Source organism: Oncorhynchus nerka, linkage group LG28, assembly GCF_034236695.1.
Source record: "Oncorhynchus nerka isolate Pitt River linkage group LG28, Oner_Uvic_2.0, whole genome shotgun sequence".
NCBI lineage: Eukaryota > Metazoa > Chordata > Actinopteri > Salmoniformes > Salmonidae > Oncorhynchus > Oncorhynchus nerka.
In genome coordinates, this window is record NC_088423.1 from 12376516 (window position 1) to 12448604 (window position 72089).

The window sequence follows — 72089 nt, forward strand, 5'->3', positions numbered from 1 at the left end:
GTCCTGAAAATCAGATTTATTGAATTCTCCATTTGGTCTATATTAAAGGGCACTTCATTTCATATAACAGGCTTTTAAAATGCCGTATTTATGCATAATTTCTACTATATCAAAGGAACGCAAAAGGCACTCATTTCATGGAATGACCCAGTAAACGTTAAGTTCTGCCCATTGGACGTTGGTTGCAATGCTCTCATCAAGTTTGTTTGTTTATTTGTCATATGTCCATGAAAGACAGAGTCACTACATGACAGATAATGTACATTGTGTGTAGTCATCTTTGTATTCATTTAAAAGCATGTTAGTGCCCTCTGGTGTGTCAAGAACAATAAAAATGCATTTGACAAAATGTATTTTAGAGGCGGCAGACTATTAGAATACTTGGAGGCGTGGCTTGTTGGAGGCGTTGCTTTCTCTTAGTGCTTTTGGTCTTCCAATGAGATGGATTGTCATGCCAGTTCATGTGTTATGCTGTGTTCTATGATTAAAAGCTTTGCTTGTACACTGCCAGTTCTGCAGTTTTAATGAGACTGTCACGACTGCTCCCGTTCTTCCCCCCTGGCGCTCGAGGGCACCAGGCTGCCCTGCATTACGCACTCCTACCACCATCATTTACGCACACCTGCCTTCCCTCGTCACGCGCTTCAGCAATATTGGACTCACCTGGACTCACTCATCACCTGTTTATTACCTCCCCTATATGTGTCAGTTCCCTGCTCTGTTCACCTGGACTCACTCATCACCTGTTAATTACCTCCCCTATGTGTGTCAGTTCCCTGCTCTGTTCACCTGGACTCACTCATCACCTGTTTATTACCTCCCCTATATGTGTCAGTTCCCTGCTCTGTTCACCTGGACTCACTCATCACCTGTTTATTACCTCCCCTATATGTGTCAGTCCCCTGCTCTGTTCACCTGGACTCACTCATCACCTGTTTATTACCTCCCCTATATGTGTCAGTTCCCTGCTCTGTTCCCCACTGCTGTATTGACTGTCATATGTCTGTGTTACCCGTGTGCTGACGCTGTTCCTGTCTTGTTCCCGAATAAATGTCTGACTCCCCGTACCTGCTTCTCCTGTCCAGCGTTGGTCCTTACAGAGACTGATGTGATACTGAAGAGCCTGTTAAAGTTAAATTGTTAAGTCAACATTTTGTTACAATATGATATGGCCAGATCTTCATACTTGCTATACATTTTTATAAAATAATATATATTATTACAACATACCCAGAATGCATGTAGGAATATATTTTATACAACATTTCCAAATACTTTAAAACATTTTTTAAAAATATATATCGATAAATACAAGTGAAAATATATTCTAAAATACATTCTTTATTGTATTTCTGAATGTATTTTGAAATACATTAAAAACATTTTACGATGCGTTTAATATATTGTAATGTGCATTTTATACACATTTATATACACATTTTAAATACATTCCGTGATAAATGTTGGAATGTATTTTAAATGTATACAAAAAATAAATTATATTTATATTTTAAATTTGGCCCATATAATATTTACATTATATGGGCCAAATTTAAAATATAAATATAAAAAATATAAATATAAAAAAACATTTTTTTAAATATATATTTTTTATTGTATGGGCCCCCTCCTAAAAAGGCCTACCGGTAGTATGGGCTCCAGTGTTCAAACATCAAGCTTTGAACGAGATACAGAGAACACAAGATATAATGTACAATCGACACACACATACTGTACATACACCAAACCATGTTGCACGGTCTCAGTGGGGTAGTTAATGGTAAAGTGACCTGGGACCTGGGTTCTCTGCCATGGCTTTAGCTTAATGGCTCAGTAATCTGTTACTGAGACATTAGTGGTTTATCATTAGCCAGAGCCTGTGCCTTTGTTTGACTTACACTCTCAGACAGAAACCTGTACACACCTCCACTCTTTGAGTAACATTTAGGATCTTATGCACCTCCTGATCTTGGATCTCTTTAGCCTAGGTGAGATTTCTAAGACTTCCACATGGAAAGCTTTATGGATCGGTAGGCTACAGACTGAGAGGCTTCTTTCCCTCTTCCTTCTAATTATTAACTTCTGGAGGATTACTTGTCTTGACACCCTGGTGTCCATGCAGATTGTGGATAGTCTCGTCTCCTTGGTCCTCCGCTGAGGATGTGTTGACTTTCTCTCCCTGTGGTCTAACTCCTGTGATGGATGATGTATTGATCTTGTGGAGCATTCCACCCTGTCTGAAAAGAAGCAGCTTTGTTTGACCTGAAATTGGATTTGTCCCGAAAGACAAAGGGGGAGAGAGAGACAAAGACTCTTATTTAAACCTAGAGGAGGGGAGAGAGGTATCAGATTGGGCTTAGGCTGTTGTGAGGTCAGTTTGTGTTTCAGCATCCTTCACTCTCTGACACATAAACAGAGGAACTTGTCCAGAGGGAAGATCTAAAGCGATGAGTGAGGTTGTTTGTAAAGCTTGGTCCAGAGTGAAAATTCCCTCTGTTTAGCAACACACAATGGACTTAGTGCTAGACTAGTTTGATAGACAGACAGGAAGGTTAGGTGTGTAGGAATGGGTACCCTAAGAGGTATCAGTGATCCATGGGAGGTCTACGAAAGGGAAACCTCCAGCAGCAGCTCTTGGTGAGTTTTGTATTTTAAGAACACTATATAAGATATAACTCAAGATTTTACATAAAGTCTATTTTCATATTTTATGTTTAGCATAAGTAGAAGTTGACACATAAGTAGAAGTTGACACATAAGTAGAAGTTGACACATAAGTAGAAGTTGACACGTCAGCTTTTGTATTCCGGCTTAAATTTGGCTGAATCCTGTTATTTCAATTCCACAGATGTTATCAAAATATCATTATCATCAACAGAACCATTTTTTTAGCATTTCTATATGAAAATATCTCTCTGAGTAGAGCTAATTAAAGTCTTATTAACAAACCCTTTTGGAGTAAAAAATGTGTCATTGACTGCATATCAATGATTACCTGGCTGTGCGGTGAGTTGATCGTGAGAACTACCCTTATCTAAAAGGAGCACTCATGCATGCCTTGATGAACCAGGAAGAGAGAGGAGAATGTGGAGACATGACCGATTGTCCTGTGGTTTCCCCTGGCAACAGGGCCACACAAGGCTTGTCCTCATGAAGGTTGGCGACATACGATAGGGGGGTTTTGGTCCTAGCAGTCTCCCTCACCCCCTCAAATCTCTCTTCAAGAACCTCTTAAATCCATACCATACAAAGAAAGCAAGCCTACCACAGCAAATCAAGCGCTTGGTTAGTTCACTATAAAACCCAAGGCATTTTTAAATCAAATACTTTTAGTAAGTTGAACTCAGTATCAATGAAAGGTCACTATTACTTAATGTTTATGTGGTAATGACTCAAATCTAAATGAGAAGTCGCATCAACTCTATTATTTTAAGTTATAATAACAAATTGATAACATCAAAATGTTGTCTGGCTAAATTCCCAAGCTGTCCCCAATACCATCATGGTCACCTAATCATCCCCAGCTTACAATTGGCTCATTCATCCCGCTCCTCTCCCCTGTAATTATTCCTCAGGTTGTTGCTGTAAATGAGAAAGTGTTCTCAGTCAACTTACCTGGTAAAATAATGGTAAAATAAATAAATAAAAAGTATTTTTGTCTGAAATTGGTCACAAAGCGTGCAGTCTCACTGCTGCCACAGGGGTGTGCTGTATGTTCATATTCTGTAAGACTTTCATATTATGCAGTAGTACCCTCAATAATGACCAGTATATGAATCTACACCACCGTTCAAAAGTTTAGGGTCAATTGGAAATGTCCTTGTTTTTGAAAGAAAATCACTTTTTTTTTGTCCATTAAAATAACATCAAATTGATCAGAAATACAGAGTAGACATTGTTAATGTTGTAAATGACTATTGTAGCTGGAAACGGCTGATTTTCTTATGGAATATCTGCATACTACTCCACTCCACAGTGATGCAGGCCAGAATGTCTGTACTCAGGAGGAACTCAGACTTAAACACCTGCTGTTACTGAGGGATGCGTTTACCCGTCGCACAACCTCGGACAGGGGGTCCCGGCGGAGTTGGAGAGGTGCACGGAAAAAGGGAGGAGGAGAAAGAGGGATGAGTCTGGAGGAGTTCCAGAATGCTCTGAGTGCTGTGATTGGTCCAGACAGCCAGAGCGGGTGGCTGGAGAGGGTCTTCAATGAGGTGACTATGGCCCTTTGTTACATACGGTTGAACTGTTTTTTGTTAGTTTACCCTTAGGAAATAAGAACATGTTCTCATTCCCAATAGATTGATGTGTCACGTGATGGCTATGTGGAGTGGGAGGACCTGTGTAGCTACCTGCTGCAGCAGTGCAGAGAGAGAGACCACACCTCCAGGCCAAGAGGCGCTCTACTAGACACTGAACCACTCATCAAACACTGCTCACACAACAAGGTGAGAGACGCCTGTCTAGTCATTGCTTATAGAGTGTGTTAATAACTATGTAATAACTATGTAATAACTATGTAATAAGTAGTTAATTGCTCATACTGTATGTTAATTCATAAGTATGCAGCAGTCTCCATTGACCTCTGTCTCTCTTTCTCTCATCAGCCACTCTCTCACTTCGCCTGTAAACTTTTCTCTTCTCCCCCTTACAGCAGGAGCCCACTATCTGTGTAGTGGCTGTTCCCCATCCTCCCCCCCTCCGCTACATCAGTGTCAGTAAGAGGGGGCTGCTCACTGTGTGGAACAACCGACTACAAGTCCTCAAGACTTTGGAGGTGTGTGAGCTGATAAGCCACACACACACACACTCTCACACACACACACTCACTCACTCACTCACTCACTCACTCACAAAGACAGACACACACACACACACTTTCTCTCTTTCTTTGATGTATCTCCTCAGCTGGCTGGAGACCCTGCAGAGCAAGGGGTTAACAGAAGGATGTTCAGGGGCTGGACCACTGATGCTGTCTACCTGCCCAAAGTCCACAAGGTCGCCATAGCAACCAGCAGCAGGGACCTCCACTTTGTTGACGTGTCCACGGCCAGCTGCTTTGAAGACATCCACTTGTTTGGTATCTAACCAACTGTTAGAAAGACTCAAAGTAGAACTTTTTCTTTTGATTTGATCAATCAGTTCAACTTCTGACTTTACGTCCCTGTTGTTCTCTCATCTCTGAACAGGGTTTTGACTTTATGTCCCTGTTGTTCTCTCATCTCTCATCTCATCTAAAAACCTGCCGGGTTTTGACTTTATGTCCCTGCTGTTCTCTCATCTCTGAACAGGGTTCTGACTTTATGTCCCTGTTGTTCTCTCATCTCATCTAAAAACCTGCCGGGTTTTGACTTTATGTCCCTGTTGTTCTCTCATCTCTGAACAGGGTTCTGACTTTATGTCCCTGTTGTTCTCTCATCTCTGAACAGGGTTTTGACTTTATGTCCCTGTTGTTCTCTCATCTCTGAACAGGGTTCTGACTTTATGTCCCTGTTGTTCTCTCATCTCTGAACAGGGTTCTGACTTTATGTCCCTGTTGTTCTCTCATCTCTAAACAGGATTCCCCAATGTTCCAACCTCTCTCTGCTACTGGCATGACATAAAGGTACGGCTTCAGTACTCTGTCATAAACTAACGTACATTTGACCCATTCTAAACATTCAATTACTTGTCTTTTCATGAACCATGATAGATGTTTTTATAGTTCTGGTAGTTATATTCACATTGTCTTCCCCTGAGATCTGTTGTAATCCCTCCCAGTCTCCAGGGGGGCGCTCTTTGCTGCTGTGGGGAGATGAAAAGGGAGGGATCCATCTGTTGTGGTTCCTCCAACTCCAAAATGGACTGTTTGAGAGCCCCTTCACTGAGGACAATGTCCCTCAGAGGATTTACATGCAGGTAGGCCTCATTCACTCTTCATTCACTCTGTGTTGGACTGAAACAAAAAACTGGCAGACAGTTATAATGCCAATAGCCTAGAGGTTAGAGAGACAGACCAGCAGCCTGAAGTTTGGATGTTCAAGCCCCAGACTGGGTGGCTGAACTGGCAACCCACGTTCCATGTCCTGCCGTTGTGTCCTTGAGCAAGTCTCTTAATCAAATATCAAATCAAATTGTATTTGTCATATGCGTTGAATACAACAGGTGTAAAACTCACATTGAAATGCTTCCTTACAAGCCCTTAACCAACAATGCCGTTTTAAGAAAAATAAAGTTTAAAATAACAAATAATTGAAGAGTAGCAGTAAAATAACAGTAGTGAGGCTATATACAGAGGTTACCAGTACAGAGTCAATGTGCGGAGGCACAGGTTAGACGAGGTAATTTAGGTAATATGTACATGTAGGTAGAGTTAGAGTGACTATGCATAGATAATAAACAGAGAGTAGCAGGAGCGTAAAAGAGGGGGGGCAATGCAAATAGTCTGGGTAGCCATTTGATAAACTGTTCTGGTGCGGGTGTTCAAGAAGCCTTTTGGACCTAGACTTGGCGCTCCGATACTGCTTCCCGTGCGACAGCAGACAGAACCGTCTATGAATAGGGTGGCTGGAGTCTTTGACAATTTGTAGGCCATTGGTTTGACACCGCCTGGTATAGAGGTCCTGGATGGCAGGAAGCTTAGCCCCAGTGATGTACTGGGCCATACGCACTACCCTCTGTAGTGCCTTGTGGTCGTTGGCCGAGCAGTTTCCATAACAGGCAGGGATGCAACCATTCAGGATACTTTCAATGGTGCAGCTGTAGAACTTTTTGAGGATCTGAGGACCCATGCCAAATCTTTTCAGACTCCTGAGGGGCAATAGGCTTTGTTGTGCCCTCTTCACAACTGTCTTGGTGTGTTTGGACCATGATAGTTTGTTGGTGAAGGTTGTTGTCCTGGCACCACACGGCCAGATCTCTGACCTCCTCTCTGGCTGTCTCATCGTTGTCGGTGATCAGGCCTACCACTGTTGTGTCGTTGGCCAACTTAATGATGGTGTTGGAGTCGGCCCGTCAGGAAGTCCAGGATCCAGTTGCAGAGGGAAGTGTTTAGTCCCAGGGTCCTTAGTTTAGTGATGAGCTTTGAGGGCACTATGGTGTTGAACACTGAGCTGTAGTCAGTGAATAGCATTCTAACATATTGTAGGTGTTCCTTTTGTCCAGGTGGGAAAGGGCAGTGTGGAGTGCAATAGAGATTGCATCATCTGTGGATCTGTTTGGGCGGTATGCAAATTGGAGTGGGTCTAGGGTTTCTGGGATAATCGTGTTGATGTGAGCCATGACCAGCCTTTCAAAGCACGTCATGGCTACAAACGTGAGAACTACGAGTCTGTAGTCATTTAAGCAGGTTACCTTAGTGTTCTTGGGCACACGGACTATGGTGGTATGCTTGAAACATGTTTGGTATTACAGACTCAGTCAGGGACATGTTGAAAATGTCAGTGAAGACACTTGCTAGTTGGTCAGCGCATGCTCGGAGTACACGTCCTGGTAATCCGTCTGGCCCTGCTGCCTTGTGAATGTTGAGCAGTTTAAAGGTCTTACTCACATCAGCTACGGAGAGCGTGATCACGCAGTCATCCAGAACAGCTGATGCTCTCATGCATGCTTCAGTGATGCTTTCCTCGAAGCGAGCATAGAAGTAATTTAGCTCGGTCAGTAGGCTCATGTCACTGGGCAGCTCACGACTGTGCTTCCCTTTGCTGTCTGTAATAGTTTGAAAGCCCTGCCACATCCGACGAGCTTCGGAGCCGGTGTAGTACGATTCAATCTTAGTCCTGTATTGATGCTTTGCCTGTTTGATGGTTCGTCGAAGTGCATTTCTTATAAGCTTCCGGGTTAGAGTCCCGCTCCTTGAAAGCGGCAGCTCTACCCTTTAGCCCAGTGAGGATGTTGCATGTAATCCATGGCTTCTGGTTGGGGTATGTACGTACAGTCACTGTGGGGACGACGTCATCAATGCACTTATTGATGAGACCAGTTACTGATGTGGTGTACTCCTCAATGCCATCAGAAGAAACCCGGAACATATTCCAGTCTGTGATAGCAAAACAGTCCTGTAGCTTAGCATCTGCGTCATCTGACCACTTCTTTATTGACCGAGTCACTGGTGCTTCCTGCTTTAATTTTTGCTTGTAAGCAGGAATCAGGAGGATATAATTATCCCCCCATTGCCCTCATCCAGGGGCGCTGCACTGACCTGTGCCTCTTAATGTGTGTCTGGGGGATGTTGGGAAAGGCAAAAGACAAAATTATGTTCCAACCAATGGACAGTAAAGTACAGTATCTATTCTGTAACCTTGCAACGTGTGTTACGGCACTTCTAGGGTAGTTATTTGTCTTGGCACTGTGGTTAGCATGTGTTCCTTGGGACCAAAAGTTCATGTGTGTTCTTCAGATTTCTGCTGGACCAGGGTTGGTTAACTTGTATTTTATTTCACATTTATTTAACTAGGCAAGTCAGTTAAGAACAAATTCTTATTTACAATGACGGCCTATCCTGGCCAAACCCGGATGATGCTGGGTCAAATGTACGCTGCCCTATTGGACTCCCAATCATGGCCAGATGTGATGCAGCCTGGATTCGAACCAGATACTGTAGCAATGCCTCTTGTACTGAGATGCAGTGCCTTAGACCGCTGAGCCACTCAGGATCCCCAATTATGGTGAGAACATGTCTCCTAACAGGATATTGGTGACCACAGCCGCCTAGTCTCCTACCAACATATCCCCACAGTCCACCAGGAACCAATCAACAGGATCATTTTTGAGCCCCACACTGACCTCATCATGACATCATCAGGAAGCGACGCCTCCTCAGTAGTCATCATGCATGTGTCACTCAGGAGAAAACCCTATGTTTGGAGAATCAATAAGGTAATAATATAACACAGTATCTACCCTATTATGAGCCTTTCATGTGTTGTTACTATGGAGAACACAATGAAGCCACCATTTATATGCGATTCTACAAAAAGGGTAGCTGTTATTTAAGCAGTAAGGCCCTCAGAGGGTGTGGTATACAGTATGGCCAATATACCACGACTAAGGACTGTTCTTCAGTACGATGCAAAGCGGAGTACCTGGATACAGCCCTTAGCCGTGGTAAATTGGACATATACCACAAACCCCATGAATTATTTTGAGTCATAACTGTGTTTTATCTTGCTTACTGTTGCCAAGTCCCACCCTATAACCAATAGAAACACACACACACACACAAAGGATATAATTGCTGGAGAACAAAAACATGAAATGTGACTGGCCCTGCTGAGGAAGTGATTAAAGTGGGTGGGGTGTTTTGTATTGGTGTTATGGCTTCTGAGCAGTGCTCCTATAAAACTGTCTAGCTTTGGTCAGTTGACCAATTAAGCTGTCCTCAACAGTTCCCCATTATAAACTAATAGGAAAGGCAGTATTTTTAGAATATTTAGTCACGCTACCTTTTATTTTAGTGACCCACAAATCCTAACTTCCCTTTCTCTATGTCTGTCTGCTGTCCTGTCCTGTCCTGTCCTGTCCTGTCCTGTCCTGTCCTGTCCTGCCCTGTCTGTCTGTCTGTCTGTCTGTCTGTCTGTCTGTCTGTCTGTCTGTCTGTCTGTCTGTCTGTCTGTCTGTCTGTCTGTCTGTCTGTCTGTCTGTCTGTCTGTCTGTCTGTCTTCCTCTGTTCTCTCTCTCCCTCTCCTCCCCAACCTCTTTCCCTCTCTCTCTCTCTCTCTTCTCTCCTTTCTCCCTCCTCCGCAGGGTGTGACGTGCTTTGATTTCAGCAGGTCTCTCAACCTATTGGTGACGGGTGGTCTGGACCCTGCGGTCAAACTGTGGAACTGCTTCATGACCGCTCGGCCAGTCGCGGTCCTACACGGTCACGGCACCACAGTACTGGACGTGGTCATCTACCAACCACTGGGACAGGTCCTCAGCTACTCCAAAGATGCTGTAAGTCAATAACCACCAGATAGCTTGGAGACACAACACTGGCCGTAGCTTCACGGGTAAGCTGGTATTCTGTCCTGGCTGTGGTCCAGCCCACCAGTACTACACCACAAGGTATTCCGTCCTGGCTGTGGTCCAGCCCACCAGTACTACACCACAAGGTATTCTGTCCTGGCTGTGGTCCAGCCCACCAGTGTATTCTGTCCTGCCCCCACCAGTACTACACCACAAGGTATTCTGTCCTGGCTGTGGTCCAGCCCACCAGTACTACACCACAAGGTAGTCTGTCCTGGCTGTGGTCCAGCCCACCAGTACTACACCACCAGGTATTCTGTCCTGGCTGTGGTCTAGCCCACCAGTACTACACCACAAGGTATTCTGTCCTGGCTGTGGTCCAGCACACCAGTACTACACCACAAGGTATTCTGTCCTGGCTGTGGTTCAGCCCACCAGTACTACATCACAAGGTATTCTGTCCTGGCTGTGGTCCAGCCCACCAGTACTACACCACAAGGTATTCTGTCCTGGCTGTGGTCCAGCCCACCAGTACTACACCACAAGGTATTCTGTCCTGGCTGTGGTCCAGCCAACCAGTACTACACCACAAGGTATTCTGTCCTGGCTGTGGTCCAGCCCACCAGTACTACACCACAAGGTATTCTGTCCTGGCTGTGGTCCAGCCCACCAGTACTACACCACAAGGTAGTCTGTCCTGGCTGTGGTCCAGCCCACCAGTACTACACCACAAGGTATTCTGTCCTGGCTGTGGTCCAGCCCACCAGTACTACACCACAAGGTATTCTGTCCTGGTTGTGGTCCAGCCCACCAGTACTACACCACAAGGTATTCTGTCCTGGCTGTGGTCCAGCCCACCAGTACTACACCACAAGGTAGTCTGTCCTGGCTGTGGTCCAGCCCACCAGTACTACACCACAAGGTAGTCTGTCCTGGCTGTGGTCCAGCCCACCAGTACTACACCACAAGGTAGTCTGTCCTGGCTGTGGTCCAGCCCACTACACCACCAGGTATTCTGTCCTGGCTGTGGTCTACCACCAGTACTACACCACCAGGTATTCTGTCCTGGCTGTGGTCTAGCCCACCAGTACTACACCACAAGGTATTCTGTCCTGGCTGTGGTTCAGCCCACCAGTACTACACCACAAGGTATTCTGTCCTGGCTGTGGTCCAGCCCACCAGTACTACACCACAAGGTATTCTGTCCTGGCTGTGGTCCAGCCCACCAGTACTACACCACAAGGTATTCTGTCCTGGCTGTGGTCCAGCCCACCACTACTACACCACAAGGTATTCTGTCCTGGCTGTGGTCCAGCCCACCAGTACTACACCACAAGGTAGTCTGTCCTGGCTGTGGTCCAGCCCACCAGTACTACACCACAAGGTATTCTGTCCTGGCTGTGGTCCAGCCCACCAGTACTACACCACAAGGTATTCTGTCCTGGTTGTGGTCCAGCCCACCAGTACTACACCACAAGGTATTCTGTCCTGGCTGTGGTCCAGCCCACCAGTACTACACCACAAGGTAGTCTGTCCTGGCTGAGGTCCAGCCCACCAGTACTACACCACAAGGTATTCTGTCCTGGCTGTGGTCCAGCCCACCAGTACTACACCACAAGGTAGTCTGTCCTGGCTGTGGTCCAGCCCACCAGTACTACACCACAAGGTATTCTGTCCTGGCTGGGGTTTGTTTACCCACCTTGTTGTCTCTGTGCAGGAGCTTTCAGAAGGAGTTTGTTTACCCACCTGGTTGTCTCTGTGCAGGAGCTTTCAGAAGGAGTTTGTTTACCCACCTGGTTGTCTCTGTACAGGAGCTGAGGGTGTGGGACATCTCCTCCAATCGCTGTCTGAGGACCGTCCACCTGCAGTTCCCCTGTCTGCAGCCAGGGCGCGCCCCAGAGCATGGCAACTTCCCTTTCCTGTTGGTGGCCCCGCCCTTCCTGACGCAGACTCCGCCCCATATCCTGGTGTCCTGTCGAGACTACCTGGCCAGGCTGAGGCTGGAGAAAGGGGGGAGGGGGGAGGAGCAGGGAGGAGGGGGAAGACAATGCCATGGTGCACCCCTCTCCTGTGCTCTCTACAACCCCACACTGAAACAGGTAGGTATGGAATCTTGTACACTGTCACAGCCATAAGGGTGTGCATACTGTATGTGTGTGTTAACGTAAATATGTCTGTAAATGTTTACATCTGTGTGTGTGTGTGTGTGTGTGTGTGTGTGTGTGTGTGTGTGTGTGTGTGTGTGTGTGTGTGTGTGTGTGTGTGTGTGTGTGTGTGTGTGTGTGTGTGTGTGTGTGTAGGTCATCGCCGGATGTGATGACTCGTCTGTATCAGTGTGGGACGTAGAAACAGGGAGGCTGCGTCTGAAGATCACCTGCGCTCATGGAGAGGAGGAGATTACCTGCATGGCGCTAGACTCCTCCCACAGACGACTCATCACTGGAGCACGTAACGGAACCATCAAGGTACCCCTGTGGTAAAAGCTAGTGCAGCCTATGCAGTGGAGCCTGTGCTTTCATCTATCCAATCATGTTACTGATGTCTGATAACTGAAGAAAAGGGGAAAAGCAGGAGACTTCTCCTCCTTCACTACGGTTCAGTTAGAGCAGATTTAGATGGACACAGATGTGGTTTACTATGATGTGCTGTTTCTGTCTGTTATTAAAAGGTGTGGAACCTACTGAATGGCCTCAACCTACACAAGCTAGAGCCTGTCACCCTCTCAGATGTCACAGGGGTCATCTGTCTCCATGACAACCAGTTGCTGGCCGTGGGGTGGAGCCAGCAAGTCGCTCAGTATGACATCAAAGGGGCTAAGGTGAGAAAACACCTAGCCAAACACACACTTTCCTTTTCAATAAAAAGTTATTGTGTGCCAGCCAGGATAAACATGTACATTGCACTCTGTGAAGAGTCCACCACACCTCAACCCCAATGTTATCTGTCACTATCGTGTCTGCTCCATGTGGTTACACACATAGCTAACCAGCCTTCCTTACAAGAGAACTTTCAGGAATGAAATCTATTTACAGTTGAAGTTGTGCATACACTTAGGTCATTACAAGTCATTTTTCAACCACTCCCCAAATGTCTTGTTAATAAACTATTGTTTTGGCAAGTCGGTTAGGATATCTACTTTGTGCATGAAACAAGTAATTTTACCAACAATTGTGTACAGACATATTATTTCACTTATAATTAACTGTATTACAATTCCAGTGGGTCAGAAGTTTACATGCACTAAGTTGACTGTGCCTTTAAACTGCTTGGAAAATTCCAGAAAATTATGTCATGGCTTTAGAAGCTTCTGATAGGCTAGTTGACATCATTTGAGTCAATTGGAGGTGTACCTGTGGATGTATTTCAAGGTCTACCTTCAAACTCAGTGCCTCTTTGCTTGACATCATGGGAAAATCAAAATAAATCAGCCAAGACCTCAGAAAACGATTGTAGACCTCCACAAGTCTGTTTCATCCTTGGGAGCAATTTCCAAATGCCTGAAGGTACCACATTCATCTGTACAAACAATAGTACGTAAGTGTAAACACCATGGGACCATGCAGCCGGCATACCGCTCAGGAAGGAGACGTGTTCAGTCTCCTAGAGTTGAACATACTTTGGTGCGAAATGTACAAATCAATCCCAAAACAACAGCAGAGGACCTTGTGAAGATGCTGGAGGAAACAGGTACAAAATTATCTATATCCACAGTAAAACGAGTCCTATATCGGCATAACCTGAAAGGCTGCTCAGCAAGGAAGAAGCCACTGCTCCAAAACCGCCATTAAAATACCAGACTACTGTTTGCAACTGCACATGGGGACAAAGATCATACTTTTTGGAGAAATGTCCTCTGGTCTGATGAAACAAAAATACAACTGTTTGGCCATAATGACCATCATTATGTTTGGAGGAAAAGGGGGATGCTTGCAAGCCGAAGAACACCATCCCAACCGTGAAGCATGGGGGTGGCAGCATCATGTTGTGGGGGTGCTTTGCTGCAAGAGGAACTTGTGCACTTCACAAAATAGATGGCATCATGAGGTAGGAAAATTATGTGAATATATTAAAGCAACATCTCAAGACATCAGTCAGGAAGTTAAAGCTTGGTCACAAATGGGTCTTCTAATTGGACAATGACTCGAAGCACACTTCCAAAGTTGTGGCAAAATGGCTTAAGGACAACAAAGTCAAGGTATTGGAGTGGGCATCACAAAGCCCTGACCTCAATCCTATAGAAAATTTGTGGGCAGAACTGAAAAAGCATGTGTGAGAAAAGAGGCCTACAAACCTGACTCAGTTACACCAGCTCTGTCAGGAGGAATGGGACAAAATTCACCCAACTTATTGTGGGAAGCTTGTGGAAGGCTACCTGAAATGTTTGACGCAAGTTAAACAATTTGAAGGCAATGCTACCAAATACTAATTGAGTGTATGTAAACTTCTGACCCACTGGGCATGTGATGAAATGAATTAAAGCTGAAATTAATCATCCTCTCTACTATTATCCTGACATTTCACATTCTTAAAATAAAGTGGTGATCCAACCTGACCTATGACAGGGAATTTCTTTACTAGGATTAAATGTCAGGAATTGTGATAAACTGAGTTTAAATATATCTAGCTAAGGTGTATGTAAACTTCCAACTTCAACTATATATACAGATCTGCTCTGAGGTTTCTTATTGTTAGACGTCAGCAGAAACCGGTGGGGTTTCTGCTGAACACTTATAAAACAACTTGGCTAAGAGGGGGTGTATGTAAATGATGTCATTGTGTGATGCAGTGTATGACCTCTGGGACTTATTATACGTACAGTATCAGTCACTACAATTTGGAACTATAATTTTGCACGTGGTGCTCAGATGGGTAGATATAAAGCCATAGATATACAGTGGAAAACTTGGTTTGTTTTCACATTTGAATGAACGCAATGTTGGCCCAAGATGCAAATGAGAATATTATTCTGGTGATTATCTGGTTCCAATATGGCGCCCTGTTTGTGGTGGTGAAGGATGTGTTTGTGAGGGCAGACATGTCGTGGAAGTCAGGTCAGCAACACAGAGCTGACATCCTGGTGGTTGACCACTGCCCTGCCCTGGGGGTCATTGCTACGGGCAGCCATGATGGAGAGGTCATCGTCTGGACTTTGGACACACAGAGACCCCTGGTTCGCCTGCGGAGGGCCACTCACTCACTGTGAGTCAATGCTTTATCAATGCTTTATGCAACATCAATGATTTATTGCAAATTGAAATACAGTATTCAACACATGTTTACTGAGTGTGTATGTGATGCATGTGTGTAGGACAACACCGCCTGTGGACGCGTTGCTGTTCCTGCAGCGGAGGGGTGGGGACAAACACTGGAGGAACACACCTATTCTCCTCTCCTCACAGGCTGGAGGGATCTACTGGTGGAGCATCACTGGACACACACACACTCATGGTAACCAGGACACACACACACTCATGGTAACCAGGACACACACACACTCATGGTAACCAGGGCACACACACCATGGTAACCAGGGCACGCACACTCACGGTAACCAGGGCACGCACACTCACGGTAACCAGGACACGCACGCATGGTAACCAGGACACACACACTCACAGTAACCAGGACACACACATACGGTAACCAGGACACACACACACACTCATGGTAACCAGGACACACACACGGTGTAGCTAAGGTAGGAGAGAGAATGAAAGCGGGAGAGGGAGCCTATGTGGTGGACTGTAGTAAATCTGAGTGTGACTTTATGATGACAGATTGAACTTTCATAAACTACATTATACATATCAATCAACCTATTTATGTACCCTCTGTCCTCTCTGTCCTAGTGTAGGTACAGTACATCTCTCTCTGTCTGGAGTATACAGTATTATCATCTCTCTCTGTCTGGATTATACAGTATTATCATGTCTGTCTGGAGTATACAGTATTATCATCTCTCTGTCTGGAGTATACAGTATTATCATCTCTCTGTCTGGAGTATACAGTATTATCATCTCTCTGTCTGGAGTATACAGTATTATCATCTCTCTGTCTGGAGTATACAGTATTATCATCTCTCTCTGTCTGGAGTATACAGTATTATCATCTCTCTGTCTGGAGTATACAGTATTATCATCTCTCTGTCTGGAGTATACAGTATTATCATCTCTCTGTCTGGAGTATACAGTATTATCATCTCTCTCTGTCTGGAGTATACAGTATTATCATCTCTCTGTCTGGAGTATACAGTATTATCATCTCTGTCTGAGTATGTATTATCATGGAGTCTGGAGTATACAGTATTATCATCTCTCTCTGTCTGGAGTATACAGTATTATCATGTCTCTCTGTCTGGAGTATACAGTATTATCATCTCTCTCTGTCTGGAGTATACAGTATTATCATCTCTCTGTCTGGAGTATACAGTATTATCATCTCTCTCTGTCTGGAGTATACAGTATTATCATGTCTCTCTGTCTGGAGTATACAGTATTATCATCTCTGGAGTATACTATTATCTGTCTGTCTGGAGTATACAGTATTATCATGTCTGTCTGGAGTATACAGTATTATCATCTCTCTCTGTCTGGAGTATACAGTATTATCATGTCTCTCTGTCTGGAGTATACAGTATTATCATCTCTCTCTGTCTGGAGTATACAGTATTATCATCTCTCTCTGTCTGGAGTATACAGTATTATCATGTCTGTCTGGAGTATACAGTATTATCATCTCTCTGTCTGGAGTATACAGTATTATCATGTCTGTCTGGAGTATACAGTATTATCATCTCTCTCTGTCTGGAGTATACAGTATTATCATCTCTCTCTGTCTGGAGTATACAGTATTATCATCTCTCTGTCTGGAGTATACAGTATTATCATCTCTCTCTGTCTGGAGTATACAGTATTATCATGTCTGTCTGGAGTATACAGTATTATCATCTCTCTGTCTGGAGTATACAGTATTATCATCTCTCTGTCTGGAGTATACAGTATTATCATCTCTCTGTCTGGAGTATACAGTATTATCATCTCTCTGTCTGGAGTATACAGTATTATCATCTCTCTGTCTGGGAGTATACAGTATTATCATCTCTCTGTCTGGAGTATACAGTATTATCATCTCTCTGTCTGGAGTATACAGTATTATCATCTCTCTGTCTGGAGTATACAGTATTATCATGTCTGTCTGGAGTATACAGTATTATCATCTCTCTCTGTCTGGAGTATACAGTATTATCATCTCTCTGTCTGGAGTATACAGTATTATCATCTCTCTGTCTGGAGTATACAGTATTATCATCTCTCTGTCTGGAGTATACAGTATTATCATCTCTCTGTCTGGAGTATACAGTATTATCATCTCTATTATCTGTCTGGAGTATACAGTATTATCATCTCTCTGTCTGGAGTATACAGTATTATCATGTCTGTCTGGAGTATACAGTATTATCATCTCTCTCTGTCTGGAGTATACAGTATTATCATCTCTCTGTCTGGAGTATACAGTATTATCATCTCTCTGTCTGGAGTATACAGTATTATCATCTCTCTCTGTCTGGAGTATACAGTATTATCATGTCTGTCTGGAGTATACAGTATTATCATCTCTCTGTCTGGAGTATACAGTATTATCATGTCTGTCTGGAGTATACAGTATTATCATGTCTCTCTGTCTGGAGTATACAGTATTATCATCTCTCTGTCTGGAGTATACAGTATTATCATCTCTCTGTCTGGAGTATACAGTATTATCATCTCTCTCTGTCTGGAGTATACAGTATTATCATGTCTGTCTGGAGTATACAGTATTGTCATCTCTCTCTGTCTGGAGTATACAGTATTATCATGTCTGTCTGGAGTATACAGTATTATCATTTCTCTCTGTCTAGATTATACAGTATTATCATCTCTCTCTGTCTGGAGTATACAGTATTATCATGTCTGTCTGGAGTATACAGTATTATCATCTCTCTCTGTCTGGAGTATACAGTATTATCATGTCTGTCTGGAGTATACAGTATTATCATCTCTCTGTCTGGAGTATACAGTATTATCATCTCTCTGTCTGGAGTATACAGTATTATCATCTCTCTGTCTGGAGTATACAGTATTATCATCTCTCTCTGTCTGGAGTATACAGTATTATCATCTCTCTGTCTGGAGTATACAGTATTATCATCTCTCTGTCTGGAGTATACAGTATTATCATCTCTCTGTCTGGAGTATACAGTATTATCATCTCTCTCTGTCTGGAGTATACAGTATTATCATCTCTCTGTCTGGAGTATACAGTATTATCATCTCTCTGTCTGGAGTATACAGTATTATCATGTCTGTCTGGAGTATACAGTATTATCATCTCTCTCTGTCTGGAGTATACAGTATTATCATCTCTCTCTGTCTGGAGTATACAGTATTATCATCTCTCTGTCTGGAGTATACAGTATTATCATCTCTCTGTCTGGAGTATACAGTATTATCATGTCTGTCTGGAGTATACAGTATTATCATCTCTCTCTGTCTGGAGTATACAGTATTATCATGTCTGTCTGGAGTATACAGTATTATCATCTCTCTCTGTCTGGAGTATACAGTATTATCATGTCTCTCTGTCTGGAGTATACAGTATTATCATGTCTCTCTGTCTGGAGTATACAGTATTATCATGTCTCTCTGTCTGGAGTATACAGTATTATCATGTCTCTCTGTCTGGAGTATACAGTATTATCATGTCTCTCTGTCTGGAGTATACAGTATTATCATCTCTCTGTCTGGAGTATACAGTATTATCATCTCTCTGTCTGGAGTATACAGTATTATCATCTCTCTCTGTCTGGAGTATACAGTATTATCATGTCTCTCTGTCTGGAGTATACAGTATTATCATCTCTCTCTGTCTGGAGTATACAGTATTATCATCTCTCTGTCTGGAGTATACAGTATTATCATCTCTCTCTGTCTGGAGTATACAGTATTATCATGTCTGTCTGGAGTATACAGTATTATCATCTCTCTCTGTCTGGAGTATACAGTATTATCATCTCTCTGGAGTATACTGTCTGGAGTATACAGTATTATCATCTCTCTGTCTGGATATACAGTATTATCTGTCTGGAGTATACAGTATTATCACGTCTCTCTGTCTGGAGTATACAGTATTATCATCTCTCTCTGTCTGGAGTATACAGTATTATCATCTCTCTCTGTCTGGAGTATACAGTATTATCATGTCTGTCTGGAGTATACAGTATTATCATGTCTGTCTGGAGTATACAGTATTATCATGTCTCTCTGTCTGGAGTATACAGTATTATCATCTCTCTGTCTGGAGTATACAGTATTATCATCTCTCTGTCTGGAGTATACAGTATTATCATCTCTCTGTCTGGAGTATACAGTATTATCATCTCTCTGTCTGGAGTATACAGTATTATCATCTCTCTCTGTCTGGAGTATACAGTATTATCATCTCTCTCTGTCTGGAGTATACAGTATTATCATGTCTCTGTCTGGAGTATACAGTATTATCATCTCTCTCTGTCTGGAGTATACAGTATTATCATGGGAGTATACAGTATTATCATGTCTGTCTGTGGAGTATACAGTATTATCATGGCTCTCTGTCTGGAGTATACAGTATTATCACGTCTCTCTGTCTGGAGTATACAGTATTATCATCTCTCTCTGTCTGGAGTATACAGTATTATCATCTCTCTCTGTCTGGATTATACAGTATTATCATGTCTGTCTGGAGTATACAGTATTGTCATCTCTCTGTGTCTGGAGTATACAGTATTATCATGTCTGTCTGGAGTATACAGTATTATCATGTCTGTCTGGAGTATACAGTATTATCATCTCTCTCTGTCTGGAGTATACAGTATTATCATGTCTCTCTGTCTGGAGTATACAGTATTATCATCTCTCTCTGTCTGGATTATACAGTATTATCATGTCTGTCTGGAGTATACAGTATTGTCATCTCTCTGTCTGGAGTATACAGTATTATCATGTCTGTCTGGAGTATACAGTATTATCATCTCTCTCTGTCTGGAGTATACAGTATTATCATGTCTCTCTGTCTGGAGTATACAGTATTATCATGTCTCTCTGTCTGGAGTATACAGTATTATCATGTCTCTGTCTGGAGTATACAGTATTATCATGTCTCTCTGTCTGGAGTATACAGTATTATCATCTCTGGAGTATACTGTCTGGAGTATACAGTATTATCATCTCTCTCTGTCTGGAGTATACAGTATTATCATGTCTGTCTGGAGTATACAGTATTATCATCTCTCTGTCTGGAGTATCATGTCTGTCTGGAGTATACAGTATTATCATCTCTCTCTGTCTGGAGTATACAGTATTATCATCTCTCTCTGTCTGGAGTATACTATTATCTGTCTGGAGTATACAGTATTATCATCTCTCTCTGTCTGGAGTATACAGTATTATCATCTCTCTGTCTGGAGTATACAGTATTATCATGTCTCTCTGTCTGGAGTATACAGTATTATCATCTCTCTCTGTCTGGAGTATACAGTATTATCATCTCTCTCTGTCTGGAGTATACAGTATTATCATGTCTGTCTGGAGTATACAGTATTATCATGTCTCTCTGTCTGGAGTATACAGTATTATCATGTCTCTCTGTCTGGAGTATACAGTATTATCATCTCTCTGTCTGGAGTATACAGTATTATCATGTCTCTCTGTCTGGAGTATACAGTATTATCATGTCTCTCTGTCTGGAGTATACAGTATTATCATGTCTCTCTGTCTGGAGTATACAGTATTATCATGTCTCTCTGTCTGGAGTATACAGTATTATCATGTCTCTCTGTCTGGAGTATACAGTATTATCATCTCTCTCTGTCTGGAGTATACAGTCTCTGTCTGGAGTATATCAGTATTATCATCTCTCTGTCTGGAGTATACAGTATTATCATCTCTCTCTGTCTGGAGTATACAGTATTATCATCTCTCTCTGTCTGGAGTATACAGTATTATCATCTCTCTGTCTGGAGTATACAGTATTATCATCTCTCTGTCTGGAGTATACAGTATTATCATCTCTCTCTGTCTGGAGTATACAGTATTATCATCTCTCTGTCTGGAGTATACAGTATTATCATCTCTCTCTGTCTGGAGTATACAGTATTATCATCTCTCTGTCTGGAGTATACAGTATTATCATGTCTGTCTGGAGTATACAGTATTATCATGTCTCTGTCTGGAGTATACAATATTATCATGTCTGTCTGGAGTATACAGTATTATCATCTCTCTCTGTCTGGAGTACAGTATTATCATGTCTGTCTGGAGTATACATATTATCATCTCTGTCTGGAGTATACAGTATTATCATGTCTCTGGAGTATGTCTGGTCTGGAGTATACAGTATTATCATCTCTCTGTCTGGAGTATACAGTATTATCATCTCTCTGTCTGGAGTATACAGTATTATCATCTCTCTCTGTCTGGAGTATACAGTATTATCATCTCTCTGTCTGGAGTATACAGTATTATCATCTCTCTGTCTGGAGTATACAGTATTATCATCTCTCTCTGTCTGGAGTATACAGTATTATCATCTCTCTGTCTGGAGTATACAGTATTATCATCTCTCTCTGTCTGGAGTATACAGTATTATCATGTCTCTCTGTCTGGAGTATACAGTATTATCATGTCTCTCTGTCTGGAGTATACAGTATTATCATGTCTCTCTGTCTGGAGTATACAGTATTATCATCTCTCTGTCTGGAGTATACAGTATTATCATCTCTCTGTCTGGAGTATACAGTATTATCATCTCTCTCTGTCTGGAGTATACAGTATTATCATGTCTGTCTGGAGTATACAGTATTATCATGGCTCTCTGTCTGGAGTATACAGTATTATCACGTCTGTCTGTATACAGTATTATCATGGTCTGGAGTATACAGTATTATCATCTGTCTCTGTCTGGAGTATACAGTATTATCATATACAGTATTATCTCTCTGTCTGGAGTATACAGTATTATCATCTCTCTCTGTCTGGAGTATACAGTATTATCATGTCTGTCTGGAGTATACAGTATTATCATCTCTCTCTGTCTGGAGTATACAGTATTATCATGTCTGTCTGGAGTATACAGTATTATCATCTCTCTCTGTCTGGAGTATACAGTATTATCATGTCTCTCTGTCTGGAGTATACAGTATTATCATGTCTCTCTGTCTGGAGTATACAGTATTATCATGTCTCTCTGTCTGGAGTATACAGTATTATCATGTCTCTCTGTCTGGAGTATACAGTATTATCAGTATTATCATATTATCATCTCTCTCTGTCTGGAGTATACAGTATTATCATCTCTCTCTGTCTGGAGTATACAGTATTATCATGTCTCTGGAGTATACTGTCTGGAGTATACAGTATTATCATGTCTCTCTGTCTGGAGTATACAGTATTATCATCTCTCTCTGTCTGGAGTATACAGTATTATCATGTCTCTCTGTCTGGAGTATACAGTATTATCATCTCTCTCTGTCTGGAGTATACAGTATTATCATCTCTCTCTGTCTGGAGTATACAGTATTATCATGTCTATACTATTATCATGTCTGGAGTATACAGTATTATCATCTCTCTCTGTCTGGAGTCTCTGTCTGTCTGGAGTATACAGTATTATCATCTCTCTCTGTCTGGAGTATACAGTATTATCATGTCTCTCTGTCTGGAGTATACAGTATTATCATGTCTCTCTGTCTGGAGTATACAGTATTATCATGTCTCTCTGTCTGGAGTATACAGTATTATCATCTCTCTCTCTGTCTGGAGTATACAGTATTATCATCTCTCTGTCTGGAGTATACAGTATTATCATCTCTCTCTGTCTGGAGTATACAGTATTATCATGTCTGTCTGGAGTATACAGTATTATCATGTCTCTCTGTCTGGAGTATACAGTATTATCATGTCTCTCTGTCTGGAGTATACAGTATTATCATCTCTCTGTCTGGAGTATACAGTATTATCATCTCTCTGTCTGGAGTATACAGTATTATCATCTCTCTCTGTCTGGAGTATACAGTATTATCATCTCTCTGTCTGGAGTATACAGTATTATCATCTCTCTCTGTCTGGAGTATACAGTATTATCATGTCTGTCTGGAGTATACAGTATTATCATCTCTCTGTCTGGAGTATACAGTATTATCATCTCTCTCTGTCTGGAGTATACAGTATTATCATGGTCTGGAGTATACAGTATTATCATGTCTCTCTGTCTGGAGTATACAGTATTATCATCTCTCTGTCTGGAGTATACAGTATTATCATCTCTCTCTGTCTGGATTATACAGTATTATCATCTCTCTCTGTCTGGAGTATACAGTATTATCATCTCTCTGTCTGGAGTATACAGTATTATCATCTCTCTCTGTCTGGAGTATACAGTATTATCATCTCTCTCTGGAGTATACAGTATTATCATCTCTCTGTCTGGAGTATACAGTATTATCATGGAGTATACTCTCTCTGTCTGGAGTATACAGTATTATCATGTCTGTCTGGAGTATACAGTATTATCATCTCTCTCTGTCTGGATTATACAGTATTATCATGTCTGTCTGGAGTATACAGTATTATCATCTCTCTGTCTGGAGTATACAGTATTATCATCTCTCTGTCTGGAGTATACAGTATTATCATCTCTCTCTGTCTGGATTATACAGTATTATCATGTCTGTCTGGAGTATACAGTATTGTCATCTCTCTCTGTCTGGATTATCATGTCTGTCTGGATATACAGTATTATCATGTCTGTCTGGAGTATACAGTATTATCATCTCTCTGTCTGGATCTCTCTGTCTGGAGTATACAGTATTATCATGTCTCTCTGTCTGGAGTATACAGTATTATCATGTCTCTCTGTCTGGAGTATACAGTATTATCATCTCTCTCTGTCTGGAGTATACAGTATTATCATCTCTCTCTGTCTGGAGTATACAGTATTATCATCTCTCTCTGTCTGGAGTATACAGTATTATCATGTCTCTCTGTCTGGAGTATACAGTATTATCATCTCTCTGGAGTATACAGTATTATCATCTGTCTGGAGTATACAGTATTATCATCTCTCTGTCTGGAGTATACAGTATTATCATGTCTCTCTGTCTGGAGTATACAGTATTATCATGTCTCTCTGTCTGGAGTATACAGTATTATCATCTCTCTGTCTGGAGTATACAGTATTATCATGTCTCTCTGTCTGGAGTATACAGTATTATCATGTCTCTCTGTCTGGAGTATACAGTATTATCATCTCTCTCTGTCTGGAGTATACAGTATTATCATCTCTCTGTCTGGAGTATACAGTATTATCATGTCTCTGTCTGGAGTATACAGTATTATCATGTCTCTCTGTCTGGAGTATACAGTATTATCATCTCTCTCTGTCTGGAGTATACAGTATTATCATCTCTCTCTGTCTGGAGTATACAGTATTATCATCTCTCTCTGTCTGGAGTATACAGTATTATCATCTCTCTCTGTCTGGAGTATACAGTATTATCACGTCTCTCTGTCTGGAGTATACAGTATTATCATCTCTCTCTGTCTGGATTATACAGTATTATCATCTCTCTCTGTCTGGAGTATACAATATTATCATGTCTGTCTGGAGTATACAGTATTATCATGTCTCTGTGTCTGGAGTATACAGTATTGTCATCTCTCTGTCTGGAGTATACAGTATTATCATCTCTCTCTGTCTGGATTATACAGTATTATCATGTCTGTCTGGAGTATACAGTATTATCATGTCTCTCTGTCTGGAGTATACAGTATTATCATCTCTCTGTCTGGAGTATACAGTATTATCATCTCTCTGTCTGGATTATACAGTATTATCATCTCTCTCTGTCTGGAGTATACAGTATTATCATGGCTCTCTGTCTGGATTATACAGTATTATCATGGCTCTCTGTCTGGATTATACAGTATTATCATCTCTCTGTCTGGAGTATACAGTATTATCATCTCTCTGTCTGGATTATACAGTATTATCATCTCTCTCTGTCTGGAGTATACAGTATTATCATGGCTCTCTGTCTGGAGTATACAGTATTATCATGTCTCTGTCTGGAGTATACTATTATCATGGTCTGGAGTATACAGTATTATCATGGCTCTCTGTCTGGAGTATACAGTATTATCATCTCTCTGTCTGGAGTATACAGTATTATCATCTCTCTCTGTCTGGAGTATACAGTATTATCATCTCTCTCTGTCTGGAGTATACAGTATTATCATCTCTCTCTGTCTGGAGTATACAGTATTATCATCTCTCTGTCTGGAGTATACAGTATTATCATCTCTCTCTGTCTGGAGTATACAGTATTATCATCTCTCTCTGTCTGGATTATCATCTCTCTCTGTCTGGAGTATACAGTATTATCATCTCTCTGTCTGGAGTATACAGTATTATCATCTCTCTGTCTGGAGTATACAGTATTATCATGTCTCTCTGTCTGGAGTATACAGTATTATCATGTCTCTCTGTCTGGAGTATACAGTATTATCATCTCTCTCTGTCTGGAGTATACAGTATTATCATGTCTGTCTGGAGTATACAGTATTATCATCTCTCTCTGTCTGGAGTATACAGTATTATCATGTCTCTCTGTCTGGAGTATACAGTATTATCATCTCTCTCTGTCTGGAGTATACAGTATTATCATGTCTCTCTGTCTGGAGTATACAGTATTATCATGTCTCTCTGTCTGGAGTATACAGTATTATCATGTCTCTCTGTCTGGAGTATACAGTATTATCATCTCTCTCTGTCTGGAGTATACAGTATTATCATGTCTCTCTGTCTGGAGTATACAGTATTATCATCTCTCTCTGTCTGGAGTATACAGTATTATCATCTCTCTCTGTCTGGAGTATACAGTATTATCATCTCTCTCTGTCTGGAGTATACAGTATTATCATCTCTCTGTGTCTGGAGTATACAGTATTATCATCTCTCTGTCTGGAGTATACAGTATTATCATCTCTCTCTGTCTGGAGTATACAGTATTATCATGTCTGTCTGGAGTATACAGTATTATCATGGCTCTCTGTCTGGAGTATACAGTATTATCATCTCTCTGTCTGGAGTATACAGTATTATCATCTCTCTGTCTGGAGTATACAGTATTATCATCTCTCTCTGTCTGGAGTATACAGTATTATCATCTCTCTGTCTGGAGTATACAGTATTATCATGTCTCTCTGTCTGGAGTATACAGTATTATCATCTCTCTGTCTGGAGTATACAGTATTATCATCTCTCTCTGTCTGGATTATACAGTATTATCATCTCTCTCTGTCTGGAGTATACAGTATTATCATCTCTCTCTGTCTGGAGTATACAGTATTATCATCTCTCTGTCTGGAGTATACAGTATTATCATGTCTGTCTGGAGTATACAGTATTATCATGTCTCTGTCTGGAGTATACAGTATTATCATCTCTCTGTCTGGAGTATACAGTATTATCATCTCTCTCTGTCTGGAGTATACAGTATTATCATCTCTCTCTGTCTGGAGTATACAGTATTATCATCTCTCTGTCTGGAGTATACAGTATTATCATCTCTCTGTCTGGAGTATACAGTATTATCATGTCTGTCTGGAGTATACAGTATTATCATCTCTCTCTGTCTGGAGTATACAGTATTATCATCTCTCTCTGTCTGGAGTATACAGTATTATCATGTCTGTCTGGAGTATACAGTATTGTCATCTCTCTGTCTGGAGTATACAGTATTATCATCTCTCTGTCTGGAGTATACAGTATTATCATCTCTCTCTGTCTGGAGTATACAGTATTATCATGTCTCTCTGTCTGGAGTATACAGTATTATCATGTCTCTCTGTCTGGAGTATACAGTATTATCATGTCTCTCTGTCTGGAGTATACAGTATTATCATGTCTCTCTGTCTGGAGTATACAGTATTATCATCTCTCTCTGTCTGGAGTATACAGTATTATCATCTCTCTCTGTCTGGAGTATACAGTATTATCATGTCTCTCTGTCTGGAGTATACAGTATTATCATGCCTCTCTGTCTGGAGTATACAGTATTATCATGTATTATCATCTCTGTCTGGAGTATACAGTATTATCATCTCTCTCTGTCTGGAGTATACAGTATTATCATGTCTCTCTGTCTGGAGTATACAGTATTATCATCTCTCTCTGTCTGGAGTATACAGTATTATCATCTCTCTCTGTCTGGAGTATACAGTATTATCATCTCTCTCTGTCTGGAGTATACAGTATTATCATGTCTGTCTGGAGTATACAGTATTATCATCTCTGGAGTATACAGTATTATCATGTCTGGTCTGGAGTATACAGTATTATCATGTATTATCTCTCTGTCTGGAGTATACAGTATTATCATGTCTCTCTGTCTGGAGTATACAGTATTATCATCTCTCTGTCTGGAGTATACAGTATTATCATCTCTCTCTGTCTGGAGTATACAGTATTATCATGTCTGTCTGGAGTATACAGTATTATCATCTCTCTCTGTCTGGAGTATACAGTATTATCATCTCTCTGTCTGGAGTATACAGTATTATCATGTCTGTCTGGAGTATACAGTATTATCATCTCTCTCTGTCTGGAGTATACAGTATTATCATGTCTCTCTGTCTGGAGTATACAGTATTATCATGTCTCTCTGTCTGGAGTATACAGTATTATCATCTCTCTGTCTGGAGTATACAGTATTATCATCTCTCTGTCTGGAGTATACAGTATTATCATCTCTCTGTCTGGAGTATACAGTATTATCATCTCTCTCTGTCTGGAGTATACAGTATTATCATGGTATTATCATGTCTGTCTGGAGTATACAGTATTATCATGTCTCTCTGTCTGGAGTATACAGTATTATCATGTCTCTCTGTCTGGAGTATACAGTATTATCATCTCTCTCTGTCTGGAGTATACAGTATTATCATGTCTCTCTGTCTGGAGTATACAGTATTATCATCTCTCTCTGTCTGGATTATACAGTATTATCATCTCTCTCTGTCTGGAGTATACAGTATTATCATCTCTCTGTCTGGAGTATACAGTATTATCATCTCTCTCTGTCTGGAGTATACAGTATTATCATCTCTCTCTGTCTGGATATACAGTATTATCATCTCTCTCTGTCTGTCTGGAGTATACAGTATTATCATCTCTCTCTGTCTGGAGTATACAGTATTATCATCTCTCTCTGTCTGGAGTATACAGTATTATCATCTCTCTGTCTGGAGTATACAGTATTATCATGTCTGTCTGGAGTATACAGTATTATCATCTCTCTCTGTCTGGAGTATACAGTATTATCATGTCTCTCTGTCTGGAGTATACAGTATTATCATCTCTCTCTGTCTGGAGTATACAGTATTATCATCTCTCTCTGTCTGGAGTATACAGTATTATCATGTCTCTCTGTCTGGAGTATACAGTATTATCATGTCTGTCTGGAGTATACAGTATTGTCATCTCTCTGTGTCTGGAGTATACAGTATTATCATGTCTGTCTGGAGTATACAGTATTATCATGTCTGTCTGGAGTATACAGTATTATCATGTCTCTCTGTCTGGAGTATACAGTATTATCATCTCTCTGTCTGGAGTATACAGTATTATCATCTCTCTGTCTGGATTATACAGTATTATCATCTCTCTCTGTCTGGAGTATACAGTATTATCATGGCTCTCTGTCTGGATTATACAGTATTATCATGGCTCTCTGTCTGGATTATACAGTATTATCATCTCTCTGTCTGGAGTATACAGTATTATCATCTCTCTGTCTGGATTATACAGTATTATCATCTCTCTCTGTCTGGAGTATACAGTATTATCATGGCTCTCTGTCTGGATTATACAGTATTATCATGGCTCTCTGTCTGGATTATACAGTATTATCATGTCTGTCTGGAGTATACAGTATTATCATGGCTCTCTGTCTGGAGTATACAGTATTATCATCTCTCTCTGTCTGGAGTATACAGTATTATCATCTCTCTGTCTGGAGTATACAGTATTATCATCTCTCTCTGTCTGGAGTATACAGTATTATCATCTCTCTCTGTCTGGATTATACAGTATTATCATCTCTCTCTGTCTGGAGTATACAGTATTATCATCTCTCTGTCTGGAGTATACAGTATTATCATCTCTCTCTGTCTGGAGTATACAGTATTATCATCTCTCTCTGTCTGGAGTATACAGTATTATCATCTCTCTGTCTGGAGTATACAATATTATCATGTCTGTCTGGAGTATACAGTATTATCATCTCTCTCTGTCTGGATTATACAGTATTATCATGTCTCTGTCTGGAGTATACAGTATTATCATGTCTGTCTGGAGTATACAGTATTATCATCTCTGTCTGGAGTATACAGTATTATCATGTCTCTCTGTCTGGAGTATACAGTATTATCATCTCTCTCTGTCTGGATATACAGTATTATCATCTCTCTCTGTCTGGAGTATACAGTATTATCATCTCTCTCTGTCTGGAGTATACAGTATTATCATCTCTCTCTGTCTGGAGTATACAGTATTATCAGTATTATCATCTCTGTCTGGATACAGTATTCTCTCTCTGTCTGGAGTATACAGTATTATCATCTCTCTCTGTCTGGAGTATACAGTATTATCATCTCTCTCTGTCTGGAGTATACAGTATTATCATGTCTCTCTGTCTGGAGTATACAGTATTATCATGTCTCTCTGTCTGGAGTATACAGTATTATCATGTCTCTCTGTCTGGAGTATACAGTATTATCATGTCTCTCTGTCTGGAGTATACAGTATTATCATCTCTCTGTCTGGAGTATACAGTATTATCATGTCTGTCTGGAGTATACAGTATTATCATCTCTCTGTCTGGAGTATACAGTATTATCATGTCTCTCTGTCTGGAGTATACAGTATTATCATGTCTGTCTGTCTGGAGTATACAGTATTATCATGTCTCTCTCTGTCTGGAGTATACAGTATTATCATCTCTCTGTCTGGAGTATACAGTATTATCATGTCTGTCTGGAGTATACAGTATTATCATGTCTCTCTGTCTGGATATATACAGTATTATCATCTCTCTCTGTCTGGAGTATACAGTATTATCATGTCTCTCTGTCTGGAGTATACAGTATTATCACGTCTCTCTGTCTGGAGTATACAGTATTATCATCTCTCTCTGTCTGGAGTATACAGTATTATCATCTCTCTCTGTCTGGAGTATACAGTATTATCATGTCTCTCTGTCTGGAGTATACAGTATTATCATCTCTCTCTGTCTGGAGTATACAGTATTATCATCTCTCTCTGTCTGGAGTATACAGTATTATCATCTCTCTCTGTCTGGAGTATACAGTATTATCATCTCTCTCTGTCTGGATTATCATCTCTCTGTCATCTCTCTCTGTCTGGAGTATACAGTATTATCATCTCTCTGTCTGGAGTATACAGTATTATCATGTCTCTGTCTGGAGTATACAGTATTATCATCTCTCTCTGTCTGGATTATACAGTATTATCATCTCTCTGTCTGGATTATACAGTCTGGTCTGGAGTATACAGTATTATCATGTCTGTCTGGAGTATACAGTATTGTCATCTCTCTGTCTGGAGTATACAGTATTATCATCTCTCTCTGTCTGGATTATACAGTATTATCATGTCTGTCTGGAGTATACAGTATTATCATGGCTCTCTGTCTGGAGTATACAGTATTATCATGTCTGTCTGGAGTATACAGTATTATCATGTCTCTCTGTCTGGAGTATACAGTATTATCATCTCTCTCTGTCTGGATTATACAGTATTATCATCTCTCTCTGTCTGGAGTATACAGTATTATCATGTCTGTCTGGAGTATACAGTATTATCATGTCTGTCTGGAGTATACAGTATTATCATCTCTCTGTCTGGAGTATACAGTATTATCATCTCTCTCTGTCTGGATTATACAGTATTGTCATCTCTCTGTCTGGAGTATACAGTATTATCATGTCTCTGTCTGGAGTATACAGTATTATCATGTCTCTGGAGTATACAGTATTATCATGTCTGTCTGGAGTATACAGTATTATCATGTCTGTCTGGAGTATACAGTATTATCATGTCTCTCTGTCTGGAGTATACAGTATTATCATCTCTCTCTGTCTGGAGTATACAGTATTATCATCTCTCTGTCTGGAGTATACAGTATTATCATCTCTCTCTGTCTGGAGTATACAGTATTATCATCTCTCTCTGTCTGGAGTATACAGTATTATCATCTCTCTGTCTGGAGTATACAGTATTATCATCTCTCTCTGTCTGGAGTATACAGTATTATCATCTCTCTCTGTCTGGAGTATACAGTATTATCATCTCTCTCTGTCTGGAGTATACAGTATTATCATGTCTCTCTGTCTGGAGTATACAGTATTATCATCTCTCTCTGTCTGGAGTATACAGTATTATCATCTCTCTCTGTCTGGAGTATACAGTATTATCATCTCTCTCTGTCTGGATTATACAGTATTGTCATCTCTCTGTCTGGAGTATACAGTATTATCATGTCTGTCTGGAGTATACAGTATTATCATGTCTCTCTGTCTGGAGTATACAGTATTATCATCTCTCTCTGTCTGGAGTATACAATATTATCATGTCTGTCTGGAGTATACAATATTATCATGTCTGTCTGGAGTATACAGTATTATCATCTCTCTCTGTCTGGATTATACAGTATTGTCATCTCTCTGTCTGGAGTATACAGTATTATCATCTCTCTCTGTCTGGATTATACAGTATTATCATGTCTGTCTGGAGTATACAGTATTATCATGGCTCTCTGTCTGGAGTATACAGTATTATCATGTCTGTCTGGAGTATACAGTATTATCATGTCTGTCTGGAGTATACAGTATTATCATGTCTGTCTGGATTATACAGTATTATCATGTCTGTCTGGAGTATACAGTATTATCATGGCTCTCTGTCTGGAGTATACAGTATTATCATCTCTCTCTGTCTGGATTATACAGTATTATCATCTCTCTCTGTCTGGAGTATACAGTATTATCATGTCTGTCTGGAGTATACAGTATTGTCATCTCTCTCTGTCTGGAGTATACAGTATTGTCATCTCTCTCTGTCTGGAGTATACAGTATTATCATGTCTGTCTGGAGTATACAGTATTGTCATCTCTCTCTGTCTGGAGTATACAGTATTATCATGTCTGTCTGGAGTATACAGTATTGTCATCTCTCTCTGTCTGGAGTATACAGTATTGTCATCTCTCTGTCTGGAGTATACAGTATTATCATCTCTCTCTGTCTGGAGTATACAGTATTATCATGTCTGTCTGGAGTATACAGTATTGTCATCTCTCTCTGTCTGGAGTATACAGTATTATCATGTCTCTCTGTCTGGAGTATACAGTATTATCATGTCTCTCTGTCTGGAGTATACAGTATTATCATGTCTCTCTGTCTGGAGTATACAGTATTATCATGTCTCTCTGTCTGGAGTATACAGTATTATCATGTCTGTCTCTCGCTCTCCCTCTCAGGTCAGTTCTATGCCCCTGGTGGAGAGAAAGAGTGTGTGTTGGGGCTAACTTCAGACCAGGAGAACAACATCCTGGTCACTGGAGACACAGCAGGGTGTGTTCAGGTCTGGGACATCTCTCAGTACGCGCTATGCATCACACAGGAGGTCAGGGTTGGTGTGTGTACATGTATGTGAATGTGTGAGAGTTTTTGAGTATTGTAAATGCAAATGTAGGATACACCTCTGTTTTATGTGTTTTACACTGTACTCTATCTTCACATGTTTCACCTCCCCAGCCCTCCTCAAGCCACCCTCCTCTCCTGCAGTCCTGGAGGGCCCATGAGGGGGCAATAGTGAGTGTTGAAGTGCTGGTGTACACAGAGAGACTCTTCTTCCTCTCTGGCTCTGTGGATGGGACCAGCAGAGTGTGGACGGGGGAGGGAGGGCATGTAGGTTCCTTTGGACAGGAACCACAGTGGAGCCTCACTGACCCAGCCCCTCACCACACCTCCAGGTAGTGAAGTGGTCTATTCTGTCAGTAATCCAGAAGTAGTCCAGTTGGATCAACATCACTAAGCTCTAAACATCTACTGTTTTATGGGTCTCCATTTTTCCTAACTTGTTTTTGTTGTCCTTTGTAACTTCTAGGCCTACCGAGGCTTTCTCAATCTACTCCTTTGTAGTCTTTTATATATAGAACTCCCATTATAGATCTAAAAGTACCACAGAATTAAGCAGTCTGGCCTGGTGTGTCGATGTGGGCTGGCGAATATTTCTGTAAGAACCGGGTGTATTTCTAGACTCAAAAAAAACACAAAATGAGAGATTTGCATCATATGAATGATGTTGAAAGATGTTAAAATGTTGAAGAGGATTTGTAGGAGGCATAGAAGAGGGCTAGGCTGAACTGTAAAGACTGTGTGTGTGTGTGTGTGTGTGTGTGTGTGTGTGTGTGTGTGTGTGTGTGTGTGTGTGTGTGTGTGTGTGTGTGTGTGTGTGTGTGTGTGTGTGTGTGTGTGTGTGTGTGTGTGTGTGTGTGTGTGTGTGTGTGTGTGTGTGTGTGTGTGTGTGTGTGTGTGTGTGTGTGTGTGTGTGTGTGTGTGAATTCTGATGGGAAGCCATGAGAAAGAAATCCTGATGAATTGGCTAACTTTTTCGACAACCACATTGATTGACTCCTGTTGAAAGTTTACTGTAAACATAGCTAAATGAAACCAGATGGAGTTTGGTTCGGTATGGACGCTTTTCAGTAGTGTGTGAGTGAGTGACTGGATATAGAGTCAGCCATAGCAACCGTTTGCTGTTGTGGGGATGTGGTGAACAGAACGTCATCAATCTTCCCAAGGGAAAGAGGCACACACACTAATCAATATGTTATCTGAGGGCAGGCCTGGTGTGACAGTGTGTGTGGTATGGTTTTAGTGGTCATGAGGCCACTGTGGTACAACCCTAGTAAACACTGTAGCATACAAAAACATGTCATTAGATGTTTACTGGACAATTAAGCTCCCTGAAACATAAGTTCTCAAAAAACAGATCATTAGTCAAATGTTTTCTACAAAGTCTCTCTTGAAAGTGATTTATATCAATGATAAGTCAAGGTTAGATGTAAGTTTTTATCAAACTCTGATTTCTATACAGAGACCAGGTAAACAACCTGGCTGTTTTCTGTACAGAGACCAGGTAAACAACCTGGCTGTTTTCTATACAGAGACCAGGTAAACAACCTGGCTGAGGAGGAGAAGGAAGAAAGGGAGAAGAAGATTGAGAGTGAATGTGACCCATCACAGAGCAGCGAGGTCACAGGTCAAACATCTGACCTTTTCAGCGGGGGTCCGGGTTCACCGGAGGAATGGATTTATGAAGGTAACTATTAGCAACAAACAGGTGTTCATACACACAGTCCCCAACGCATGGACAGAAACACACACACACACACACACAGTGGCCCTACGACAGCAGTCTGAAACAGTGGCCCTACGACAGGAGTCTAACACACAGTGGCCCTACGACAGAAGTCTAACACACAGTGGCCCTACAACAGAAGTCTAACACACAGTGGCAGAGGAAGGAGAAAGGTCACTGTAAAGCCAGAGAGGTCATAGCCAGACCCAATAAAACCTGATACTATAATTCAATTTAACTGCGTTATAAAGCATGGACTCTGGACATTCTTGACATTCTAGAACAGTAGAATTGGAGCAGTAGTTTAGTATGTTTGGCAAACGTTCCAGTCAGAACCCAGAGGCTAGAATTGAGGTGTGTGTGTGTGTGTACACGTTCCTCTCCCAGTCTGCCTATGTCCCTGTCAAAATAATTGATTAGCTGTGCTCCTCTTTCAAGCCACACACACACACACACACACACACACACACACACACACACACACACACACACACATGATTATACCCACATTGAACAGTTTCCTCCCTGCAGGGCCTGTAGAGGAAGCCCCAACACCAGAGAACCAGACAGAACCTGTCGGCACAGAGGAGAGCCCTGCTCCAAGTCACGCTCAACACATCAGGGTAAGACTGACTCCATCTCACGCTCCAACACACGCTCCAACTCACGCTCCAACTCACGCTCCAGCACACGCTCCAGCACATCAGGGTAAGACTGACTCCAACTCATGCTCCAACTCATGCTCCAACTCATGCTCCAACTCATGCTCCAACTCATGCTCCAACTCACGCTCCACCTCACGCTCCAACTCACGCTCCAGCACACGCTCCAGCACATCAGGGTAAGACTGACTCCAACTCATGCTCCAACTCATGCTCCAACTCATGCTCCAACTCACGCTCCAACTCACGCTCCAACTCACGCTCCAACTCATGCTCCAACTCACGCTCCAACTCACGCTCCAGCACACGCTCCAACTCACGCTCCAACTCATGCTCCAACTCACGCTCCAACTCACGCTCCAACTCACGCTCCAACTCACGCTCCAACTCATGCTCCAACTCACGCTCCAACTCACGCTCCAACTCATGCTCCAACTCAACTCACGCTCCAACTCACGCTCCAGCACACGCTCCAGCACATCAGGGTAAGACTGACTCCAACTCATGCTCCAACTCACGCTCCAGCACACGCTCCAGCACACGCTCCAGCACACGCTCCAGCACATCAGGGTAAGACTGACTCCAACTCACGCTCCAACTCACGCTCCAACTCACGCTCCAGCACACGCTCCAGCACATCAGGGTAAGACTGACTCCAACTCATGCTCCAACTCATGCTCCAACTCATGCTCCAACTCACGCTCCAACTCACGCTCCAACTCACGCTCCAACTCACGCTCCAGCACACGCTCCAGCACATCAGGGTAAGACTGACTCCAACTCATGCTCCAACTCATGCTCCAACTCATGCTCCAACTCATGCTCCAACTCACGCTCCAACTCACGCTCCAGCACACGCTCCAGCACATCAGGGTAAGACCGACTCCAACTCATGCTCCAACTCATGCTCCAACTCATGCTCCAACTCACGCTCCAACTCATGCTCCAACTCACGCTCCAACTCACGCTCCAACTCATGCTCCAACTCATGCTCCAACTCACGCTCCAACTCACGCTCCAGCACACGCTCCAGCACATCAGGGTAAGACTGACTCCAACTCATGCTCCAACTCACGCTCCAAGCACACGCTCCAGCACCCGCTCCAGCACACGCTCCAGCACACGCTCCAGCACATCAGGGTAAGACTGACTCCAACTCACGCGCTCCAACTCACGCTCCAACTCCGCTCCAGCACCCGCTCCAGCACATCAGCTCCAAGCACCCGCTCCAACACCCGCTCATGCTCCAACACCCGCTCCAACACATGCTCCAACTCACGCTCCAACTCACGCTCCAACACCCGCTCCAACTCACGCTCCAACACACGCTCCAGCACACGCTCCAGCACACGCTCCAAGCTCCCGCTCCAACTCATGCTCCAACTCATGCTCCAACTCATGCTCCAACACATCACACACACTCCAACACAAACCCCAACACACAGCAACAGCACATCAATAAGCAACACACTGCAACTCATGCTTTCAACTCATGCTCCAACTCAGAGCTTGTTCTGACTGTTCCAACTGATCACTGACTACCAGAGATAGTCAGAGCACACGTCTCAAACAATAACAAACAATAACAGTGACTTGCTATGACAGTAATATGTGGTTGTTTCACCTACTGTAGCTATCTTAAGATGAATGGAACAACTGTAAGTCTCCAGCACCCTCTCCAGCACTCTCACTCCCTCTCCCTCTCTCCCCTCTCTCCCTCTTTCTTCCTCTTTCTCCCTCTCACTCCCTATCTCACAGACACTAGACCTGGTGGCACAATTCACCCATTTACAACCAGAACCTAATCTCCCTCCCCCTCCCCCAGGTGTCTCAGTGTCACCAGCTGTATGGGGCATCCAGAGGAAGATGGCAGTTAGGAGAGAGGAGGCGGGTATTTGGTGACATCAACGTCAATAACCTCTTCCCCATCACCCGCTTGTGCACCCCTTCCAGGCCTTGGCCGTGCAGGTGACCCGGTCAAAGGTCATCAAACCTGGGTCCATCAGAGCGTGTACAGGCTTTTGTTGCAGCCCAACACTAACCCACCTAATTCAACTACTGTTGATGCATGCACTGTATTGCATTGTATTGTTACTGGGTTTATACACATTTGGCTGATAATGAACTTGACTTTCAACTCTGTGTTTCTTACACCAGCATTATAATAGTAATTGCCAGTAAATAGAACTGAAAGACACCACTGATCAATGCAGAATACATTTTACAACGTAACTCCACATCCTTTAGGCAAAGACTTGTGGCTGCACATTCCATGGTCGGAAGGACTGGAGTAATCAGAAAAAGCATGATGGATAGGGAAGAGTCTCAAACAGAGCAGAAGGAATATTTGCTGTTCTATTTCAGACAGTTTTTGGGGAGAAATGTATTTGTCTGCACCGTTACATAGCAACAGACTCTGGATACAGTTTATTTTCTTCTCTTTCACAATCTCTCTTTATTCCCTTCCTCTATTTCCCTCTCTCTTCCTCTATTTCCCTCTCTCTTCCTCTATTTCCCTCTCTCTTCCTCTTTTAACTTTCCTCTATTTCCCACTCTCTTCCCTATCTCACAGACACTAGACCTGGTGGCACTTCTTTCCTCTATTTCCAACTCAGAACCTCTATTTCCCTCCCTTCCTCTATTTCCCAGGTCTTCTCAGTGTCACCAGCTTCCTCTGGGGGCCTCTCTTCCTATATTTCCCTCTCTCTTCCTCTCTATGGTTCCCATCTCTTCCTCTTTTTCCGTTCAGCTCTTCCTGTATTTCCATCGGGGGCTTTTCCCACCCTTCCAGGCCTTATTTCCCTCTCTCTTCCTGTAGGTCAAAGGTCTCTCCTCTACCTGGGTCCATCAGAGCGTGTCTCAGGCTTTTTCCCTCCCTTCACTAACCCACTCTCTTCCTCTACTTCCCACTGTTTCCTGCTATTTCCCACTGTATTCCTCTATTTCCCATTGTTCCTCTATTTATACACATTTGGCTGATAATGAACTTGACTTCCTCTGTTTCCCACTTCTTCCTCTATTTAATAGTTCCTCTATTTCCCACTCTCTTCCTCTGATTTCCACTCTCTTCCTCAATTTCCCACTCTCTTCCTTTTTCCCACTCTAACCTCTATTTCCATCCTTTATTTCCCACTCTCTTCCTCTATTTCCCACTCTCTTCCTCTAGTCTCTTCCTCTATTTCCCAAGATTTAACTGCAACTTCCTCTATTTCCCACTCTCTTCCTCTATTTCCCACTCTCTGATGGATTTCCCAGAGTCTTCCAGAGCAGAAGGAATATTTCCTGTTCTCTTTTCCCTATCTCTTCCTCTATTTCCCAAGTTTTTGGGGAGAAATGTATTTGTCTGCATTTCCCTCTTACTTCCTCTATTTCCCAGACTCTGGATACAGTTTATTTCCTTCTCTCTTCTTCTCTCTCTATTTCCCTCTCTCTTCCTCTATTTCCCACCCTTCCTCTATTTCCTCTCTCTTCCTCTATTTCCTCTCTTTCCTCTATTTCCCCACTCTCTCCTCCTATTTCCCTGTCATCCTCTTTAACTCTCTTCCTCTATTTCCACTCTCTTCCTCTATTTCCCTCTCTCTTCCTCTATTTCTTCCTCTATTTCCCTATTTCCCTCTCTCTTCCTCTATTTCCCACTCTCTTCCTCTATTTCCCACTCTCTTCCTCTATTTCCCACTCTCTTCCTCTATTTCCCCTCTCTTTCCTCTATTTCCCTCTCTCTTCCTCCTCTTTTCCCACTCTCTTCCTCTATTTCCCCCTGTCTCTCTTCCTCTATTTCCCACTCTCTTCCTCTTTTTCCCACTCTCTTCCTCTATTTCCACTCTCTTCCTCTATCCTCTATTTCCCCTCTGTCTCCTCTATTTCCCTCTCTCTTCCTCTATTTCCCACTCTCTTCCTCTATTTCCCCTGTCCTCTTTTTTCCTCTCTTCCTCTATTTCCCTCTCTCTTCCTCTATTTCCCTCTCCTCTCTTCCTCTATTTCCCACTCTCTCTTCCTCTATTTCCCACTGTCTTCCTCTATTTCCCTCTCCTTATTTCCCCCTCTCTTCCTCTATTTCCCACTCTCTTCCTCTATTTCCCACTTCCTCTATTTCCCACTCTTCCTCTATTTCCCACTCTCTTCCTCTATTTCCCACTCTCTTCCTCTTTTAACTCTCTTTCCTCTATTTCCCACTCTCTTCCTCTATTTCTTCCTCTATTTATCTCTTTAACTCTTCCTCTATTTCTTCCTCTATTTCCCTCTCTTCCCTATCCTCTCTTCTTCCCACTCTATCCCTCTCCTCTTCCTTTCCCTCTCTATTTCTCTTCCTCTATTTCCCACTCTCTTCCTCTATTTCCCTCTCTCCTCCTCTATTTCCCACTCTCTTCCTCTATTTCCCACTCTCTTCCTCTATTTAACTCTCTTTTCCTCTTCCTCTATTTCCCACTTCCTCTTCCTCTCTATTTAACTATCTTCCTCTATTTCCCACTCTCTTTTCCCACTCTATTTCCCTCTCTTTCCTCTATTTCCCACTCTCTTCCTCTATTTCCCACTCTCTTCCTCTATTTAACTATCTTCCTCTATTTCCCACTCTCTTCCTCTATTTCCCCACTCTCTTCCTCTATTTAACTATCTTCCTCTATTTCCCCTCTCTTTCCTCTATTTCCCTCTCTCTTCCTCTATTTCCCTCTCTCTTCCTCTATTTCCCTCTCTTTCCTCTATTTCCCACTCTCTTCCTCTATTTCCCACTCTCTTCCTCTATTTAACTATCTTCCTCTATTTCCCACTCTCTTCCTCTATTTCCCATTTCTCTCTTCCTCTATTTCCCACTCTCTTCCTCCCCCTCTTTCTATTTCCCTCTTCTCTTCCTCTATTTCCCTCTCTCTTCCTCTATTTCCCTCTTCCTCTATTTCCCTCTCTTTCCTCTATTTCCCACTCTCTTCCTCTATTTCCCACTCTCTTCCTCTATTTCCCACTCTCTTTCTCTTTTTTCCCACTCTCTTCCTCTATTTCCCACTCTCTTCCTCTATTTCCCCCTTCCCCTCGTCCCCTGTTGTCTCTATTTCCCTCTCTCTTCCTCTATTTCCCTCTCTCTTCCTCTATTTCCCACTCTCTTCCTCTTTTTCCCACTCTCTTCCTCTATTTCCCCTGTTGTCCTCTATTTCCCCCTGTCGTCCCTCTCTTCCTCTATTTCCTACTCTCTTCCTCTCATTCCCACTCTCTTCCTCTATTTCCCCTGTCGTCCTCTCTTCCTCTTTTTTCCTCTATTTCCCACTCTCTTCCTATATTTCCCCTGTCGTCCTCTCTTCCTCCTATTTCCCTCTCTCTTCAGCTCTCTATTTCCCTCTCTCTTCCTCTATTTCCCTCTCTTTCCTCTATTTCCCTCTGTTGTCCTCTATTTCCCCCTGTTGTCCTCTATTTCCCCCTGTTGTCCTCTATTTCCCCTGTCGTCCTCTCTTCCTCTTTTTCCCTCTCTCTTCCTCTATTTCCCACTCTCTTCCTCTATTTCCCACTCTCTTCCTCTATTTCCCTCTCTCTTCCTCTATTTCCCACTCTCTTCCTCTTTTTCCACTCTCTTCCTCTATTTCCCCCTGTCGTCCTCTATTTCTCTCTCTCTTCCTCTATTTCCATCTCTCTTCCTCTATTTCCCACTCTCTTCCTCTTTTTTCCACTCTCTTCCTCTATTTCCCCCTGTTGTCCTCTATTTCCCCCTGTCGTCCTCTCTTCCTCTATTTCCTACTCTCTTCCTCTTTTTCCCACTCTCTTCCTCTATTTCCCCCTGTCGTCCTCTCTTCCTCTTTTTTCCTCTATTTCCCACTCTCTTCCTATATTTCCCCCTGTCGTCCTCTCTTCCTCTATTTCCCACTCTCTTCCTCTATTTCCCACTCTCTTCCTCTATTTCCCACTCTCTTCCTCTATTTCCCACCTCTATTTCCCACTGTCTTCCTCTATTTCCCACTCTCTTCCTCTATTTTCCACTCTCTTCCTCTATTTCCCACTCTCTTCCTCTATTTCCCACTCTCCTCCTCTTTTTCCCACTCTCTTCCTCTATTTCCCACTCCCCTCCTCTTTTTCCCACTCTCTTCCTCTATTTAACTCTCTTCCTCTATTTCCCACTCTCTTCCTCTATTTCCCACTCTCTTCCTCTATTTCCCACTCTATTTCCCACTCTCTTCCTCTATTTCCCACTCTCCTCCTATTTTTCCCACTCTCTTCCTCTATTTAACTCTCTTCCTCTATTTCACACTCTCTTCCTCTATTTCCCTCTCTCTTCCTCTATTTCCCTCTCTCTTCCTCTATTTCCCTCTCTCTTCCTCTATTTCCCACTCTCTTCCTCTATTTCCCCCTGTCGTCCTCTCTTCCTCTTTTTTCCTCTATTTCCCACTCTCTTCCTATATTTCCCCCTGTCGTCCTCTCTTCCTTTATTTCCCACTCTCTTTCTCTATTTCCCACTCTCTTCCTCTATTTCCCACTCTCTTCCTCTATTTCCCACTGTCTTCCTCTATTTCCCACTCTCTTTCTCTATTTCCCACTCTCTTCCTCTATTTCCCACTCTCTTCCTCTTTTTCCCACTCTCTTCCTCTATTTAACTCTCTTCCTCTATTTCCCACTCTCTTCCTCTATTTCCCACTGTCTTCCTCTATTTCCCACTCTCCTCCTATTTTTCCCACTCTCTTCCTCTATTTAACTCTCTTCCTCTATTTCCCACTCTCTTCCTCTATTTCCCTCTCTCTTCCTCTATTTCCCTCTCTCTTCCTCTATTTCCCACTCTCTTCCTCTATTTCCCACTCTCTTCCTCTATTTCCCCCTTTCATCCTCTCTTCCTCTATTTCCCTCTCTCTTCCTCTATTTCCCTCTCTCTTCCTCTATTTCCCACTCTCTTCCTCTTTTTCCCACTCTCTTCCTCTATTTCCACCTGTTGTCCTCTATTTCCCCCTGTCGTCCTCTATTTCCCTCTCTCTTCCTCTATTTCCCTCTCTCTTCCTCTATTTCCCACTCTCTTCCTCTATTTCCCCCTGTCGTCCTCTCTTCCTCTATTTCCCTCTCTCTTCCTCTATAACCCTCTCTCTTCCTCTATTTCCCACTCTCTTCCTCTATTTCCCCCTGTCGTCCTCTCTTCCTCTATTTCCCTCTCTCTTCCTCTATTTCCAACTCTCTTCCTCTATTTCCCACTCTCTTCCTCTATTTCCCACTCTCTTCCTCTATTTCCCACTCTCTTCCTCTATTTCCCACTCTCTTCCTCTATTTCCCCCTGTCATCCTCTATTTCCCTCTCTCTTCCTCTATTTCCATCTCTCTTCCTCTATTTCCCACTCTCTTCCTCTTTTTACCACTCTCTTCCTCTATTTCCCCCTGTTGTCCTCTATTTCCCCCTGTCGTCCTCTCTTCCTCTATTTCCTACTCTCTTCCTCTATTTCCCCCTGTCGTCCTCTCTTCCTCTTTTTTCCTCTATTTCCCACTCTCTTCCTATATTTCCCCCTGTCGTCCTCTCTTCCTCTATTTCCCTCTCTCTTCCTCTATTTCCCTCTCTCTTCCTCTATTTCCCTCTCTCTTCCTCTATTTCCCCCTGTTGTCCTCTATTTCACCCTGTTGTCCTCTATTTCCCCCTCTTCCTCTTTCCCTCCCTCTCTCTTCCTCTATTTCCCACTCTCTTCCTCTATTTCCCACTCTCTTCCTCTATTTCCCTCTCTCTTCCTCTATTTCCCACTCTCTTCCTCTTTTTCCCACTCTCTTCCTCTATTTCCCCCTGTCGTCCTCTCTTCCTCTTTTCCTCTATTTCTCCCTCTCTTCCTCTATTTCCCCCTGTCGTCCTCTCTTCCTCTATTTCCCCCTCTCTTCCTCTATTTCCCACTCTCTTCCTCTATTTCCACCTGTTGTCCTCTATTTCCCTCTCTCTTCCTCTATTTCCCTCTCTCTTCCTCTATTTCCCTCTCTCTTCCTCTATTTCCCTCTCTCTTCCTCTATAACCCTCTCTTCCTCTATTTCCCACTCTCTTCCTCTATTTCCCACTCTCTTCCTCTATTTCCCACTCTCTTCCTCTTTTCCCACTCTCTTCCTCTATTTCCCACTCTCTTCCTCTATTTCCCCCTGTCGTCCTCTATTTCCCTCTCTCTTCCTCTATTTCCCTCTCTCTTCCTCTATTTCCCACTCTCTTCCTCTTTTTCCCACTCTCTGCCTCTATTTCCCCCTGTTGTCCTCTATTTCCCCCTGTCGTCCTCTCTTCCTCTATTTCCTACTCTCTTCCTCTTTTTCCCACTCTCTTCTTCTATTTCCCCCTGTCGTCCTCTCTTCCTCTTTTTTCCTCTATTTCCCACTCTCTTCCTATATTTCCCCCTGTCGTCCTCTCTTCCTCTATTTCCCTCTCTCAGCCTCTATTTCCCTCTCTCTTCCTCTATTTCCCTCTTCCTCTATTTCCCTCTGTTGTCCTCTATTTCCCCCTGTTGTCCTCTATTTCCCCCTGTTGTCCTCTATTTCCCCCTGTCGTCCTCTCTTCCTCTTTTTCCCTCTCTCTTCCTCTATTTCCCACTCTCTTCCTCTATTTGCCTCTCTCTTCCTCTATTTCCCACTCTCTTCCTCTTTTCCCACTCTCTTCCTCTATTTCCCCCTGTCGCCCCCTCTTCCTCTTTTCCTCTATTTCCCCCTCTCTTCCTCTATTTCCCCCTGCCGTCCTCTCTTCCTCTATTTCCCCCTCTCTTCCTCTATTTCCCACTCTCTTCCTCTTTTTTCCCCTGTTGTCCTCTCTTCCTCTATTTCCCCCTCTCTTCCACTAAAATTACTCTCTCTGTCTGTCTTCCTGTGTTTGTTGTGAGTTTGTTGCTATGCTCTGCCTGATGTGAGGGATTTTAGCCTGCCGACTCAATGATGGTTGGTGAGGGAGAAAGGATGGGATGGAAATAGAAATAGAAAGGTAAAGAAAGAGAGGTTTAAAAAGAGTGTCAGGCCTTGAGGGAATATATGTTTTGTTGTTGGAACATCAGTCGTAAGCCTGCATGAGAAATGTATTCTCAACCTAAACTTTGAACCTCAAACTCTTCCTTTAACTCTTCCATTCCCCCTCATCCCCACATCACTATTCACCTACTTTACCCTCCTCTCCTCCGGTCTCCTTTCTCCCTCTCTCCCTCTCCCAGGACTGTCAGCAGGTGTTCCTGCCGGAGGATTTACCCATGAGCCCTTGGATGCAGCGTCAGACTCTGAGTTGTGTGAGTGAAGCGGGGCTTAGCTCCCTACAGCTGTCAATCAACAGCTCAGAGCAAGAACAGGAAGCCACCTGACCAGCCTCTTCCTTCTACTATTCTCCTCCTCCTTTCTGTCTCCTTCTCTTCCTCCTCCTCTTCCTCCTTATCCTTCACCTCCTTCTCCTCTTCCTCTCCTCCTACTCCACTTCCTTCTCCTCTTCCTCTCCACCTCTCCTCCTCCTCCTCTTCTCCTATCAGATTATAATGTAATAATATGTCATATGTAACATGCATGATATTATATACCTCACATGCAACTCATAATAATAATAAATAATAAAACCAAATAATTAGCCCATGAAATTAATTATCAGCATATCTCAATTTCCTCTGACAAAATAACACAATGCTGAACTCAGCTCAGACAAACAGTAGACCGATGTAGCATCCACAGTTACAACCAATAGGAGGCACTAACAGACCAATTTCCAGAGACATTATAGGTGGTACTAGACCAATATATGGAGACATTATACACTACCAGCTAAAAGTTTTAGAACACCTACTCATTCAAGGGTTTCTCCTTATTTGACTATTTTCTACATTGCAGAATAATAGTGAAGACATCAAAACAATGAAATAACACATATATGGAATCATGTAGTAACCAAATAAGTGTTAAACAAATATATTTGAGATTCTTCAAATAGCCACCCTTGCCGTCTTGAAGGATTTCCACATATGCTGAGCACTTGTTGGCTCCTTTTCCTTCACTCTTCGGTCTGACCCATCCCAAACCATCTCAATTTGGTTGAGGTTGGGGGATTGTGGAGGCCAGGTCATCTGATGTAGCACCCCATCACTCTCCTTCATGATCAAATAGCCCTTACACAGGCTGGAGGTGTGTTTGGTCATAGTCCTGTTGAAAAACAAATGATAGTCCCACTAAACCTAAACCAGATGGGATGGTGTATCGATTTGGAGGTGGAGGGTCCGTCATGGTCTGGTGCGGTGTGTCACAGCATCATCGGACTGAGCTTGTTGTCATTGAAGGCAATATCAACGCTGTGCGTTACAGGGAAGACAACCTCCTCCCTCATGTCGTACCCTTCCTGCAGGCTCATCCTGACATGACCCTCCAGCATGACAATGTCACCAGCCATACTGCTCGTCCTGTGCGTGATTTCCTGCAAGACAGGAATGTCAGTGTTCTGCCATGGCCAGCGAAGAGCCCGGATCTCAATCCCATTGAGCACGTCTGGGATCGGAGGGTAAGGGCTAGGGCCATTCCCCCCAGAAATGTCTGGGAACTTGCAGGTGCCTTGGTGGAAGAGTGTGGTAACATCTCACAGCAAGAATTCACAAATCTGGTGCAGTCCATGAGGCGGAGATGCATTGCAGTACTTATTGCAGGCCACACAAGCTCACAGAACGGGACCCCCGAGTGCTGAAGTGTGTAGCACGTAAAAATCATCTGTCCTTGGTTGCAACACTGACTACCAAGTTCCAAACTGCTTCTGGAAGCAACAATAACTGTTCGTCAGGAGCTTCATGAAATGGGCAAAGATTACCATGCACCATGCCAAGCGTCGGCTAGAGTAGTGTAAAGCTCGCCGCCATTGGACTCTGGAGCAGTGGAAACGTGATCTCTGGAGTGATGAATCACGCTTCACCATCTGGCAGTCCGATGGCCAAAACTGGGTTTGGCAGATGCCAGGAGAATGCTACCTGCCCGAATACATAGTGGTGACTGTAAAGTTTGGAGGAGGAGGATGAATGGTCTGGGGCTGTGTTTCATGGTTCAGGCAAGGCCCCTTAGTTCCAGTGAAGGGAAATCTTAATGCCACAGCATACAATGACATTCTAAATTTTTCTGTGCTTCCAACTTTGTTGCAGTAGTTTGGGGAAGGCCCTTTCCTTGTTTCAAGATGACAATACCCCCGTGCACAAAGCGAGGTCCATACAGAAATGGTTTGTCAAGATCGGTGTGGAAGAACTTGACTGGCCTGCACAGAGCCCTGACCTCAACCCCATCGACACTTGGGATGCATTGGAACGCCAACTACGAGCCAGGCCCAATCGCCCAACATCAGTGCCCAACGTCACCAATACTCTTGTGCCTGAATGGAAGCAAGTCCCCGCAGAAATGTTCCAACATCTAGTGGGAACGCCTTCCCAGAAGAGTGGAGGCTGTTACAACGACAAGGGGGGGACCAACTCCATATTAATGCCCATGAGTTTGGAAACACAAATAGTGACTGGAGTCAGATAAAGCCGCACGCTTCAAGGATTTTAATGGCTTTGAATGGATGGAAAGAAAGGCATGAATATCCTGCTGCCTTTCCTGAGGTTTTGATGCACTTTTAGCACATTTTTGTATTTTTTTTGTATAAAACCAACAAGAACAATATTAAATAACAAAGAATGACTTTTTTAATATAATAACAAATTGTATTGGGCTTTTCATAACAGCTTTTTTTTATTAGATTACCACAGGGTTAGTACTGCCTACCCTGACTTCACATCACTGCCTACCCTGATGGCACGTAACTGGGTGCTATGTTATGACATGGCTTGCATCCTGCCAGGGTAATGACTAAACTACTGGCTGGAACTCCTCTCTAGAGCATCAAAGGATTTTCTTCTCTCTCGTCCTTTATCTATTCATCTATTCATTTTATCACCTCTCCCCCCTCGTTCTTTTTTTCTCTCTCTCTCTCTCTCTCTCTCTCTCTCTCTCTCTCTCTCTCTCTCTCTCTCTTCCTCCTCATCCTCCAATCTTTCCCAACTATCTATCCAACCTGTTTGGCACTATCATCTCCAACAACATGTTCTGGTTCTCATGACATCATTGCAAAGACTCAATAACAGGAACCATGTGATGTCGTGTAAACATAAAACACACCAGGCTTCACTGTGTGTGAATGAAAGGGTAGAGAGACACATTCATGACTGATTGAATTAATACATGGACACATCATCAGTAACGTAACCTGGGTCATAGGGTGTTTTGGGTCTTTCAACATCAGACACCCTCACCCAGGCGATCCAGTCGAGGTTGATCAGACCCGGACTTATGTCCAGGTGGCATGTCGCTGCTCCCCATGGATCTCCTCTCTTGATCCAGAACCATCTTGAGGCTTTTTCAGCTGCCTCAATGGTGTTGCTGATGGCTCTCCTCCTCTTCGTTCCATTGATGCCAAGTGTGTTGTAGGCTCTGTAGAGGGATTGCCCAGCAAAACCCCTGCATCCTACCTCGATAGGCATCACCTAGCCTTCCAAACCTGCTTCTGACAGTCGATGACCAGTCCCTCGTACTTGGCCCTCTTCCTCTCGTATGCCTCCTCAAGACGATATTCCCAAGAGACTGTCAACTCCAGAATAATGATGGTCTCCGTGGACTCTGAGACTAGGGCTATGTCTGATCTCAGGTTTGTCTTGACAATGTGCTGCAGGAACTTGAGCTGGTTCCCAGACCAGCTCTTCTCCGGGTCGCCGCTCCCACCAGGACACTAAAACCTTTATCAGCACAATTCATTTTTGTATAATATTATCTATCCTATCCTTTTCACTGCAGATTTGAATTATAGAAATAAAACCGTACAACCTGGGGTTGTTTGGTTGTGGTCTTTTCTAATTCAATTCCCCCCAATGTATTTCCTGTATGTGTCTTCCTTGTGTGTTTCCCCAAAACCAGGGTTAGGCTATTTTAAGCTTGGTTATGGCTTTCTGGGGAGAGAGGGAAAACGTTGTTAGTAGGAACAGAGCAGTGTTTGGGATAAAACAGTCACAGACAGGGTTAGCTCACAGCTAGTAAACAACTCATGGTTCATAACACAGACATTAGATGATAATCTGAAGGAAGTATGGATTGAACTCGTATTATATGTATGTTTTAATGATTTCTCTCTATCACTGTTAGCCTACCAAGGTTTATTTCGAGGGGGACATTTAGAATGGGCCAACGTTGTCTTCGCTAAATAAACACTGTGACAACGGCATTTTAAGGAACCACATACTGTCACGCCCTGACCTTAGAGAGACTTTTTATTTCTCTATTTGGTTGGGTCAGGGTGTGATTAGGGTGGGCGTTCTAGTTTTTCATTTTCTATGTTGGCCTGGTATGGTTCCCAATGAGAGGCAGCTGTCTATCGTTGTCTCTGATTGGGGATCATATTTAGGCAGCCTTTTCCCACCTGTTTGTGGGATCTTGTTTTTGTATAGTTGCCTTGAGCACCGCAATACTGCACATTTGTTATATTCTTTGTTGTTTTTGTTGTAAGTTTCACTATTAAATATCATGTGGAACTCTATGCACACTGCGCCTTGGTCCTCTCATTTCAACAAGTGTGACACTTACAATCGACAGTTTGATTCAATGGAAAGCTCAGTCATTTGTGAAAAAGTGTGGTCGCCGCCTATCTAAATAAAATGTGTATTTTTACATCAAGCATTTATGTTTGTTAGAACAATAGCTAATCATATTAACTTTTTTGTGTCATTTAGCAGATGCTCTTATCCAGAGCCACTTAGAGGAGGAATTAGATTTAAGTCCTTTACTCAAGGGCACATGGACCAATTTTTCACCTACTTGGCTTGGGGATTTGAACCAGCAACCTTTCGGTTACTGGCCCAAAGTGTAAGGTTCTGTATTTATTTTCTTAGTTTGTTTCTATTTCTTTGTGTTCTTGAACGTAGCCCTGTCTTTCCTTTTTGTTCATTGATTTCACCTGTATTAGTTATTCACCTGGTCTCATCAGCTCCTTACTTAGTTCAGTTCATTCTGTTTGTGCCTTTGTGAGGTATTGTTCGTTTTGACTCTACAAAGCGTTTTCCTAGCTCGTTTGTGAGAACCAGTTATAGCCTTCAGTCCTAGTTTTGATTCATCTGCCTGTTTGCCTACCTGTGTATGACCATTGCCTGCCTGTGACCACTATTCCTGCCTTCTGCAAAGGCGAAATGAACACCTGCACGCGCTCTGCACGTGAATCTACACCTTTTTCTCCCTGAGAGTTCATTACACAATGCTCTTAACTGACATAGTATTCCTGTGGTATTCCTAGCTATTATATGGCTTGTTCACTCACTGTTGAGTGTCTTCACACAGAAGCACTTTAACAGATAAAATGTCAGGTTACGGATGCCTTTCGCTGATTTCCAACATCAATCAAGGAGTGTCTGGGTACATTTTTTCCTTCTTAGAATGAGAGAGACAGAGGCAAATACAAATCTTAGAATCAAATGTTTAAGACTACCAGATCCCACTGGATTCTCCAATTACATTGAATGAATTACAGCACAAAATACAAACCCATGAAATTCACCCCAATCCACAAAAGTGGAGACAAATTTGACCCCAATAACTACAGTGGGACACGCGTCAACAGCAATCTTTGGGAAATCCTCTGCATTATCATTAACAGCAGACTAGTTCATTTCCTCAGAGAAAACAATGCAATGAGCAAATGTCCAATTGGCTTTTTACCACAGGTAACTTCTCATGCTTTGTTGATTAAAAAAAATATTTTGATTCAATTCGGCATGAGGGTCTGCTATTCAAATTGATGGAAAGTGGTGTTCGGGGATAAACATACGACATTATAAAATCCTTGTACACAATTGGCCAAAAACACACATTTCTTTCCACATGGCCGTGGGGTAAGACAGGGATGCAGCTTAAGCCCCACGCTCTTCAACATATATATCAACGAATTGGCGAGGGCACTGGAACAGTCTGCAGCACCAGGCCTCACCCTAATAGAATCTGAAGTCAAATGTCTACTGTTTGCTGATGATCTGGTGTTTCTGTCACCAACCAAGGAAGGCCTACAGCAGCACCTAGATCTTCTGCACATATTCTATCAGACCTGTGCCCTGACAGTAAATCTCAGGAAGACAAAAATAATGGTGTTCCAAAAAAGGTCCAGTTGCCAGGACCACAAATACAAACTCCATCTAGACATTGTTAACCTAGAGCACACAAAAAACTATACATACCTTGGCCTAAACATCAGCGCCACAGGTAACTTCCACAAAGCTGTGAACGAGCTGAGAGACAAGGCAAGAAGGGCCTTCTATTTTATTTATTTATTTATTTCACCTTTATTTAACCAGGTAGGCTAGTTGAGAACAAGTTCTCATTTACAACTGCGACCTGGCCAAGATAAAGCATAGCAGTGTGAACAGACAACAACACAGAGTTACACATGGAGTAAACATTAAACAAGTCAATAACACAGTAGAAACAAAAGAGTCTATATACATTATGTGCAGAAGGCATGAGGTGGTAGGCAATAAATAGGCCATAGGAGTGAATAATTACAATTTAGCAGATGCCATCAAAAGGAACATAAAATTCAACATACCATTTAGGATCTGGCAAAAAATACTTGAATCAGTTACAAAACCCATTACCCATAATGGTTGTGCGCTCTGGGGTCCGCTCACCAACCAAGAATTCACAAAATAGGACAAACACCGAATAGAGACTCTGCATGCAGAATTCTGCAAAAAATCCTTAGTGTACAACGTGAAACACCAAATGCATGCAAAATCCAGAAAAAACCCATTCAATTCTACAACCACCTCAAAGGAAGTGATTCCCAAACCTTCCATAACAAAGCCATCACCAATAAAGAGATGAACCTGAAGAAGAGTCCCCTAAGCAAGCTGGTCCTGGGGCTCTGTTCACAAACACACACACACCCCACAGCTCCAGCACAGCAACACAATTAGACCCAACCAAATCACAAGAAAACAAAAAAAGAATGACTTGACACATTGGAAAGAATTAACAAAAAAACCAGAGCAAACTAGAACGCTATTTGGCCCTAAACAGAGAGTACACAGTTGCAGAATACCTGACCACTGTGACTGACCTTAAATTAAGGAAAGCTTTGACTATTTACAGACTCAGTGAACATAGCCTTGCTAATGAGAAAGGCCGACGTAGGCAGACCTGGCTCTCAAGAGAAGACAGGCTATGTGCACACTGACAACAAAATGAGGTGGAAACTGAGCTGCACTTCCTAACCTCCTGCCAAATGTATGACAATATTAGAGACACATATTTCCTTCAGATTACACATATCCACAAAGAATTTGAAACTAACCCAATTTTGATCAACTCCCAAATATACTGGGTGCCATCACAGCAGCAAGATTTGCGACCTGTTGCCACAAGAAAAGGACAACCAGTGAAGAACAAACACCATTGTAAATACAACCTATATTTACATGTATTTATTTTACCTTTTGTACTTTAACTATTTGCACATCGTTACAACACTGGATATATACATAATTTGACATTTGAAATGTCTTTATTCTTTTGGAACTTTTGTGAGTGTAATGTTTACTGCTAACTTTTGTTTATTATCTACTTCACTTGCTTTGGCAATGTTAACATATGTTCCCATGCCAATAAAGCCCTTAAATTGATATTGATATTAGAGAGAGAGAGAGGAAACACCCCAGAGAATGAGTTGGAGACGTCATAGCGTAGCTTTGCCAGAGTTCCTCACACACACCCAAACACACGACTGATGTTTCTAAAATACCACGGTAACAACAGTCTGGGAAATACCCTCTGAGTTTCTTGCTGCTGAAAGAATTAGAATAACAAATGCAGTCTACTGTGACTTTTAGTAGTGCCATTGAAGTACCTTCTCATTGAAACAGTAGAAGAAAGGCAGAGTGCCTGTCTGTAAACACTGTCTGACTGTGCCTGTGTGTTACTTGTCCTAGCTCTCTTTTACCATTCCCTCGCTGTCTCCCTCTCTCCCTCTGGCAAGTGTGACGGAGCAGGGCAGGTGTGTGTGTGTGTGTGTGTGTGTGTGTGTGTGTGTGTGTGTGTGTGTGTGTGTGTGTGCATGGGAAGTGGGACGGGAAGGAAAGTGCTGTTGTATTTGCGCCTTGGAGCTGAACAGAGCGGAGCGGAGACAAAAGTAAGGATCAGTGTGGAAGAGCATGGAAGAGGGGAGGAAGGAAGAGTGCTGGTAGCGCCTTGGAGCTGAGGAGGAGGAGGAGGAGACAAAAGGAGGAGGAGTGAGGAGGAGAGGAGGAGGAGGAGGAGGAGAGGAGGAGGAGGAGAGGAAGAGAGAGGGATCAGTGTAGAAGAGAGGAAGAGAGGAGGAGGAGAGGAAGAGAGGAGGAGGAGGAGAGGAAGAGGAGGAGAGGAAGGAGGAGGAGGAGGAGGAAGAGAGGAGGAGGAGGAGAGGAAGAGAGGGGAGGAGAAGAGAGGAAGAGGAGGATGAGGAGAGGAAGAGAGGAGAAGGAGGAGAGGAAGAGAGGAGGAGGAGAGAGAGGAAGAGAGAGGAAGAGAGGAGAGGAAGAGAGGAGGAGGAGGAGGAGGAAGAGAGGAAGAGGAGAAGGAGGAGAGGAGGAGGAGGAGAGGAGGAGGAGAAGAGGAAGAGAGAGGGATCAGTGTAGAAGAGAGGAAGAGGAGGAGGAGGAGAGGAAGAGAGGAGGAGGAGGAGAGGAAGAGAGGAGGAGGAGGAGAGGAAGAGAGAGGGATCAGTGTAGAGGAGAGGAAGAGAGGAGGAGGAGGAGGGAAGAGAGAGGAGGAGGAGGGGAGAGAGGAGAGGGGAGGAGGAGGAGGAGGAGGAGAGGAGGAGGAGAGAGGAGAGGAGAGAGGAAGAGAGAGGATCAGTGTAGAAGAGAGGAAGAGGAGGAGGAGGAGAGGAAGAGAGGAGGATCAGAGAAGAGAGGAGGAGGAGGAGAGGAAGAGAGGAGGAGGAGGAGAGGAGAGGAGGAGGAGGAGATGAAGAGAGGAGGAGGAGAGAGGGGGAGGAGGAGGAAAGGAAGAGAGAGGGATCAGTGTAGAGGATAGGAAGAGAGGGGAGGAGGGAGGAGAGGAAGAGAGGAGGAGGAGGAGAGGAAGAGAGAGGGATCAGTGTAGAGGAGAGGAAGAGAGGAGGAGGAGGAGGAAGGAAGGAGGAGGAGAGGAAGAGAGGAGAGGAGGAGAGGAAGAGAGAGGGATCAGTGTAGAGGAGAGGAAGAGAGGAGGAGGAGGAGAGGAAGAGAGGAGGAGGAGAGGAAGAGAGGAGGAGGAGGAGAGGAAGAGAGAGGGATCAGTGTAGAGGAGAGGAAGAGAGGAGGAGGAGGAGAGGAAGAGAGGAGGAGGAGGAGAGGAAGAGAGGAGGAGGAGGAGAGGAAGAGAGAGGGATCAGTGTAGAGGAGAGGAAGAGAGGAGGAGGAGGAGGAGGAGAGGGAAGAGGGAGGAGGAAGAGAGGAAGAGAGAGGAGGAGGAGAGGAAGAGAGAGGGATCAGTGTAGAGGAGAGGAAGAGAGGAGGAGGAGGAGGAGAGGAAGAGAGAGGGATCAGTGAGGAGAGGAAGAGAGGAGGAGAGAGAGGGAGGAGGAGGAGAGGAAGAGAGAGGGATCAGTGTAGAGGAGAGGAAGAGAGAGGAATCAGTGTAGAAGAGAGGAAGAGAGGAGGAGGAGAGGAAGAGAGAGGGATCATTGTAGAGGAGAGGAAGAGAGGAGGAGGAGGAGAGGAAGAGAGGAGGAGGAGGAGAGGAAGAGAGGAGGAGGAGGAGGAGAGGAAGAGAGAGGGATCAGTGTAGAGGATAGGAAGAGAGGAGGAGGAGGAGAGGAAGAGAGGAGGAGGGGAGGAAGAGAGAGGGGTCAGTGTAGAGGAGAGGAAGAGAGGAGGAGGAGGAGAGGAAGAGAGGAGGAGCAGGAGAGGAAGAGAGAGGGATCAGTGTAGAGGAGAGGAAGAGAGGAGGAGGAGGAGAGGAAGAGAGAGGGATCAGTGTAGAGGAGAGGAAGAGAGGAGGAGGAGGAGGAGGAGAGGGAAGAGAGGAGGAGGAAGAGAGGAAGAGAGGAGGAGGAGGAGAGAAGAGAGAGGGATCAGTGTAGAGGAGAGGAAGAGAGGAGGAGGAGGAGAGGAAGAGAGGAGGAGGAGGAGGAGAGGAAGAGAGAGGGATCAGTGTAGAGGAGAGGAAGAGAGGAGGAGGAGGAGAGGAAGAGAGGAGGAGGAGGAGAGGAGAGAGGGAGGAGAGGAGAGGAAGAGAGAGGGATCAGTGTAGAAGAGAGGAAGAGAGGAGGAGGAGAGGAGGAGAGAGAGGGATCAGTGTAGAGGAGAGGAAGAGAGGAGGAGGAGGAGAGGAAGAGAGGAGGAGGAGGAGAGGAAGAGAGAGGGATCAGTGAGAGGATAGGAAGAGAGGAGGAGGAGAGGAAGAGAGAGGGATCAGTGTAGAGGAGAGGAAGAGAGAGGGATCAGTGTAGAGGAGAGGAAGAGAGGAGGAGGAGGAGAGGAAGAGAGAGGGATCAGTGTAGAGGAGAGGAAGAGAGAGGGATCAGTGTAGAAGAGAGGAAGAGAGGAGGAGGAGGAGAGGAAGAGAGAGGGATCAGTGTAGAGGAGAGGAAGAGAGGAGGAGGAGGAGAGGAAGAGAGAGGGATCAGTGTAGAGGAGAGGAAGAGAGGAGGAGGAGGAGGAGAGGAAGAGAGAGGGATCAGTGTAGATGAGAGGAAGAGAGAGGGATCAGTGTAGAAGAGAGGAAGAGAGGAGGAGGAGGAGAGGAAGAGAGAGGGATCAGTGTAGAGGAGAGGAAGAGAGGAGGAGGAGGAGAGGAAGAGAGAGGGATCAGTGTAGAGGAGAGGAAGAGAGGAGGAGGAGGAGAGGAAGAGAGAGGGATCAGTGTAGAGGAGGAGGAGGAGAGGAAGAGAGAGGGATCAGTGTAGAGGAGAGGAAGAGAGGAGGAGGAGGAGAGGAAGAGAGAGGGATCAGTGTAGAGGAGAGGAAGAGAGGAGGAGGAGAGGAAGAGAGAGGGATCAGTGTAGAGGAGAGGAAGAAAGGAGGAGGAGGAGAGGAAGAGAGAGGGATCAGTGTAGAGGAGAGGAAGAAAGAGGGATCAGTGTAGAAGAGAGGAAGAGAGGAGGAGGAGGAGAGGAAGAGAGAGGGATGGTGTAGAGGAGAGGAAGAGAGGAGGAGGAGGAGAGAGAAGAGAGAGGGATCAGTGTAGAGGAGAGGAAGAGAGAGGGAAAGTGTAGAAGAGAGTGTTGAGAGGTTGTTGAGGAGAGGAAGAGAGAGGGATCAGTGTAGAGGAGAGGAAGAGAGAGGGATCAGTGTATAGGAGAGGAAGAGAGGAGGAGGAGAGGAAGAGAGAGGGATCAGTGTAGAGGAGAGGAAGAGAGAGGGATCAGTGTAGAGGAGAGGAAGAGAGGGATCAGTGTAGAGGAGAGGAAGAGAGAGGGATCAGTGTAGAGGAGAGGGAGAGAGGGATCAGTGTAGAGGAGAGGAAGAGCGAGGGATCAGTGTAGAGGAGAGGAAGATATAGAGTAAAGTGGAGATGAGAGAGTGAATCTGATTGAGGAAAAGGTGAGAGATTGCAGGAGATGGGTGGAGAATAATAAAATGGAGGAGGTGGAAGGAAGTGAAAAGGGGGAGGAGGGGAGAAAGAAGTGGAGAGAAGAGAGAATGGAGGAGAGCAGAGAGGTGGAGAGGAGAGAATGAGGTTGTTGAGGGGTGTTGAGAGGTACTTGGTGGGGGTGTTGAGAGGTTGTTGAGGGGTGTTGAGAGGTTGTTGAGGGGTGTTGGGGGGTGTTGAAGAGGTTGTTGACAGGGTGTTGAGAGGTTGTTGAGGGGGTGTGAAGGGATGTTGAGAGGTTGTTGAGAGGTTGTTGAGGGGTGTTGAGAGGTTGTTGAGAGGTTGTTGAGGGGTGTGAAGAGGTTGTTGGGGGGTGTTGAGAGGTTGTTGAGGGGAGTGTTGAGAGGGGGTGTTGAGAGGTTGTTGAGGGGGTGATGAGAGGTTGTTGAGGGGTGTTGAGGTGGTATTGAACAGGTGTTGAGGGGTGAGAGGGTGTTGAAGAGGTTGTTGAGGGGGTGTTGAGAGGTGTTGAGGGGGTGTTGAGAGGATGTTGAAGACAGTGTTGGGAGGGTGTTGAGAGGTGTTGAGAGGGAGTGTTAAGAGGGTGTTGAGAGGATGTTGAGGGCAGTGTTGAGAGGTGTTGAGGGTTGTTGAGAGAGTGTTAAGGGGGTGTTGAGAGGATGTTGAGAGGTGTTGAGAGGTGTTGAGGGGTTGTTGAGAGAGTGTTAAGAGGGTGTTGAGAGGATGTTGAGACAGTGTTGAGGGGGTGTTGAGAGGGTGTTGAGGGGTTGTTGAGAGGGTGTTGGTAGGTTGTTGAGGGGGTGTTAAGAGGTTGTTGAAAGTGTTTGTTTTCACACCTGACACTCCTCTCCCCTGTAACTATTCCCCAGGTCGTTGCTGTAAATGAGAACGTGTTCTCAGTCAACTTACCTGGTAAAATAACAGATACATTAAAAATAAAAAAAACAGAGGAGAGGAGAACAGAAGACATGACCAGAAACAAGGCAATTACAATGAGAAGGATTACCTAGCACACACACCACACACACACACACCACACATACACCACACACACATACAAAGAGACCAACTCAGACACATGCACAAACACTTGTAAATCTGTTGACAGAAACACACCAAACACAAACACGCACTCAGATGTCTTTGCTCAGAGAACACTGTTCGCCAGAGCTAGTTCCAGATCAAGAGGAATGTGTTCAGGAGGCAGCCAGGATATTCACACACATACACACACACTGGACTTAGACCTGCAACCTCCCACTTACAGCGTGCAACAAATACACACACATCATCAGAGCAAGACCAGGAAGACAGAAGTTAACTGAACTGCACTCTACATACTGCTTTGACAAGAGGTGGACACACACTCTCTTTTAACAAAGCCAAGTGGACCTCTGCTTGGAGCCACATTGCAACTTATCACTTGGCGTGAGCAACACAGTCTCTCATCTGGTCTGAGCCAGAACAAGCACCTGGAACCTGGAACATTGACTGTGTCCAACACGTTTGGGGCTTTGACCGCCTTCATCCAGGAAGATTACATAGAGATAGAGACCCGGATCTGACCTCTGTCTCTCCCCTCCATCATTCTCTCTGGTCTCTCTCTGTCTCTCCCCTCCATCTCCCTGTATTTCTCTGTCTCTCCCCTCCATCTCTCTCTCTCTGTCTCCTCACTCTTCCATCCTCCCAGTATGATGATGAGAAGAGATCGTCTGCTCCTGGCTGTGACCCTCACAGCCATTTTCACCGCTGACCTCTACTTCGTCCTGCTCCCCAAGCTCCGCCAAAGACAACCAGGACCAGGGAATGGAGCCTGCCTCTGTCCCTCCTCCAGGGGGACTAACTTCACCCTTGCTGGGTACAGTGGCCTCACTATCCCCTGGTTCTCCAACATCACCTCCATAGACCTCCAGGGTAAGGGGGTCGGAGCTACGGACGACCCCACAGATTGGGGCTCGAAGCTGGGGAGGCTGTTTGCTCACCCCCTGTATAACATTCAGATACCGGAGCTGGGGCTGGAAGAGAGGCTGATGCAGTCGGAAGAGCTAATGGAGTATTACAGGAGGAAGGTCTCGCGCTGGGAACGGTGAGTACAGTACACAGAGACCAGAGTTTAGACCTTTCTCAGTGTTTTATGGTTGTGATTTAGTTTGGTGGGACTAGACATTTTCCCTACTGTGGCTTGGCTGTGGTGGAGGGGTAGGGTCACTGACACGACGGCTGTGGATCCCTGACACATGCAGAAACACACACATGCACAGGCACACACACACACGCACAGGCACACAAGCACAGGCACGTCATCAACTCAACACTTTTTCTCTTCGGCAAGCAATTTTCCCATAAAGACTAATCCTATAAACTGTCTCTAAAGTCGATGTCATAAACAGCATTTAATGGAGGGCTGGTAGCAACACTCACATGTCATTGAGAGCCTATGTCTGGATCTCCCTGTGCTAGGTAAACAAGACCCTTAAACCCGATCAAACCCTTTAAACCAGTAAGAGCTGAAGAGACTGTAGCTGTCTTCGCTCCTGTTTAACCCTGTCAATCACAGGGCATTCCTCTCAGAGAAATCCTGTTTAACCCTGTCAATCACAGGGCATTCCTCTCAGAGAAATCCTGTTTAACCCTGTCAATCACAGGGCATTCCTCTCAGAGAAATCCTGTTTAACCCTGTCAATCACAGGGCATTCCTCTCAGAGAAATCCTGTTTAACCCTGTCAATCACAGGGCATTCCTCTCAGAGAAATCCTGTTTAATCCTGTCAATCACAGGGCATTCCTCTCAGAGAAATCCTGTTTAATCCTGTCAATCACAGGGCATTCCTCTCAGAGAAATCCTGTTTAACCCTGTCAATCACAGGGCATTCCTCTCAGAGAAATCCTGTTTAATCCTGTCAATCACAGGGCATTCCTCTCAGAGAAATCCTGTTTAATCCTGTCAATCACAGGGCATTCCTCTCAGAGAAATCCTGTTTGGGCTCCAATGGTGGAAAAACACAAGAAATATGAAGAGAGAAGATTTCTCCCCCTTAGCTGTGTTTTAAATATGCACATAACAATGGTTCCTCTAGGGCTTAGTGGGAGTGTCTTGTAGCAGCTTGTTAACAGAAGAGAAATGCACTTAGTGAGAGGATGGATGGTTTTTAGGGGGACTTCTGTGGACAGTTTGGACTGTTTCATCTGACGCTGAAAATAGGCAGTTATAGTATACTGTAGACCTTCCAGGTCAACCACTACGGTTATGGTGCATGTGTGTGGCATACATTATCATAGTCTGAATCAAGAGCACTGAAAGAGGAGGGCGATGTGGTTGTGCAGCTAGCTGCTTGCTCCCTGGTCTGTGGGTTTGTGGTATTTGGTTGTGGTCTGTGGGCAGCCTTCCTGATTACACAGACATGTCACTGTGGGCCAGTTGGGTCAAGAATACTCTTAATGAATACACTTGCTTTGACGACCCCTCCTATCATCTGACCACAACAGCTGATGATCCTTAAACACAGTGAAACAACCAACCCTCCCACTCACCGCAGTCAAAACTGGCACAACAGTGCAACAATACAACATGCTTCCCCAGCCTCCTCAATGGTCTGAATGTTTGCTTTGGATCAGGAGTGATTCCTGCCCATACCGTTTCTGTGGGGATATGTATACAGCAGTGTCAGGAGAGGAGGAAAGGAAGGAAGGGAGATTCCTCCGGGAGGGCGAACAGCTCGGAAGCTCCGAGTGGGAGTCAGAGAGTCCAAGAGGGAGGTGGTGTGTAGGCTTTGCCACTACAAATGTTTTCCTCAGAGAATACTCTGCATTTGTCTTTGAATTTTCTCCTCTCAGCCTGTTCTCCCTCTCAGACTGTTCTCCTCTCAGTTTGTTCTCCTCTCAGTCTGTTCTCCTCTCAGAATGTTCTCCCTCTCAGTCTGTTCTCCTCTCAGAATGTTCTCCTCTCAGTCTGTTCTCCTCTCAGTCTGTTCTCCTCTCAGTCTGTTCTCCCTCTCAGTCTGTTCTCCTCTCAGTCTGTTCTCCTCTCAGTCTGTTCTCCTCTCAGTCTGTTCTCCTCTCAGTCTGTTCTCCTCTCAGTCTGTTCTCCTCTCAGTCTGTTCTCCTCTCAGTCTGTTCTCCTCTCAGTCTGTTCTCCTCTCAGTCTGTTCTCCTCTCAGTCTGTTCTCCTCTCAGTCTGTTCTCCTCTCAGTCTGTTCTCCTCTCAGTCTGTTCTCCTCTCAGTCTGTTCTCCTCAGTCTGTTCTCCTCTCAGTCTGTTCTCCTTCTCAGTCTGTTCTCCTCTCAGTCTGTTCTCCTCTCAGTCTGTTCTCCTCTCAGTCTGTTCTCCTCTCAGTCTGTTCTCCCTCTCAGTCTGTTCTCCCTCTCAGTCTGTTCTCCTCTCAGTCTGTTCTCCTCTCAGTCTGTTCTCCCTCTCAGTCTGTTCTCCCTCTCAGTCTGTTCTCCTCTCAGTCTGTTCTCCTCTCAGTCTGTTCTCCTCTCAGTCTGTTCTCCTCTCAGTCTGTTCTCCTCTCAGTCTGTTCTCCTCTCAGTCTGTTCTCCCTCTCAGTCTGTTCTCCTCTCAGTCTGTTCTCCTCTCAGTCTGTTCTCCTCTCAGTCTCTCAGTCTGTTCTCCTCTCAGTCTGTTCTCCTCTCAGTCTGTTCTCCTCTCAGTCTGTTCTCCTCTCAGTCTGTTCTCCTCTCAGTCTGTTCTCCCTCTCAGTCTGTTCTCCCTCTCAGTCTGTTCTCCTCTCAGTCTGTTCTCCTCTCAGTCTGTTCTCCTCTCAGTCTGTTCTCCTCTCAGTCTGTTCTCCTCTCAGTCTGTTCTCCTCTCAGTCTGTTCTCCTCTCAGTCTGTTCTCCTCTCAGTCTGTTCTCCTTCTCAGTCTGTTCTCCTCTCAGTCTGTTCTCCTCTCAGTCTGTTCTTCTCTCAGTCTGTTCTCCTCTCAGTCTGTTCTCCCTCTGTCTGTTCTCCTTCTCAGTCTGTTCTCCTCTCAGTCTGTTCTCCTCTCAGTCTGTTCTCCTCTCAGTCTGTTCTCCTCTCAGTCTGTTCTCCTCTCAGTCTGTTCTTCTCTCAGTCTGTTCTTCTCTCAGTCTGTTCTCCTCTCAGTCTGTTCTCCCTCTCAGTCTGTTCTCCTCTCAGTCTGTTCTCCCTCTCAGTCTGTTCTTCTCTCAGTCTGTTCTCCTCTCAGTCTGTTCTCCCTCTCAGTCTGTTCTCCTCTCAGTCTGTTCTCCTCTCAGTCTGTTCTCCTCTGTGGAAATATGCTAGTTTGGATGATTGTTGGTCCTGTGACGCAACAGTTGCCCTGACCGTGGGAGTTGGATTTTTAAAGGCGCTTTCAATCACATTTGATTTGATTTGATACTGTATGAGTTTCACAGTGCGTATCGCAGGTTTTCAAGGATAACTCGTTTGGCGTACCTAACCATGACCTCGTTTTGACCACCTCTCTTTCCCCCTCAGGCATACAATATGATGTTGTACAGCAAGGACAAGGCTATGCATAACCCTAACCCCACTCCCACGCTCTCCCTCTCTCTCTCCCCCACACCTCTTTCCCTTAGGCATATGAAGCTGTACAGTGAGGCTGCAGCGGCCCTCAACATGACAATGCTGGAACACCAGGTGACCTTTGACCCTGAGGCCAGCTGGCTGAAGTTCCACCTGGGCATCAACCGCTATGCCCTGTACGCCCGTGATGACCCCGCCATCACCCGCCTGCTGCAAGACATGCAGGCCACCACTGTCATCAGCGCAGGTAGGACCTGTCTTATGGGAGTTATAACCATTCATATAAGTGGTATTCATATGAGTGTTATAACAATTCATATGAGCATTAAAGTCACCGTCAACAGTGCATGTAGGTGCTTTAGGACCTTGTGCTTTAATAATTAACCATTTATATAATTGTTATAGGTATTCATTGCAGAAATGTCTTTATGCAGATTACACTCAAGATGAAAAGGCCCTCAAAGGAGCATGTGACTGTACCCAGGGTAAGGTCCTGTCATGTCAACATATCTGCACTGTTCTGTGTCTGCATGATTTGTGTGTTTTGTGTTCGAACATACATTCCTTTTAAAACGTGTTCTATAATGCTCTGGCGTGTCAATGGTTGTTTTGAGGAGAACAGGGAGAGAAATGAGAGGAAAGAGAATCAGTTGACACAGTCCTCTTCATGACTGGTTCTTTTGTAGTTTCTTTCTCCCTGTTATATCCTTCGGTGCTCAGTCGTGCTATCAGAGCCAAACACCCTGTTGCACCACTGACAAGACTTTGGTTTTCATCCAAGGATCATAAAGTAGCATCTCCAGAACTTCATAAGTCACATCCCTGGAGGCAGAGAGCAGAGACAGACTCATTTAGGTCAAAGGCAGAGTGTTCTTTAAAAAGCTTTATCTCAGAGAGTAGGAGTGTGGTGATGCCACAGCAGACAGTCGGACAGACAGACAGACAGACAGACAGACAGACAGACAGACAGAGACCGACCGACCGACCAACCAATCTCACCTAACAGCAACCTGCTGCATTCTAAGATTTGTATCTCCTTCAACCACACTCCCTGAAAACACACTGGTGGCTCCAACCTCAGTAACAACACACACACACACACACACACACTGGTGGTTCCAACCTCAGCGACAACACACACACACTGGTGGTTCCAACCTCAGCGACAACACACACACACTGGTGGCTCCAACCTCAGCGACAACACACACACACACTGGTGGCTCCAACCTCAGCAACAACACACACACACTGGTGGCTCCAACCTCAGCAACAACACACACACACTGGTGGCTCCAACCTCAGCAACAACACACACACACTGGTGGCTCCAACCTCAGCAACAACACACACACACTGGTGGCTCCAACCTCAGCGACAACACACACACACTGATGGCTCCAACCTCAGCGACAACACACACACACTGGTGGCTCCAACCTCAGCGACAACACACACACACTGGTGGCTCCAACCTCAGCGACAACACACACACACTGGTGGCTCCAACCTCAGCGACAACACACACAAATCCTCTGTTCCTCTGTCCTACTTTTATTCGTACATTTTTCAACCAATTCTTCTTGAACGGCTGAAAAGCGACAGTGTGCCTTTTGCTCTTCAAAGCTTGTTTGTGTCTGTTTGATTCCCCTCCAGTTAAACACAACAGAGAGATTGTAAACAACGAATTAGATACAACTTCAGAAGACTAAGCTGAATCAGCTGGAATCAGGAGGAGAAGCGTATGTCTTTATGAATACTGGTTAGCTTTGCTCTGTGATGCAGCATGCTGAGTAGCCAGACATAAAGAAACCCTGCTGAAGGTAGTCCTCCATCTGGCCTTATCATTGGGACTAGGTCCAGGCAGAAACAGATGTAGAGCAGGGAAAATAATATTGAACAGAGTCAACAATAAACCACAAGGATTGGAACTTGGGTCAGATTCCAAACCAACTATGTGTTTTTTGGATAGGTTTTTATAACGAGCTAAGGTTGGCCAAGACGGCATTCTGAGAGCAGCTGAGAGAGACACAGCAGTCTGAGAGAGACACAGCAGTCTGAGAGCAAATGAGAGGGACACAGCAGTCTGAGAGCAGCCGAGAGAGACACAGCAATCTGAGAGCAGCCGAGAGAGACACAGCAGTCTGAGAGCAGCCGAGAGAGACACAGCAGTCTGAGAGCAGCCGAGAGAGACACAGCAGTCTGAGAGCAGCCGAGAGAGACACAGCAGTCTGAGAGCAGCCGAGAGAGAGACAGCAGTCTGAGAGAGACACAGCAGTCTGAGAGCAGCCGAGAGAGACACAGCAGTCTGAGAGCAGCTGAAAGAGACACAGCAGTCTGAGAGCAGCTAAGAGAGACAGCAGCTGAGAGCAGCTGAGAGAGACACAGCAATCTGAGGGCAGCTGAGAGAGACACAGCAGTCTGAGGACAGCTGAGAGAGACACAGCAGTCTGAGGGCAGCTGAGAGAGACACAGCAGTCTGAGAGCAGCTGAGAGAGACACAGCAGTCTGAGGGCAGCTGAGAGAGACATAGCAGCTGAGAGCAGCTGAGAGAGACACAGCAGTCTGAGAGCAGCTAAGAGAGACAGCAGCTGAGAGCAGCTGAGAGAGACACAGCAATCTGAGGGCAGCTGAGAGAGACACAGTCAGTCTGAGACACACAGCAGTCTGAGGACAGCTGAGAGACACACAGCAGTCTGAGGACAGCTGAGAGACACACAGCAGTCTGAGGACAGCTGAGAGACACACAGCAGTCTGAGGACAGCTGAGAGACACACAGCAGTCTGAGGACAGCTGAGAGACACACAGCAGTCTGAGGACAGGGGTTGGCGGAGTGGTTCATGTCTGATATGTATTGTCTTTCTCTCTGTCTCTCTCTGTCTCTCTCTGTCTCTCTCTGTCTCGCTCTCTCTCTCTCTCTCTCTCTCTCAGTGGTAAAGCCCAGTGGACACCACCTCAAGCTGGCCCTGAAGATGCAGAACTTTGGCAAGGCCATGTTCAAACCCATGAGGTGAATGTTTCTGGGGAAATCAATCAGGGGGAGTGCTCTGGTTTGTTGTGATATTTTGAGAAGTACTGTAATTCTATGAATCATTTGTTCCTCAGACAGCAGAGAGACCAGGAGACTCCTGGTGATGTGTTCTACTTTGTCGATTTCCAGAGACACAATGCTGAGATTGCTGCTTTTCACCTGGACAGGTAAACTTGAAAACATGTACTCTCCTAATATTAATATTGACTAATATTGACTAATGACTAAACCTTTATCTTCCCCTCATGCTGTATATCCTACTGTATCCACTACTGTATCTAATACTGTATCTCCTACTGTATCCACTACTGTATCTCATACTGTATCTCCTACTGTATTTCCTACTGTATCCACTACTGTATCTCATACTGCATCTCTTACTGTATCTCCTACTGTATCCACTACTGTATCTAATACTGTATCTCCTACTGTATCCACTACTGTATCTCATACTGCATATCTTACTGTATCCCCTACTCTATCCACTACTGTAACTTCTACTGTATCTCCTACTGTATCTCATACTGTATGTCATACTGTATCTCATGTTCTATCTCATACTGTATCTCATACTGTATCTCATGATGCATCTCATACTACATCTCATGTTCTGTCTCATACTGTATCTCATACTGTCTCTCATACTGTCTCTCATACTGTCTCTCATACCGTATCTCATACTGTCTCTCATACTGTCTCTCATACCGTATCTCATACTGTCTCTCATACTGTCTCTCATACCGTATCTCATACCGTATCTCATACTGTCTCTCATACTGTCTCTCATACCGTATCTCATACTGTCTCTCATACTGTCTCTCATACCGTATCTCATACTGTCTCTCATACTGTATCTCATACAGTATCTCATGCTCTATCTCATACTGTATCTCATACAGTATCTCATACAGTATCTCATACTGTATCTCATACAGTATCTCATACAGTATCTCATACTGTATCTCATACAGTATCTCATACTGTATCTCATACAGTATCTCATACTGTATCTCATACAGTATCTCATACAGTATCTCATACTGTATCTCATACAGTATCTCATACAGTATCTCATGCTCTATCTCATATTCCAACTCCTACTGTATCTCATACCGTATCTCATACTGTATCTCATACAGTATCTCATACAGTATCTCATACAGTATCTCATGCTCTATCTCATATTCCAACTCCTACTGTATCTCATACCGTATCTCATACTGTATCTCATACAGTATCTCATACAGTATCTCATGCTCTATCTCATATTCCAACTCCTACTGTATCTCATACCGTATCTCATACTGTATCTCATACCGTATCTCATACTGTATCACTCACCTCGGATTAGACAAAGAGCTTCTGGATATCAGGACAGCGATCACTCACCTCGGATTAGACAAAGAGCTTCTGGATATCAGGACAGCGATCACTCACCTCAGACTAGACAAAGATTTTTTCTTCAACAAGCAAGACGCACAGGACATTCTCCAAACACCCTACAGGGCCAACATCCCCATTATTTGCAAGAGGAAGAAACGCAGGTACAGAGGACACAGAGCGGGATGCCTCGTCAGGACCCACAGAAGGCGAGTGGGAAAGCTGCCGTTACCGTCAATATTACTCGCCAACGTGCAATCATTGGACAATAAATTAGACGAGGTATGATCATGAATATCCTACCAACAGGACATCAAAAATGGTAATATCCTATGTTTCACGGAATCGTGGCTGAATGACGACATGCATATTCAGCTAGCGGGAAATACGCTGCACCAGCAAGATAGAACAGCACACTGGTAAGACGGGGGACAGGGGACGGGGTCTGTGCATATTTGTAAACAACAGCTGGTGCACGAAATCTAAGGAAGTCTCTAGATTTTGCTCGCCTGAAGTAGAGTATATTGTGATAAATTGCAGGCCACACTACTTGTCTACAGAGTTTTAAGATATACTTTTTGTGGCTGTTTATTTATCACCATAGACAGATGCTTGCACTAAGACCACACTCAGTCAGCTGTATAAGGAAATAAGCTGTAAACTTTAATGCAGGGAAACTTAAGCAGTTCTACCAAATTTCTATCAACATGTTAAATGTGCAACACAAACAGAGACGCATACAAAGCTCTCCCTCATCCTCCATTTGGTAAATCCGACCACAACTCTTTCCTCCTGATTCATTCTTACAAGCAAAAATTAAAGCAGAAAGCACCAGTGACTCAGTCTATAAAAAAGTGGTCAGAAGAAGCAGATATTAAACTACAGGACTGTTTTGCTATCACAGACTGGAACATGTTCCGGGATTCTTCTGATGGAATTGAGGAGTACACCACATCAGTCATTGGCATTATCAATAAGTGCATCGAAGACGTCATCCCCACAGGGACTATACGTACATACCCCAACCAGAAGCCATGGATTACAGGCAACATTCGCACTGAGTTAAAGGGCAGAGCTGCCGCTTTCAAGGTGCGGGACTCTAACCCGGAAGCTTACAAGAAATCCTGCTATGCCCTGCAACGAACCATCAAACAGGCAAAGCGTAAATACAGGGCTAAGATTGAGTCATACTACACCGGCTCCGATGGTCGTCTTATGTGGCAGGGCTTGCAAACTATTACAGACTACAAAGGGAAGCACAGCTGCGAGCTGCCCAGTGACACAAGCCTACCAGATGAGCTAAATCACTTCTATGCTCGCTTCAAGGCAAGCATCACTGAGGCATGCATGAGAGCATCAGCTGTTCCGGAAGACTGTGTGATCACGCTCTCCGTAGCCGACGTGAGTAAGACCTTTAAACAGGTCAACATACACAAGGCTTCTGGGTCCAGACGGATTATCAGGAAGTGTGCTCCGGGCATGTGCTGACCAACTGGCAGGTATCTTCACTGACAGTTTAAACATGTCCCTGATTGAGTCTGTAATACCAACATGTTTTAAGCAGATCACCATAGCCCCTGTGCCTAAGAACACGAAGGCAACCTGCCTAAATGACTACAGACCCGTAGCACTCACATCCGTAGCCATGAAGTGCTTTAAAAGGCTGGTAATGGTTCACATCAACACCATTATCCCAGAAACCCTAGACCCAGTCCAATTTGCATACCGCCCAAACAGATCCACAGATGATGCAATCTCTATTGCACTCCACACTTCCCTTTCCCACGTGGACAAAAGGAACACTTATTTGAGAATGCTATTCATTGACTACAGCTCAGCGTTCAACACCATAGTATCCTCAAAGCTCATCACTAAGCTAAGGATCCTGGGACTAAACACCTCCCTCTGCAACTGGATCCTGGACTTCCTGACATGCAGCCCCCAGGTGGTGAGGGTAGGTAGCAACACATCTGCCATGTTGATCCTCATCACTGGAGCCCCCCAGGGGTGCGTGCTCAGTCCCCTCCTGTACTCCCTGTTCACCCACGACTGCATGGCCAGGCACAACTCCAACAACATCATTAAGTTTGCAGACACAACAGTGGTAGGCCTGATCACCAACAACGACGAGAGAGGCTATAGGGAGGAGGTCAGAGACTGTACCATGCTGTATCTCATATTTCAACTCATACTGTATCTCATACTGTATCATGTTCTATCTCATAATGTATCTAATGCTGTATCTCATACTGTATCTCATACTGTATCATGTTCTATCTCATAATGTATCTAATGCTGTATCTCATACTGTATCTCATTTTCTATGTCATGATGTATCTCGTACTGTATCTCATGTTCTATCTCATACTGTACCTCATGCTGTATCTAATGTTCTACCTCATACTGTATCTCATTCTGTAGCTGATGCTGTATCTCATGCTGTATCTCATGTTCTATCTCATACTGTGTCTCCTACTGTATCTTATACTGTATCTCATTCTGTATCTCATGCTGTATCTCATGCTGTATCTCATGTTCTATCTCATACTGTGTCTCCTACTGTATCTTATACTGTATCTCATAATGTATCTAATGCTGTATCTCATACTGTATCTCATACGGTATCTCATACTGTATCTCATGCTGTATCTCATACTGTATATCATGTTCTATCTCATGCTGCATCTCATACTGTATCTCATACTGTTTCTCATACTGTATCTCATGTTCTATGTCATACGGTATCTCATACTGTATCTCATGCTGTATCTCATACTGTTTCTCATACTGTATCTCATGTTCTATGTCATACGGTATCTCATACTTTATCTAATGTTCTATCTCATACTGTATCTCATACGGTATCTCATAATGTATCTCATGCTGTATCTCATACTGTATCTCATGTTCTATCTCATACTGTATCTCATACTTTATCTGTTTTCTATCTCATACTGTTTCTCGTGCTGTGTGTCATGTTCTTTCTCATGCTGTATCTCATACTTTATCTAATGTTCTATCTCATGCTGTATCTCATACGGTATTTCATACTGTATCTCATGCTGTATCTCATGCTGTATCTCATACTGTATCTCATACTGTATCTCATGTTCTATCTCATACTGTATCTCATACTTTATCTGATGTTCTATCTCATGCTGTATCTCATGTTCTATCTCATACTGTATCTCATGTTCTATCTTATACTGTATCTCATGTTCTATCTCATACTGTATCCCATTATGTATCTCATACTGCATCTCATGTTCTATCTCATACGTTATCTCATGTTCTATCTCATGCTGTATCTCATACTTTATCTAATGTTCTATCTCATACTGTATCTCATACTGTATCTCATGCTGTATCTCATATGGTATCTCATACTGTATCTCATACTTTATCTGATGTTCCATCTCATACTGTATCTCATACTTTATCTGATGTTCTATCTCATGATGTATCTCATACTGTAACTCGTGTTCTATCTCATACTGTATCTCATACTGTATCTCATATCATATCTCATACTGTATCTCATACTGTATCTCATATCATATCTCATACTGTATCTCATTATGTATCTCATACTCTATCTCATGCTATATCTCATACTGTATCTCATACTGTATCTCATGTTCTATCTCATGTTCTATCTCATACTGTATCTCATGTTCTATCTCATGCTTTATCTATGTTCTATCTCATACTGTATCTCATGTTCTATCTCATGCTTTATCTCATGTTCTATCTCATGTTCTATCTCATACTGTATCTCATGTTCTAGCTCATGCTTTATCTCATGTTCTATCTCATGTTCTATCTCATACTGTATCTCATGTTCTATCTCATACTGCATCTCATGTTCTATCTCATGCTTTATCTCATGTTCTATCTCATACGGTATATCATACTGTATCTCATTTTCTATCTAATTTTCTATATCATGCTGTATATCATACTGTACCTCATACTGTACCTCATGCTCTATCTCATACGGTATCTCATACTGTATCTCATGCTTTATCTCATGTTCTATCTCATGCTTTATCTCATGTTCTATCTCATGCTGTATCTCATACTGTATCTCATGTTCTATCTCATGCTTTATCTCATGTTCTATCTCATGCTGTATCTCATACTGTATCTCATACTCTATCTCATGCTGTATCTCATATTGTATCTCCAAGTGGTCTCCCAACAAACAAAGCCTGAAACTTGTACCTACATCGCTGAGTTTCTGAATGGTAGTTTCCTTGGGAGATTATGGTCTCTCCACTATTTCGACATGTGTCCTTCCCCAGCAAGGCATTTCATTTCCACACACACAGGTGTAATTACGGATGTCTACTGTAAAGTCTCTCTAACCTCCATGCCTCCAGGTTACTACACATTAACTCAAGTGAGTCATCAGTCAAATACAGTCATTAGAGTCACAGCTTGTCAACCCAAAATCAAACAAGACAGCAAGTCAATGGGGTTGTTATACCTTGAGACAAAACAACAGCATGGAAGGGTGTAACTGGGTGTAGGCTAAAAACCACAAATAAAGCTCAAGTACAGTACCAGTCAAAGGTTTGGACACACCTACTCATTCAAGGGTTGTTCTTTATTTTTTACTATTTTCTACATTTTAGAATAATAGTGAAGACATCAAAACTATGAAATAATACATGGAATCCTGTAGTAACCAACAAAAAGTGTTAAAAAATCTAAATATATTTTATATTTGAAATTCTTCAATGTAGCCACCGATTGCCTTGATGACAGCTTTGCACACCCTTGGCATTCTCTCAACCAGCTTCACCTGGAATGCTTTTCCAACATTCTTGAAGGAGTTCCCACATATGCTGAGCACTTGTTGGCTGCTTTTCCTTCACTCTGCGGTCCAACTCATCCCAAACCATCTCAATTGGGTTGAAGTTGGGTGATTGTGGAGGCCAGGTCATCTGATGCTGTCACGTTCTTTCAAAATCGAACCCAGAAGCAGACCAGGACAAGGAGAGTAGGAAGAAGGTGAGTATTTATTTACAAGTGAATGTGAATGGGTAGATATATCCAGGTGGCGTAGCGGGCAGCGGTGGTGAGTTGATGGGAGTAAATAGGTGGATCCAATGGGGTAGCGGAATCCTCCGACGACCAGGCGGGAATTGGGTAAATGATCCGGGTGAGTAACTGAAGACAGAACAAACGGAGGTAAGTTTAAGGCAAGCAATACGTAAAAAACAACAAAACAAATTCTATCCAACTTGAGGCTGATACTATGGCACAACATACTGTTCATGGCTAACGATCCGGCAGGGAATGGATGTCAGGTCCGGGCTTATGAAGAGGAGAGATGATGATCAGGACTGATGGGATACAGGTGCGGGTAATCAGAATTCCCAACTGGCTACATTGCCCGGCAACCAGACAGGGTGCGTTCCAGGACGCCGGAAAAAACACTCCAGGACAGAACACAGGCAAAAAACAGACTCAGGAAACGGGATTCGTGACAGTACCCCCCCCCCCCCCCTCCGACGAACGCCACCGGGCGGACTACCCGGAGCGCCAGGGTGGAGGCGGTAAAAGTCACGAAGCAGGTCATCGTCAAGGATCTGACGCCGAGGAATCCAACTTCTCTCCTCAGGACCATATCCTTCCCAATCCACTAAATACTGGAACCCTCGACCCCGCCGTCTGGAGTCCATGATGCAGCGCACCGTGTAGACAGGACCACCTCCGATCATCCGAGGAGGAGGAGGACGAGGAGGAGGGGGCAACAGAGGACTGAGGAGAACCGGCATGAGGCAGGAGACATGAAAGGTGGGATGTACTCTTAGTGTAGCAGGCAACTTGAGTCGGACCACAACAGGATTAATGATCTTCTCCACTACAAACGGACCAATGAACTTTGGTGACAGTTTCCTCGACTCAGTCCGTAGAGGAAGATCCCGTGTAGCCAACCAAACCCTATCTCCGACGGTATAAGCGGGGGCAGGAATACGGCGACGATTCGCCTGGATCTGATACCGGTCAGAAACCTTAAGGAGGGCCTTCCTGGCCCGATGCCAGGTGCGGTGGCAACGACGAATGTGGGTCTGGACAGAAGGAACCGAGAGATCCCGCTCCTGAGAAGGAAACAAGGGAGGTTGGTAACCGTACAGGCACTGGAAGGGAGACATCCCAGTGGCAGATGAAGGGAGAGTATTATGAGCATACTCGACCCAGGGTAATTGAGAGGACCAAGAGGTGGGATCAGAGGAAACAAGACAGCGCAGCGTGGACTCCATCTTCTGGTTGGCTCTCTCCGCCTGACCATTAGATTGGGGGTGAAATCCAGATGTGAGACTGACTGTAGCTCCAATGGCCAAACAGAAGGATTTCCAGACAGCAGAGGTAAACTGAGGACCACGGTCAGAAACAATGTCACAAGGCAACCCGTGGACCCTGAACACCTCCCTAACCAGGATCTCGGACGTCTCAGTGGCAGAAGGCAGCTTGGAGAGGGGAACAAAGTGGGCAAACTTGCTGAATCTATCCACAATGGTCAGAATAACCGTGTTACCAACAGAAGAGGGCAACCCCGTGACAAAATCCAGGGCCAAGGTCGCCGGGG

General features: G+C 44.0%; 2 protein-coding genes across 3 annotated transcripts in view; both read left to right on the forward strand.

The window, feature by feature from the left end:
- Positions 1 to 1908: 1908 nt before the first annotated feature.
- Positions 1909 to 48576, forward strand: LOC115115734 (WD repeat-containing protein on Y chromosome-like). The gene is given in 21 exon segments (XM_065012641.1): positions 1909 to 2637; positions 3977 to 4214; positions 4302 to 4448; positions 4655 to 4777; positions 4909 to 5080; positions 5559 to 5605; positions 5761 to 5898; positions 8668 to 8856; positions 9724 to 9915; positions 11739 to 12026; positions 12228 to 12392; positions 12596 to 12745; positions 14942 to 15126; positions 15236 to 15375; positions 32559 to 32704; positions 32836 to 33053; positions 34251 to 34405; positions 34976 to 35067; positions 36932 to 37046; positions 37049 to 37074; positions 44216 to 48576. Coding segments are annotated over 21 exon segments (3141 nt in total). The 5' UTR covers positions 1909 to 2566; the 3' UTR covers positions 44360 to 48576.
- A 7753-nt stretch (positions 48577 to 56329) lies between these two features.
- Positions 56330 to 72089, forward strand: part of LOC115115466 (pseudokinase FAM20A-like) — a 24221-nt gene continuing 8461 nt past the window's right edge. The window contains exons 1-5 of one of the 2 annotated variants that reach the window (XM_029643946.2): positions 56330 to 57681; positions 61134 to 61327; positions 61515 to 61565; positions 64012 to 64090; positions 64186 to 64278. In XM_029643946.2, the coding sequence (XP_029499806.1) occupies positions 57287 to 57681; positions 61134 to 61327; positions 61515 to 61565; positions 64012 to 64090; positions 64186 to 64278 (812 nt within the window). In that variant the 5' untranslated portion in view covers positions 56330 to 57286. Of the gene's footprint in view, positions 57682 to 59220; positions 59354 to 61133; positions 61328 to 61514; positions 61566 to 64011; positions 64091 to 64185; positions 64279 to 72089 lie in introns of those variants that run through there. The other variant, XM_029643947.2, reaches the window with a different exon arrangement.